Raw genomic sequence first — 72,089 nt, forward strand, 5'->3', positions numbered from 1 at the left:
AGCTGATGCCATTTGCATTGTACCTGATTTCCAAATATTAACAATGCTGCTATTCTTCTCCATAGATTTTTGTTGGATATATATCAAAGAGGGAAATTGTGGAATTAGTGAATAAAAACAGTCTCCAAACTGATTGTAGCAGTTACACTCCTACTAGTAGCATATGAGAGCTGCCACTTCTCTGCATCTTTGCCAATACTTGCTATTATCAGTCCTTCTATTTTAGTCATTTTGATGACTGTAAAGTGTTATTGTGATTTTTATTTGCATTTCCCTGATGACTAATGGGGTTAAGTACTTTTATTAAATGTTTATGGGCCCATGAGGGTGAAGTGTCTTTCAAGCGTCTTTCCTTTCGATTGGGTTATCTGTTTTTTGTCTTATTGATTTGTAGGAATTCTTTATATATTATGTACATGAGCCCTTTGTCAAATTATGTGTGTTACAAATATATTCCCCAGCTTGCCTTTTCACTCATCTAGTTTTCTATTTGATTAACAGAAGTTCTAAATTTTGATATTTATCCTTTGCAATATTTCCTTTATGGATATGGCTTTCTCCGTTCTATTTAAGAGGTATTTCCCCACCTCAGAGTCATGAGGATATTCTCCTATGTTTTATTCCAGAATCTTTATCATTTATACTAAATTAGAATAAATAATTCCCATTTACTCTTCACTCAGATTTACCAATTGTATTTTCCAGATACATACACACAAACATGTATATACACATAAACACATATATTTATGTGCAGTTGTTCTATCTATTTCTCTTTTCCAGTGCATTACATCAGGAGGTACATAATATTTTTTTCCCATTTCAGTGGTGTTAACTTTGATCAGGTAAAAAAGAACTTAAGGCAAGAATAACTGAATGGGAACCAATTTATTTTTTAATTACTTCATAAGGAATATGTGAGTTTGTGTACATTTAAAGCAGTAGTCTTTACCTGTATTAAGCAAAAACTGACAAAACTTCAAATTAAATTTAACAAACTAACAATTATGATGGGATATTTAACTCAAGTCTCTAAGAAACTCCATAGGCCCAGCAGCCAAAAATGAAAGTTAGGCTACAGATATTTTGAATGAAACACTTATAAATACAGAGATGATGGGGGGGGGGGGGGACAGAGGGAAGAGAGAGAGAGAGGAAGAACTTTATACCAAAAAAGTAGAAAGTATGATTTCATTTCAAGTAAATAAGAAACATTAATTAAAATTGAGCTCATATATTCTACATTATCTGACCAACTAAATTAATAATTCAATCATAAATTAATAAATTTAGAAAAGTTGGAAATTAAGGAAGGCACTTCTAAATTTCAAATAGAAATTTAGAAAGAGTTGAAAAATAAGCGTATTAAATAATAAAAATAAAAATGTATAGTGTTTAAGATTGTAATTAGAATAACTTTATAGACTTAAAAGCCTTTATTAAAAGAACAAAAAAAATATTTGGAAATAAATGGGTTTAGTTTTCAATTCGAGAAGCTAAGAAAATAACAAAGCACAGACAGTTAGGGAGAAGATAATTTCAAAAATAAGATTGATGTAATCTTGATGTAGTTTTTCAAAAGAAAAATTGATGTAAAATGAGTCAAAAAACAGAAAATCAACAAAACTAAATGCAGTTCTATAATGAACTAATAAAATAGTCACATTTCCAAGAAGAGTGATCAAGAAAAACAATTTTTTTAAAAATATTTGAACTAAAGGGAAAACCAGTTATGGTATCAATTTTTTAAATCATAAGGAATACTATAAAGAAAAGTAAAAAAAAAAAAATGAAAACTTGGATTAAATTGAATATTTCTAGAAAAATATACACATTAAAAAAACACAAAGTGTAATAAACTAATAGTTTTCAAATTAATTTATAATCAAAATAGTTGTCCCCCATTTCTCTCTTTTCCTTTCTTCCAACAAAACACAATAAACTCTAGAACCGACTACTCTCAAGGTGAGTGTTGTCCAGCCTTCAAAAAAACCAACAAATGCAAAATATTTAACAGAATAGAAAAAAAGTACAAGTCAGTCCCCAACTCATTTTAGATAAGTAATAAATTTGAAATCGAAACTGGACAAGGAGAGAAAAAGAAAGGGAAAATTATGAACGTAGATATAAAGTTTCTAAGTAAAATGCTAGGAAAAGAATTTAATGATTTCATATACATGTCACAATCAAATAATATCTAGTCTAGTAAGTCAAGAATGGTTCAACTTTAAAAAACTTTAATAGAAAAATGGAAAAATAAGAGCAAGCAACTCACGTAAGAGAAAACTTATAAACATATTAATAGACATTAAGTCTCACAAATATTCAGGGGAAAACACACCATTAATACCAAAACAAAAATGAAGAAGATTCTTACACACATAGGGTTGGTAAAATTTAAGAAGTCTGACAATATCAAATATTGACAAAAACAAAGCTTTCAAAATTTAGAATTTCCAACATTGGTGGGAGTGTAAATGGCTGCAACTCTGAACATTTTGTTTAGCAATTGGCTAATATCCAACACATTTGAAGAAAAATACTAATGTTGCTACAATTCCTCCTTTAGGCATCTTATCTAGAATGCAATCTTGTAAAAATGCACAAAATGATATATACACGTGAATTGTAGCATCGTTTATAAGAGTAATAAAATTGGAAGTAACCTAAAAAGCTTTCAAAAGACAATGGATAAATGGTAATTATTTTTGCTATTATTAATGTCAAACAGTAGTCTACAAATAGTAAGCACAGAAGTTTAAATGAATGAACTACATATATCAAGATTCATAAGTGCCAAAAAATAAGGCTAAGTAAAAATAATGGTAGAATGACACAATATGGTATAAAAACATACATAAAATTTATAATTTATGAGATACCCATTCTCATATTTTTAATTTGTCAGGGTAGTTATGTCTTAGATGGATTTTGTTTTCTAAACTTAATGTAAATCAGTCTTTTGTTAATTTTTAGCTTTGTTAGATCTATTACATTTATTGTACTTATTGATCTATTTTATTTCTAACATCTTATTTTGTATTTTATGTTTACATCCTCTTCCTTTGCTTCTTTTTTCTTCTGTTTTCTTTTGAATTAATAAAAAGCTTAATGCTCTATTTCACTTTTCCCTACAGGCTTAGAACCTCTAATTGTGTTATTATCTTACAAAGTACTCTGGAATTAAAAAAAAAATGTGGTTAATTTTATTTTCTAACAAATTCTGCAGCTATGCAACACTTCTTCCCCTCTCTCTTACATAACACAGAGCCTATCATACAACAGCTATGCATTAATTGTTGCAATCTACCATCTCATTATTTTCAGTTATATTTTGCACTTCTAAAAATATATAAAAGTTGTTTTGCAGCCAATAAATAATTAAATTTAGTGACATAGTTTATCAGTTTTTGAGTTCCCTTCTCTGCTTGATGACAATCTTTAATTTTTTTTAATTTGAACATCTCTAATAGTTAATAATTTTAGTGTTTGTGTACTTGAAAGTGTCTTCATTTTGCTTTCACTCTTATAGTTCAACTGGGTATAAATTTTGAGGTCACAGTTATTGTCCTCAGCGTCTTAAATATATGACTCCATTGTCTTCTGGGGTTTCTTATTACTAAAGAGAAATCTCCTGACAGTTTGAGGGCGATTTTTCTGTAGATGTTTTGCCTCTAGCTTTTAGGATTGTTTTTAATATCTTCAAAGTTATAGTTCCAGCTTTATGTTTCTTTTGCACACTTTTCAGAATTCAATAATTTGTTATGAATAGTTTTGTCTTTCTTCACTTTTGGAAAACTTACATTTATATCTGTTCAAATATTGTTTCTTTACCATTTCTCCTATTCCCTTATTCTGGAGACTCAAATCAAATATTTCTTAGCTGCTTTTCCTTGTCCTTTAGAAATTGATTTTGTTCTGTGAATTCCTTAGTATAATTATCTAATTCATTAACTCTCTCTTTTTCTACAGTGTTTAGAATTGTTTGGATACCATCTTAAAAATTGTTTTACCTAATGGGTGTTAATTTTTTCTTTAATTTCGGTGACTATAGTTTTTATTTCCAAAGTCTGTGGTTCAATGTGTTTCATCTCTCCTTGGGCCTATTTCATTTACGTATCTTTTGTTTTCTAGATTCTTGCTATGGTAAACAGGAACTATTTTTTCATTTGAGATTGTATCATTGCCTTCCCTCATTTGTATAATGCCGTGGTTCCAGATAGCAAGTCAGCAGTATTTGATTTTTGTTTCTGTTTTTGTTTTAATTTCCCCAGCTTTATTTTTTCATAAGCTGGAGAACTTTACCCTGGCTCCTATTTCCAGGTAATGACTCTAGTTTTGGTCCTAATATCATCTGGAACTCTTTTAATTTCCCATCAGTAGCTTTTACAACCTGAATCTAGACTCGTGGATTCAATCTTGCTTATCACTTTGCTTTTCTATTCTATTTCTCATCTTTACAAAGATTTACCTTGCTAAGCCTCATTATGACATTTGCAATACCTAATATTCCATTTTTACCTCCTATTGCTATGATCTTGGAACTATGCATGCGGTAAAAATATAAGTTCTGCTCCATTTTGCTTGTGTTTGGAAATCGGTTATGAGAGCAAAAATTATACTCCTAATTAATATATTTTATAAGACAAAGGTAAACCTTCCTTCCTTGATCAGATATGCTTGATAATTCTGGTTAAATGAAGGGAAACGGGTTTGTTTATTGCTGGAAGTCTCAGCATCTTTAATGTGTGGATGGTTGGGAGTCTTCCTGGGTGAGCCATTCATGAAGCATGCAGGTCCCTTGAAGCCTCTCTCCTTTCTTTTTCAAGGAACATTTTTTGAGAACTAGTGCTCTATGAAACAAACATTTAAAATTTAGACTTCATTTTTTTTTTAAGTTAGTATGTACTTTCTTAGAGGAGAACGTAGAGATAGAAACTACAACTGACTGTCATCTTAATTTTGATGGGAATAACCGGATCAAGGTATGAGCTAAAAAACACACAACAACAATAAAAAATCTGCCTAGGACTTCAGCTCATTGAACCGTCTTAGCAACCTATTCTGACCACTTACAGAATTCAAGGTAAAAGGAAACTTGAGTGGGACCTACCATGTACTCAGGGTCAGGATCTTCAGGCTTGGCTGAGAGAAATCAGTGAGCTAAGGAGACCAGCTTCGTGGGACGATGCTAATGGGCTCGGAAGTGCTAGCTTCTGTTTTTATGGATGGCTACTCTAACCAGTTAATTAGGTTAGATGAAGCCAGGAACTCTATTTCTTAAAAGGGAGCAGATGTCATTTGCCTATTTTTATCCAACATGATGATAAGTAACCTGGACTACAAAGAGTTTTCAAATAGCCCTGGTCAGCAATCTCAGTAAATTATAGGATTTTGGGGAATGATTTTTAAAATGAAAATGTACCAGATCGAAATTATGTGTATTAGTGAATATATTTTTAGTAACAGAATCAGACACACATCATAAAAATCACCAATGAGGTATGGTTTAAATGTTAACATATATATCTATCCTCATATACCTACAGTAAGCTTACTTTGTTGTATTAAGTTAATATTTTTACCTCATTTGCATCTTTCTTATAAGCTCCTGTCTGGGTAATCTCATGAAGTCCTATAATGTAGTTTCTTGAAATTTAAAATCATTTCTGAGAAACCGTTGGTAACTCATTTTTTGTATGATATGATCTCTAAGAACAGAGAAATGATGCAACACAAGCTAAGGCTGAGTTTTTAGTTCCTTGTTTAGAAACACTTCCCCTCTGGCCAGTCCACAGACACGAGACAACAAGCAAGGTCATAATTATGGAGTTCTATACTGTTATGAAGGACCCCAGAGGTCATTGACTTTAATATTTATGCTTTTTGATTGTAACCTGTAACAATCATTTAAAAGATGCTTGTAGCATGTATCACTATTTCTCATGACTTGTAAATACAACAAGCAATATCCTAAGTAATTCATTTTCATCATATTTATTTTCCTGCCTTTTGTATCATTTCTACCCAGGCATCAGAAAAACATAAAAGAAGAAACCTCTCCAGTTTTATAAAGTCATTTATTTAGTTCTTTGTTCTTTAACATGCTCTGCTCAGTCCACCTCCCCCAAAGAGAAGGAGGATCTGAGTTGGTTTAGAGGAGAATGGCTCTCTAGCAAGAGCAGAATTCAGTTTAGACATCAGATCCCCTCCTCCCCCATGATCTGACTGTTACTTAACTCTTCCCTCTGCATGACCCCGTCTTCAAATTTGTATTCTAACAGCACTTAATCTCACACATCTGACTCATTGCTGGTTATTATTGCTGCATCTAACAGGACTGGTCTTTCTTCCTGCCCATGGCCTTCCTGTCTCTTAGCCTCTTGAACTCCCACTTGTCCTCTAAGATTCCCTGAGCAAGACTTCACCAACCCTCTTAAGTTGATAAGTGCCTTTTCCTGGCTCTCAGAATTCTCATGCAAACAATCCTCATCCACCTTTGCAGTTTCTGTAATGTATTATGTGTATGTGCTTTCTCCCCTCTGCTTGAAAAAAAAAAGAGCTGCATGTTTTAGTTTGTGTCGCCATTGTGTAGCGCAGTAGGTGCCCAATTAATGCTTACTGGGCTCATGAGCACCATGTGTGATAGGGCCATGTGTGATAACATTAAAGTATTTTGGAGTTGGGTAGGTAAACTCCACTAACGTAAGGCTTAAAAAACTAAGCTATGGAAAGCAAGGAAAACTGAAGGATTAGAAATAGACATTTCTAAAGACGGTGGTGTGGGATAATTGCTCTCTTGCATCAATGAAGCATTTAACTGTTCCATAGAAATGAATTTATCGTATATGACATAGTTAATAAGTGCCATGCTAAGTAGGATTGAGAAGCTGGCTCTATTTTGGTGTTGTTTACAGAAAACTGCATTGCCTTCATGATACTTAGCTGTATTCCACATTTCAAATATAGGTTCTTTTCATTTTCATGTATTTTCAGGGTGTGCCCTGCTCTCTGAGCCCTACACAATCTCTCTGGCTTACAGATTGGTTTGCAAAGTGGATATACTATAGGATAACTGAAATTCTGAATATGGTGTTGGAAAAGGACAAAAGACAGATTTTTGTAAGTTTACAGTTTGCTGTGAATAAACCTTGGGAATATGCCAGATTTCAGTCTCCACTCTCAGCCCCTTGAAGGCAGACACTGAGTTTTATTAGTCTTAGCCTTTTAGGTTGTACTCAGCCACACAAAATCAGTGATCAATAAGCGTTCCATGACTGTGATGCTCATCCAATAATTCATGCATCAAAGAATAATTTGTTATTTATTATCAAATACGATTTCTGTATTTGTTTCCTGACTCAGAAGTCCCAAATGTTTCCAATAAATAAGTTTATAGATATAAGCTGTTTTGCTGCTGATAGTATTTTGTTCAAAAATAAAAGACATGTTGAATCAAGTTAATTACAGAAAGCCAAAAAAGGTCAACTGAGGCATAAAAAAAAAATTCCCTTGCTTTTCTTCAAACACTTTGATCTTAGAATATCATGCCATCTGTAATTTCTTTAATTCTTAATCCCACTGACTGAAAATATGAATCTTCTAGCAGGCCCAAGTGGAATTCTCCTCTGGAGGTGGAAGTGGGTTGTGGGGAGAGAGGCAGGAATATAAACCAGATCTCCACTCTAGAGCTCTCTCCCAAACTCCATACGCACATATCCAAAGTCTTAACTTGACTTTTCTGCTTGGATGTCTACTAGTTGTTTGAAATTTACCATATCCAAAATAAAATTCTTTATTTTCCCTACTTAAATAACTTCTGATCCTGTAACCTTCCCCCATCTCATCAACAACAGCTCCATTTTTCTATTTGGCCAAAATCTTGACTCTGTCTTTACCACCATCTTGTCTCAAATCCACCTCTAAACCATTCGGAAACCTGCCTTCTGCCTTCCAATTAAATGAGAACCTAGCACTTGCTTATTCCTGTGTAGCTACTGTTCTTACCCACGCCACCAAAATCTCTCAGCGGACTTCGGAACAGGTTTCCTTGATTCACCTTTGCCCACTGCTGTCTATACTTAGCACAGCATCCTAATACTCCTTTTAAAATGGAAGTCAAATCATGTCATGTCTCTATTCAAAAGCCTCCGATAGCTTCCCCCCTCATCCAGAGTAAAATTAAAAGTCTTTACCATAGCACAGGAACCACCACAGGATCTCATTTTCTACTGTGGCATTCTGGTCTTCTTTCTGTTCCTCAAACATAACACATCCACTCCTTCCTCAGGGATTTTGCATTTCCTTTCCCTCTGTTGGAACATTGTTCTCCAGATGTCCCCTTATCTCTCTCCTTAATTTCCTTCATGTCTCAGATGTTATTTCATTATTGAGGCTTTCTCTAAACAATCTACCTAAAATAACCCCCTCACCTCCATCACTCCCTGTTACCTTTACATTATATTTTTACTGCCTTTTAGTATCTGCCATGCAATATATTTACTTGCTTTTAAAATTTTTAATTTCTAGCTCCCTCCCCCAGAACATGTTTTTCTCTTTCTTCTTCTCCTTCTTTTTCTCAGTTTCCTACCACATCTAGAGCTGCGTCAGACACATAATGGAAGCCCTGCAAATATTTGTTGACTCAATGAATGAGCTTGTCAATGATTGACAATAAAGAATGTGACTGTCTATCAACTCACTTTCCACTCCAATGAACCCATGATGAGAGTGGGTCAGGAATTCTTGGTTCCCTGGTAGAACAAGAAAAACCAACACTTCAGTGTCTTCAAACTCTTGTGGTTGCAGGTGACAAAGATGCACAAAATCTAGAAAAATAATAGAATGAACTCCAGCATTATCACATAGGGTGTCTCATGAACCAGAGTGTAGGTGTGCAGCCAAATCTCAGGTAGGATCTCAGTGGAGGCTGTAAGATGCGGAAAATGACTTTTCCTCCTTCCCTAGGATGGCTTAGGAATGCATTAAGACTCAGCCTCCCTTTCCTGTATTTGCTCTTCTCTTCTTTCTACCACAGTATTTTCTCCCTGCAGATTAGTCTTTTCTGTTCCTTTGTCCACATGGCAGAATGAAACTTTCTACAGCTTACGTTTTATCAACCTTGCTGGGGAAGAAAATCTGAAGGTTAAGGTCCAATTAGCTATGAGTAAGGAGTACGCATAGCTTCCCAGAGAAGTGGGAATCATTTTGAGCTAGTCAAATGCCCTTAAAACTATCTGTTGAAGAGTAAGAAAGACATTTTCCCAAAGTAACACATCCAAGGAGGGGCAGAGGCTGGGCTTGAACTGGGGTCTTCCGTTCCAATCTTGGGCTTCTTGAACATCTCTACACATACTCTATAGGGAGTTACCCATGAAGCTTCTATATCCCTTTGATGACCATAAGCGAGAGTAATTCGGTTTTTTATTTTATTTTTTTTAAGTTCAAAATAAAAAGGGCCTAGAGAAAGAAAAAAATCAATGTATAAGAAGGGGCCTTTGATATTCTGAAAACCCAACCCCAGTTATCATGCTTCTGAGAAGATGGCTGCTGTCGCCAGTTTGCTCAGCCTGTTTATTCATGTTCATGGTACTGGAGAGCTTGGCGAGAGAGAAGTATTTGCTGCTTTTGTGATTCCAGAGAGTGTGCCCACTGGAGCGTCACCGGCATTGGTCTGGCATAATTCCACCACTGGTGAACATAGGCCTGTTCTGTAAAATATTGATTTTATCAAATTTATTTCAGCTTCATTCCTTTGCACAAAAAAAAAGGAAGTGGAGGCAGCTCAGTGCTGCTATTGGTTTATAAAAAAAAAATGTAATTTACTCTTCTTTTTGCCCACAGTTAATTTAGCCCCATTGTTTCCTTGCCCCAAGTTCATGGAAAAATGTGACTTCACTAAGGAAGAATCCATGTAAAGATTGTACATTATACTTTAATGTCGGAAAGGTGGGTGAGTTGACTTCGTATAATGGAGAGTGCATCACCTTTTTACTAAGAGATGTAATAGCAGAAACAGTCTTGACTCTGGAAACTGCCATAATAACTGCTCTGCTCATTTTTTATTGATGATGGATAAAAATTCTCATAATACTGAAGCACAGTAACTTGCTGGAATATAGCTTCAGGCTGCCCCTGGGGCAGACTTTATTTATGCATCCCTACTTTCTCTATTTGTACTGATAATAATAGTATTATTATTAATAATAATAAATACCGGTACTTTCTGAATTGCAACAGGAACTAGAAGTTTTAGCTGTTTTCACCTCGACCTACCCTGCTGAATCTTCTTTGAAAGATGTAATGCAAGAAAAACCATTATAATCCTCACCATTTTCCGGGTTGCTGATAGACCTATACTAGCAATTTGGAACAGCAAGTGAAATCTGCCCACTGTGGGTTTTGCTGGTTTTGCAACTATTATTGTAGGCTTTAAAAAAAATTATTAATTTATAAATGCCCCGAGCCTTACAGAATATAAGCAACTGAGCAGGCTGGGAAATAAAGGTACGTAAATCGCTATTAAGTTAGTATTGCAAAGCACAGTGACGATGGCTTAATATAGGAGTTTCAGAACAAGCACAATCAGGAATTTCCAAAATCCTAAAAAAAGAAAGTATATTGAAAAATAAGTAAATTTGTCTAAAACCTTATAAAAAGAGTGTGAAATGCAGATTAATGGAGATCCCAAATAATCAAAAACAAAACCAAGGTATGAAATTCTTGTATAATTTGATATTTTGAGAGAATAAAATTACAAATAACATTAAAAGGACAACTCACAGTGGATAATCATGCTTTCCCTGAATTAGACTTATAGCCCAGCCAGTCTTGTGAAACCCATCACTAGGTTTATTGTTTGAATGCTATTGAGGGTGCTGATCAATACTATGTACAGTGTAACTTCGTCAGGCGCAATAAGAGAAATTCTTGTCTGATCTTAGGACCAAGAATGGTAGTACTTGTTATGAACAATGGCTTTGTATTTTTTTTATTCTACGGGCCCTGGTTACTCTGTGATTGACCAGATTTCTCTTTTCGTACTGTCTATGCGAAAGCAAAATTCTCATTTATAACCTTCCCATAGCAGTGTATAGGTATTTATAGTAAGTGTTTTCTGATCCTGATTTCTAAACCCACTTTCTGTTCCTATGCTACATTTCATTATGTTTAGTTAGTTTTATATATCTGCTTAGCTACCTTACCTAAATCCTTACTGGAAAGAATATGGGAGTTAAAGGAGAAATAGAAAGAGAAAGAACGTTGAAAATGTTTTAACTCAGACATAAATATAATCTTACATAACAAATTATAAAATTTATTTTTTCTATTTAAAAAAAAATCACTAATTCCTCTTGAGGGATCCATATCTCTAACACTACTTAGCTTTCATAGTAGATATCAGTTCTAATTTGTATCATGTTTGTAGGTATACCGTATTAATCCACACAGAATATCACCTGAAAGTTTAATATTATGGCATTCTTGCTAGGTTTCTTAATATCAGTTTCAATGTATTACTCTATAAAATGGTGGTAAGTGCATGCACCTTGAAGGCTTGTGAGAATTAAAGAGAATCTATATGAAGAGTGAGTCTTAACTTTCTTGTATCTCAGTTTTCTCACCTGTAAAATGGGAATAAAATAGTACTATATCACAAGTAGGTCATGAGGATTAAACAAGTAAGTATATAAATCATATTTAGGAAAATTTCCAGCAGAGAATCAATGTAATTACTATTATTTCTAATATTTTTATCCTCAAAGCTTTTATAAATATCCTAAATTAATTTTATAAATATCCTAAATTAATTTTATAAATATCCTAAATTAATATCTAACTTAGAGGTTGGAAATACAGATTTACTCAAACCACATACTATATATCGTAGCCTTCTTAAATGGACTTAAAATGACCATTTAAAAAACATCCCATGGTCTGCCGTTGCCTTCGTTAGATTCTCTATTTATATTGGTCTAAACTTCTACAAGATCAGCTAATGGAGAGCAGTAGTCTCAATCAGGAGTGATTTTGCCACCCCATCCCAGGGGACTTTGGGCAATATCTGAAGTCATTTTTGGTTTTACAGGTGGGGAGGAGTGGGTAGAGGCCAGTGGCTAAGGCCAGAGAGGCTGGCTGCTAAACACCCTACAATGCACAGGACAGGCCCCACAACAAGGACTGCTCTAGCCTCCAATGTCAGTAGTGCCATGGTGGACAAACCCTGAGTTTCATTGCCAAAAGGAGAATAACCAAAGGAACTGTCATGGAACTGGTGAAAATCAAAATGATTCTTATTCAACTACTGATGTTTCTGGATTTTGGTTTTTTCAAATTTTAGTTTCCACTTTTGTGGAAACTAAAGGAAATGTGACACTGTATATTTTAAAGAGTCCTGGAGACTGCCACTACCCACCTGCCTCTAAATTCAGAAACAGTTCTGTTTTCAAAAAGCCACTTAGGCTCAAATTCAGAATTTCAAAAAGATCCATCAGAGTCCACATATAGCATATATCCTAGACCAACGTGTGCATGTGAGTCTGCAGGGCTTGCAGAACAATACATTTGGTAAAGGTGAAACATAAGATACAATCTAAATACCCATTAAAAAGAAATAGATAATCACAGGGATGTAAAATACAGTGTTGGGAATATAGTCAATAATATTGTAATAACTATGTATGGTGTCAGATGGGTACTAGACTTACCAGGGTGATCCCTTTCTAAGGTATATGAATACCTAATCACTGTTGTACACCTGAAACTAATATAATAATGTGTGTCAGCTGTAATTGAAAAATAAAACTAAAATCATAAAACCGAAATCGGTGGAAAAAATAAATTTGAAAGTTAATGAATTAGATGTGTGTCGGAGTGGATAAAGATCAAACATGATATTGAGTGAAATAAGCAAATTGTAGAACAACCTGCTTGCATAACATCATTTCTATAAAAATCTGAAAAACAAAATAATACATTACCAGTTAGGATTGTGTTTGGATGCCTTTAAAGAAATTCAGCAACAGTAGATTAACCAAATAGGGGTTCATCATTTTGTCCTATAAGAATTCAGCTGAAGGTGACCCAGATGAAGGTGGCTCCAAGATGTCATCTGTCAGGTCCCACATAGCACGGGAATGAATGCTTATGCAGTTAATCAGGTCTAATGCTCCAGAAGGGGAACAGGATATAACGTGTAAATATGTTTAATTAGTCCTCTTTTGCTAGAGGACTCAAAAAATTATTTTCAGACAGGCTCAAATCTGCATCCAGGGTCCGTTTCTCAAGGCTCATGGCTGATCCTATATTCCTCTTTCACCCTCCAGGTTACAAAACGATAGCTTTGGTGTCGCACATTGCATCCATGCTTCAGATCCAAAGAAAGGGAGGGTCAAAGATGAATATGAATCTGAGTATACCCCCTTTTACCAAGAAAACAATGGTTTTCCTAGAAGCCCCACCTTTTAAACTTGACCAAAACGAGGTCACATCCTTCCTACCCACCCCTTCACAATTTAGCTGCCACAGAGTCTGGGAGGGGGTATGAATATACTTCCTGGGCCACTGCTTCCTGGATAAGACCAGTGTTCCGATGGAATGCAGGAAGGGAATGACAGTGATTAGAAGAGCAATTAGAATTGTCTGTCTCTAATGTTGTTTTACATAATGTTGAAAGATAGGTAGTAAAGATATAAAAACGGGGGCTGGGAGAATATACCCCAAATTTCTGAAAGTATATGCCTCTAGGAAAAGAGAAAGAATACAATTGAGTAGGAGTCCCAAGAGGATTTTCACTTAATCTCTATTTTATGTATGTGTTTAATATAAAAATGAATCTCAAGCAATGGGAAAAAATATTAAAGTTTTTCGATCTGGGTGTTAGATGCATCAGTCTTAAACTCTATTCTTCTCTGTAATTTCTCTAAGTTAAGGAAACATCTTAAAACTTTTGTTACCCTTCAAAATACGGTGGCTAATGGTAAATGTCCTTTTGCCTTGAGAGAGAGAAATGAAAATACATGCCCAAATAATGAGAGAACAGGACTGAGATGAAAGTTCCAGGGAGCTGTGTTCCCACTGGCCAGTAAGCTGGACAATTCTTGGAAGCCTCAACTCTCAAACTCATATTGCATACAGTGTCTCCCAGGTGCATACTCTGAAACAATTAAGCTAGGATTTAAGCAGAGCCATGGGGAAAAAAATTTAAGTATTCATGATTCATCTTGTTCTCACTGAAAGTCAGCCTAAAAGCTTGCATGTAAGATGTTTCCAAATAGCTGACTGTCCTAACATTTTCTTTCATAAGAGAGAGGTCATGCAGGATACTCATACAGGAGGTGCTTTTATGAAACACACTTTATACACCCCACCACCAAAAAAAAAAAAAAAAAAGTGTAATGAATTATTTTCCAAAGCTGATGGTTTCGGAGCATTCATTTTCATTTTCATTTTCATGAAAGTCAAAGTCACCCCCACTCAGTAATGAATTCCTTTTGGATGTGATTCAGACTTTCCAAGGTTACCAATTCAGGTTTTACAGAAAAAAAAAAAAAAATTCCATCAGTCTGACAGGAGCTATCCATGGGAAGTTAAGGGACAAAAAGTTAAGGAAGCAGAAGATAGGATGGGCCACTGGGCATTGAATGAGCACCTGAAGAACTTATTTTCATGCCAAAGAATGAAGCCGGTTTAGAATAGGTTTTAATTTATGCAAATAAAGAAGTCAGAGAAAGGAAGACTTACTGTCTTAGTTTCACGTTTACCTGCTGCAGACTCTTGTCCCCAGTGACCTAAAGTGCTTCTGTGAAAGAGGAAGCCCTAGAAAGGGAAGGGAAGGGAAAGGAAAGGAAGGAAGTCTGTGTCAGGGGAACTTAGAATGTCTTCTGTTAAAGACCCACATATTCCCTGTCACTGTGTCTGTCTTTTATTATCTTAATTGTCTTAGAAAATGTGGTAAGGATTTCAGTGTGGGAAGGAGGAAAAATGAGGTTTTTTTTTTTTTCCTTCCCAGCTCCATTAAATATAGAAAAAGAAGAGAAACAAAACACTCTGATATAATTAAATCCAATACCACAGAAACAACAGCAACAGTTTTCTTTGAGCACATGTGCACAATACGAATCTCTCTTAGGGAAGAGGCAGTCAAATTATTCTAATATTCCTAAAGATGGAAGCTGTTGGGAGCAAAGCAGTTCAGACCCCAAGAAATAAAGTGATATTTTAATCGCACTCTGTTTATGCTGACAGATGTTGTTGCCATGACGGTAGCTTTGGGCCCACTTCCAGGGGCAGCAGGACAATTGTGCCGGTCAAAGCTAAGTTTGGAAGATTTCTGACCAATAGGAAAGGCAAATCTATTTAATTTTTTAGGTTGGTTTGTGCTCATTGCTGCTCACTGATGAAACAGAATCATTTCATAATGAATTCCTGCCTCAGGAACTTAACCTTTGGACTTGTGCCCCTGCTCCACCCTGAAGACCTGACCTTTACAAGTCTTTTTGGCCACTCTGGATGCTCATTTCCTCATTGATTTAAATAAAAAAAAACCAAAAAAAAAAAAAAAAACAACTTGCCTTCAGAGTGGTTGTGACAATTGAAACAACAGATGTGAGAGCGTTGTATAAACTAATGTTGCGCATAAACTAATGTTGAGCGAGTGAAATTATTTTAAGAGTATTATAGATATTGCTTGTTATTAGCAGAAACCAAGCATGTTTAATTTTTTAATTGTATTTCTTTTTTTGACAGGTCATTTTGGTCTTGAATTTGCCATTCACTAGAGTACAACTAGGACAACCTGACTCTTCTCTTCTCCCAGCTTTTATTTCTTGATTTCCAAAGAGGTAAGGAGATCTAACATCCCTTCAAGCTCAAACACTCCGAAGGTATGTGACTCAAAGTACAAATAAAGTGCAGAATGCATCTTGAGTAAAATCCTTGTGTGGGCAACATTTGAAAGGAAGTCAAAAGCACGACATTATGTGAAAGAGTAGTTTTGAGGCACTTGAAGCTAAAAACTAGAAATTATAATACTTGCTGTTTGCTCTGGCTTCAACAAGAAGTTGGAGAAATGAGGTCTGTATTCCTCAGAAGATTCTGATTGAAAAGAGGATTTTTATTAAGTTTTAGAAAAGCCACGAGGCAAGGATGAATCCTCTGATAGCTGCTCAAATATTTCCTGAACATTATCCCTTTCGAGGGACTGGAGCTTTGATCGATGTGGCTGTCACTCCCAGACCTGCCATGTATGGTAGAATAAATGGATCAGTGCCTGGATGTTTAGTCTTCTATGGAAGAACCGACAACACAAAGATTCAAGGGTAAGCTTATTTTGCTCAGCGCTGATTTTGGATCCGTGCAGGTAGGTGTGCAATTTTAAAACGCAAATAACCAGGATGCTAAGAGATAACCAGAGCTCAGGCTGGGGAGAGGCATGTATGTGCGGCAGAACCAGAGATGTCTGTGACTTGAGTCAGGTCTGACTCAACAGTCTGTAAAGTAGAAGCAATGGCAGATCCAGAAATACCCGCCATTGTAACTAGTGCAGCTGACTCTCAAGCCAAAAAAACCGAGGCTGAATGAACTTTTTTGTCACATCTGACTCAGCAACATACAGCTTAAGGGGCTGCTTCCCCAAAGAGAGAAGTGGTGGACATCTGCTCTTAGAAATAAATAACTGACATGTTCCCCAAACTAGTATTTTCTCTAAGGCTTTTATGTCATGTATTGCTTAAGTATAATTTTCAACTTTTTGAAATGCGCTTGCAAAGAGTTAATGGAAGAGATTGTAATGTTCAAACGTAGACCAAGTATGTCTCCCTTCTAAGATTGTTTGGCTGTAATTGAGATTGCTAGAATGTGCTGACCCCAAGTATTCTTCCCTTCAGCCCAGTGAATCTGTAAAAGTAAAGCTCACTTTTCCCCTTATGTGACAAATGAGCCTCTTCTACCCTGGACATCTACTAGGAATACACCTTAGATTATTCTGAAGGTCCATACACTGGTTTGCAGTCTTCTATGATGCTACCTGGCTAATGTCCCACCACGTTAAGCATAGAAACATGTCTGAGTTTAGACACAAGCCTCTCCAGAATGGCTGCAACCTTTGAAAAGAATAGGAGATTATAACCCCAAATCATTATGGGTCCAAGATGAGCTCTTGCAATGTTTGAGGGATTGGCCATCCCATACAATGGCCATCCCATAGTGATCAGGAGCCATCAACCTATAAAACTTGTCTTCAAAAGATAAACAACTCTCATTTCTTTTAACTCAGCTCTCTCAGATCTCATTTCTTCTTTGCATCCCCTCTCATATTTCAAAGTGTATGTTGGGAGCCAGGCTGGGGACTTCAGGTTCTACACAAAACCCGGAGAGAACCAAAAGGCCCTTCACTGGTGCAAAGATAGGTGGTAAGGAGCAATGGTTATGGAGGTTATAGAAACATTTTTTAGAAAGACCATGGATATAAATTTTCTCAAAAGCAAGGGCAATCAATGTCTTCTTCATTTGTGTATCCCTCACATAGTTAGCAGTGACTTGCATATAGTAGGCATTAAAAAATATTTATTGATGCCATTGATCATTCATAGTGCAAATTACTCCACGTGTACCAAGGGAATCTCTATGGGGCATCAAAAGATGAATAAAACAAGGTCCCAATTCCAGAGTTTACCACAGCACCATTTGGTCCAGGCTTCAAATTCACAAAAGGCCTAAAACATAGATATTTTTTTATTTCTCCACATGAGGTTATATATGTCTTCATAGAGGTAATACTGACAAGCGTGGGAGCTGAAGTTGTTCATCATACAAATTTAAATTAAGCCATGATTTTTACACCTCTTTTGATGTTCTCTTTAAAGATCTAATTAGTATATGACCCCATTTATATAAACTTTGTTTAATCTATCTACAAGCTATCATTTAGAGAAATTATATGAAATAAAACATTCATAAAGGAATGGTCTCCAAAGTATTAATGATGAACATTGTAATATGGTGGGATTTCATGTGACTTTTTTACCCTCTTCCTTTATTGTTCTGTATATTTGAAACCTTATATTGAACACATGTGACATATAATCAGAGAAAAGCAACAAAACTGTATTCATTATGCAAAATAAGCACTAGGATCTTTGAATTAGGAGCGTCAGTCAAAATTTTTGAGCCAAAATGGCTGGAATGATGGTGGTTCTGTTAACAGAAATTGAGGGTTCAAGAAAAGGAATTGATTTGGAAGAGAATATAGCTCGAATCCAATGGCGGGTATGGAAATGCCAGAAGAGTATCTACATGCTGGAAATGCCAGAAGAGTATCTACATGCTGGAAATGCCAGAAGAGTATCTACATGCAAATGTGGAAGAGAAGCTCGGTGGAAAGCTGGCAGTATAGACTTAAAGTGTCACTGATGGGAGTGAAATTGTAAAAGGAGAGATTAGCCCAAATGGACAAGATAGAACTTGTACATTTAGAGAGAGACTGAATTAAACAGACCCATGGATACAAAAGACACTTATCACCATAGAAGTGGAGGAGGCCACAAAGAAAATGCATTCACGGCATGAAAAAGCATGTCAACAGGATGATAGCTCGGAAAGCCTATGGCAATTGGTGCTTAGGTCTTTTTCTACATTCACACAGAGGAGTAGGTAGGCATTATGTTCTGAAAGAGGAGTTAACATTAGGAAAAGATCAAGAAATGATACTAAATGAATAAAGCATATATATATATATATATATATATATATATATATACATATATATATATATATTCAAAAAATGTATACAAGTGGACACTTTGGTCAACGTTGCTATTAGTTTAGTACATACAGAAGAAAGTGCATAGTTCAGCCAGACCTGAGAAGAAGAGGCGAAAACTTCTGGGGACCACTGACCTGGTGTTTATCCTGCAAATCCTTGTCCAAGACCATGGCAAGTGACCAACCCCATAGCTCAGCATCCACATTGCCTTGCCTTGTGTCCTCATCAGCACTGCTTCTATGAAGGAAACTCTAGAAATCAGGGACCCAGGACTGGAGGAAGTCTCTGGTCTCAGAGGAGTCTATGCTCACTCTCCTGGGCTTCCCTTAGGGTGCAGAGCAATCTCAGCTGATGGGATTCTTCTTCCTCCCTACCTTAGCCATCAACTGTGATGCGGAAATGGGCCACTGGAGAGGTGAGGGGTGAATAGACAAGGAATCAGTCATAGAGTGGTGGCCATGGAGGACATCACTGAGAAAAGAAATAGCTACGTACAGCAACACATAGCAATGGAAAGAATAATACAAGGTTAGGGGAGTGTGAGTAGTATGCTGTAGTGGCAGTTGTGTGTGTGTCTGTGTGTGCAGTGACGAGAAGCAAAATTGAAAAGTCAGCTTAGGGCCAGCTTGTCAAGAGTCTTAAATGATTTCCTTGGGACTTTATGCTTGTTCTTCTTGGCAATGGGACATTATCAAAGTATTTTAAATAAAAGACACACATGATCAATTGTGCATTTTAGAACAACTCTCAATGCAGTTTGAAATATTATTATGGGGGATTAAACCAGGAGGTTGGATGACCAATTGGGAAATGACTGCAGTCACTGGGGCAAGAAATGATGAGACACTAAATTAGGATAGTGGCAGTTGAACTAGAGAGGGTAGGTTAAAGATTGGAAGGGATTATAAGCAATATAACTGAAAGAATTGCAGGATTGCTTAGGTAGGAGGGATAAGAAAGAACAACCAAGGGTCAGTTTCAGCATGGGAGCCTCAGTGGCTGGTGATGCTGCTAACTGTTATATAGAGCACACGGAAGGGAGTATATTGGGAGTTGGGTGTGGTAAAATATGTATTCTGTATATATTGAGGGTGTGATGTTTGCAGAATATCTGTGGGGCGGGGGGGGGGATGGAGGAGGGGGACGCAAATTCAGGCATGGATTCCAGGAAAGAGTTTGAAGTTAGATACTATTAAAAACCACTAGTTATGGGAGTTGGTTGAAACTAAGAGAGCTGATGAAATAATTATAGCTTTGACCCAGCTGTTAGCTGTCACTCAGGTCATATGGGAACCCTTGAATAATAGGGAGGAACATTTTTGCCAGAAGGTAGAAACAAACCCCAAGATCCCAGAACCACAACCATTTGAATTCTCCAGTTATGCGCTTGGCAAAAGCTGCACAACAGACATATTTTGTCTTGTAAATCCAATTTTCCGTGCTCAAAATTCTTAGTTTAGATTTAAAGACTAGATGGCATCTGACTTATGCTTAGTTTAGGAATGTTTTATTTCTTCAATAATTTGATACGAATTACATACAATCCATTTGATCATTTACCACAAGCAACTGTATATTTAGTAAATATTTGACAAAAATCTAAAAAGCTTATGTACACAAGTTATATGGGCTATGAATATGAACCTGGAAACGTTCACAGATTCTTTCTGAAGTTTTCTCTGTCAGGGTTCCTTCAGTTCTTTACATTTTCTAGGGAAATCAGCTTGAATATGTAATTCATGTGAAATTCTTTTTTTGTTTGTTTTGATGGCTCCAAAAATGTCAGAGTGGGTGAAAGTGTCAGCCTGGCCAGTTGCAAAGTATCTCCATGGTACTCATCAATATGCAGTGACTTGTTTTGATCCGTTTGATTTCTCCGTGGTCTTATAGATCTATTCATTATTTCATTTCCCTAGGTTTGACACTTCATAAGGCAAGCAGTACTTACCTTTGAGTTTAAACCTATGATTTATCTAAAGCATCTAAAGATCATCTTTAGCTATAATGGCAAAATCTTTTTCTTTGGTGAAAGTGACTGATGTGTTTTTGCTTTATTTGCAAAATGGTATCAGAACATCTGTACATGGCAGTAGGCTCTGTAAATTCATGAGGTTTCTCTTTATTAATCATCATTTTTAATATTATAAAAGGAATGCACACTTAAAACTTTCAAACTATGAAAAACATAAAAGTAGAAAAAAAAATGAAAGAAAGAAAAAGTGGGAGTGTCCATGATCATTGGAAACTTGGGGTCAGTTCACACGTTTATTAGCCATCTATAAAATTATGGATGCCATTTATAAAAAGAATGACATACTACCTCATGGTTTGCTCCCTTATTTTATGTAACAAACTAAGTGATTGCTCATAATAGGCATTTATGGATCTACTTTATTTTTTTTAAGCTACATAGCAATATGCAGTATAGATGTTCCATAATTTAATAATGACGCTATTGGTGCTACTATAGAAACTGCTATTGGTGGACACCATGCTGCTGTGAGTAGCCTCAGACACACAGTTTTGCACACATTTATCTGTAGGACACATCCTTAGAAGTTGAGTTGCTGTGTCAGATGATTAATGAGTTTTTAATTCTGACTGATATTACCAAATTGTTGTCCAAAGAAGTTGTAATAATTTACATCCTCACCAGCAATGAGTAAGAATGTCTGCTTCCCTGACCCCCTCTAACACAGCGTTCTGAAACTTTTTTGAATCTTTGCCAGCCTGATAATTCAAAAATGGTATCTGGTAGTTTAGTTTGCATTTGAAAAATGATATTGCATTGGGGTTTGATTTGCATTTCCTTAACTGTACCTTCTGCAGTGAATCCTATTAGCTTTTGCTGATTATCCCAATGGGTGTTACTTTTTCGTTTTTTTAATTTGTAAGAGCTGTTTGCTCATTAAGAAAACTAATGCTTTGTTACAGTTGTTGCAAAACTATTTACCCACTTTATTCAACTTTTGAATTCATTTATGGTGTTGTAATGATGTTGAAATTTTAATTTTACAACTTGAAATTTATGAATCGTCTGTGGTTTCCAGTTTCGTATTTTACTTGGAAAACACTCTGACAATTTCAATTATAAAAGACACGTTTTCTGATTTTTATTTTTAATATATAATTCTTCTATCCATCTGAAAATGTTTTGGACATAAAGATTGAGGTAGGGGTCCAATTTGATATTTTGAAAACCTTAAACAACTTATAATATTCAATCACCCCCAGCCCATCCCCACGCATGATTCATCATATATCAAAATCCTTAGGTAATTCAGTCTATTGCTTGACTGCTATTCCATTTTTCTTCCTGACAGAATCATATTCTGGTTATTGTAGCTCTATAATATATTTAAATATACTGAAAGCTCTGTCATTTTCCTTCCTTTTCGTATTTTCCAGGTATTCTTTCATGCTTATTTTATCATAAAATCTTTAGAATCAGCTTGGGTAGTAATTAAAAATTAAAATCTTATTATTTTCATTATGAAGATTATGTTAAATTTATAGATCAATTTAGGAGTGAGTAATACATTTTTAAACTGTAAGTCTTTTTACTGCAGCCCCAAAATAATACATATTTCTATTTGTTAAATTATTTACCAGTGGTCCTCAAAATCATTTAAAGGTTTTCTTCACATGGATCTTGTTTATTTATTAAGTTTATTCCTATGTATTTTTTTGTTCTAGTTTATGATGTGTGGAAATTTCTTCCTCAAATATATATTCTGTGTGATGTTTATTTACATACAGAAAAGCCATTGATTTTTGCATGATTTTGTTATTTTAATAGTTTCTTAGATTTTTGTATGCTTTTCTTGGATGTTCAACATTCCATCTTCTACAAAGAAATGATAAATTTGGCTCCTCCTTTCTAATTTCCATATCTCTCATTTCTCTTTTATGAGTGTACTGACACTTTTCTCCAGAAAAGGAAACCACAGTGATGTGTTCATGATACCTTTAGCCATTCAGAAATTTTAAACCTTCACATAGGAAAAGCTGTCAATCTTTACTTTCGTAGCTTCTGAGAGTCATGTCTTGCTCTGAAAGATCTTTCTTTCCCATTCCGCAAATGCTAAAGACACATTCCATATTTTCTTCTAATATTTTATAGTTTTCAGTTTTACATTTAGATCTTTAATCCATCTGGAATTTATTTCTACATATTGCGTGAGATAAAAATCTAACTTTATTTTTTCCAGATGGTTTGTAAAATTTCCCAACATCATTTATAATATTGGTCAGTCTTTCCTCACTAGTTTGAAATGCCACTTTAGTCATACTCTAAGTAGATCAGTTTTATTTTAAACCATTGCTTAAAAACAAAAACTGAATTACAGAATAGAACAAAGACAAGAAATTCAAGCAAAAAATGGACATGAAGATAAAGTGTAAACAAACTATTTAATGTCTATATAATGAAATACAAAGGTCATTCAGAGGAAAATAGTATAAATATGAATAATTCAGAGAAAACATCCTTATAAAATATTCTAGAAAGAAAGATTCAGAGGATGGATACCCGTAAAATATAAGGCTTTAGCAGTTGATTATTCAAACATTGTTTAGAGTTACTCCTATCATATGAAAAGTTATTTAAAGCCTCCGAGCTATAAACATCCTCCAGCTGCCTTGTTTAACCCCAGAGTCTCTTCTCACAATTCAAGATTGTTTGTTTTTTTCACTTACATTTCTGAGGCTCTGCAATATTTCAGCATCTCACTTTCCTGGCACTAGAGTAGAGTGAAGGTGGACAGAGACTTGGCCTCTTGCAATTCTTTCTCCCTTTTAACAGGAGTGTTGATTAATTGTCATTGAGATTAAATGTCAAAGATAATAAGAGTCAATGGGGAACTCTGAAACCTAAAGCATGTGCACCTACCTCATGCCTTCCCAAGGCTTTAAAAAGTTTCTATTAAATTACAAGTTAATAATTAACATTCTAATAGTGGATTCTGATATTTCTTAGCCATATCTTTCTGGTCTTATAAGTCCTGAAGGACTGATACAAACTATTGGAACTACAACAGAGCCAACTGATAAATTTGTATAACAACCGTCATTATGAAAGATTAGTAAGAATAGTATTGCCAATGCATATTTTTATTTTTATATGTTATCTGTTCCAGTTTACGTAAAAATTGGCAAAACAATCCAAGAGGAAGACAGTTTACTAATCTTGCCATATCAAGTCATATCCTCTGAGACTCATCTAGTAAGGGTAAAGAAAAACGTGCAAGATGGTTATGAGGTATGTTTTTATATAGCACCATTAAAACATGTACATTGTGTTTTCCCACAAGTGAAATGATATGTTTTTATGAAGGATATTTGATTGAGTTTTAATCAAGCAATTAAAAAACAAAATAAAAAGTAAGCCACTTTCTTAAGTGGTTGGGTTTGGGCGTGTGTCTGAAGGGGTGGTCCGGATGTATGGTCAGCATCACATTATACAGGTGATCTGAGCCAGTTATCTTATTACAGATAAAATGCAAGCAAGTCCCAGGATGTCAACATATGGAAGGTAACTTCTGTTCTAGCCATTTTATAGCAAACACTTGGATGTTTTCAAACATTGCAATGTTTAGCAATCTACAATAAAAACATACAATAACTGAATAAATTTTTAACTTTTCATCAGGTTTCTAGGGATACAACCTGGACTTAGGTTTTATTTTTAAAAACTAAATGAATATAGATTTTTCTTCCCACAATAAAAACAGTAAGTCCAGAAGAGTGGGAATACTGGCAATTAGGTTAACAAATGCTGCCCTTGGCTGATTTTCCTGGAAAACATTGCAGTGTGCCTATTTTTGCCACCATTAATTGCTGAGATGGTCCTGGGCACTCTTTGCCTTCCTAGCACTCGAAGTGAAGCTAGACTCTAGACTTTCTATCCTTCGGAGGAGTACTAATTACAGAATACTTTACATAAACACTAGAAACTCATTCAAAGCCAAGACAAGTCTCAGATTTTAAAAGCATTTAAAAATATCCTTGTAACAGCCATACTACTTTGTACTTATCTATTTTTAGAGGCCCACTGTTTGTTTTGCTGGAAGAAAAAAATTGAAACATGAAAAGTATGCCATGAGCAAATCTGCAGTAATAAGTATCACATACATGTTGTGGAGGAAAACATTCACCATAAAACAGTCAACATAAAAACATAGTTTGCTGAGGCGTTTTTGTGTTGTTGTTGTTTTTTTTTTATAAATAGCAGTTATTATTTTGCTTTCAATTGCTAAGCATTTTAAATAACATGAACATGCCCTTAAAAATTGTCAAGTTTTTTACTCTATATAAATATAATTTTCTGGTCTTTCATAAAATTATTAAGAAAAATAGTAAATGTATTCCATCAGTTTCATGTGTAATTTTACAATTATCATATTGTTAAAAATTAGAAACACAAGGAAGAAAAGAAATAGAAACACATGCTATCAGACACTGAAGAAGCCATTAATTGGAAATTATTAATTTCTCTGTATAAAAACAGAATTTACCTATGAACCTGTTCAAATATTTTGAACAGATATCATGTCACACAGATTTATAGATAAAATTTTCCCAATTAGTTGTCAATAAGTCACACCCAATTTAAGGTCATACCCTGCCTTATCTTTAATGTCCCTTTGAGTTCCTGAGCATAACAACAGGGAGTAACCATGCTCTGAGCCCAGAAAGAATAGTTTTGGGCTGTTTGCCTCATATAAATACTGTGATAGAGCCAGGTACATTTTCACACTATATCTTTAAAAGCAAAAAATCATTTTAAAGGTTCTGAGTCACCTCCATCTGGAAAATACAGTGGTGTATAAAGGAAAAGTATGACATTTCAATACTGAGGACATGAACTCTTACTACAGGGAAGAAAAGTAAATTTCCTGGTTTCCACAATGTTGTGCCATATTCTAACCCTGGTCACTAATCAAGGCCAGTTACGTAGCTGTGCGTAGGGAACTGAAGCAAACGTCCATCACCGATATCTTCCCTGAGACCGTCTATAGTATGGGCGTTCAGAGCAGCTACAGTGACTGCCAGCACACACCAGAAACTATGGTAACACTTAAAGGGTCTGAAACACTGTGATTGACTGCTTCAGGGCTTGTTTGCTTCAACCCACATACTTCGCCTTGGCAATATACAGAACGGTGGAGTTAAGAAAAATACTGACAAATGCCGCAAATCACATTCAGAGTGGAAATTGGGACTTTGTTAGTATTACCAGTATTTCCTGCCTTGCAACCAGTAGATCTGTAACTGAAATGGCTTGCTGTGAATTTTGCAGTGCTCAAGCCAAAAGCAGTAAAATTTCTGTAAGAGCATATGCGCCATGACAGAATACCACACCAGCCCAGAAAAATGATTTTCCTGGGAAGGTCTGTGCAGCAATGAAGAGAGCCCTCAATGCTATGGAAACTGGGCAGTGAGTGTCACTGCTTGTAGTCCACAGTGAGGTAATTTTAAAGGTACATTTCCCTTTATTCGCCCTGCTTTTACTGAATGTACATTATTTTATGTGAGAGAGACATTGCAGAAAAGATCAGATGAAATAGACTGACAATGGAGCCAAAGTTCAAAGCGTCTCTGTTTTCAGGTAACAGCCGTATCTGCACTAAATCTCGGAGGGCATGTCATTGTAACCCTTTCCATAGCTTTTCAGACAGTTCAAGACAAACAAATCACTTAGTCGTTGAACAACTGTTGCATTTGATACCATCACACAGAAGTTGTAGCAACAGCCACTAATCAAAGTTCTTTCCATTCAGTTAAAAAAAAGAAAATTCCTCAGCTTTGATTTGATAACCTAAAAATAAAAGGCCTTTCAAAGTGAGAGGCAGCATGCATTTATTTGAGATCAATAAGAATAGCTATTTGGTATGTCCTGATTTAGGTGGAAGCCCAAATAGTGCTCTGATTAGGAGACAAAGGCATAGGGTATTTATGAGAAAAGGAAGGAGAACAATTACATCAATAGAACGAAGACATTTCTATTGCTGCAGATAACATAACTCAGTGACGCAAATTCTAAACAGCATTTTTAATTTTCAGTCCGTTAGCCATAAAGTCATCACATCTGCTTCCTTGTTATCCTTGAGAACAGTTCTTTGGGATACAGGCTGCTTTAGGCCCAGTCCAAAGGTTGTTTTGCCCTGTTTTAACTTTCCAAGGTCTGAGGCATAAGACATGCAAGGCAGTTCGCCTGGCATGGCAGCTCCGGCTCCATTTTAGAGGGACTCCATTTATATATTTTGACAGGTTTAAGGTCACTTTTTATGTTGTTCTTTTGCAAATTATTACATGCCAATGCTTAAAAAAAAAAAGAGAGAGGGAGGGAGATTCTGTTTGTAAGAACCAGAAAATCAAATGTTCTAGTTGCATGCTGCTGTCAATAAATAACTATGGTGTGGGGAAAGAGTCATCAGAGGTGACTGGCGAGGCCCGCAAAGGTATAGCCACGCCCTCCTTAGAACCACTCTCCCAGGCCTCAGGTGACACCCCACTCACAGCTGGTTCAGCTGGAGGGCTGTACCCTCCTCTTGGGACTTCTGGCTGACTTCGCAAGGAGGCACGGACATCCATCGCCAACACAACGAAGCGGTAGAGGTGTAACACAACCACAAGGAAATTCTTCACAGCAAAGAACACCAGCATCTGGTTGATCACTTTGAAATAGGTCATCAGTATGAGGCGCAGGACAAGGAAAGGCCCGTCCTGTATGAAGACACTGATTCCAATGTTCCATAGATCGGCACCGTATTGGCAAAAGAATAGGCTTCGGAATCCCCTCGCTGTCACAGACGCCGGGCACGCGACCTGCTGTACTGCAAATATAAGGCAGACCGATTACAGTTATCTCTCTGAAATGTCAAAAAGGAAGACAGAATGAAATGGGAACAAGTTATCAGCAATGGGTACTATACTGGTTCACGATTGAGAGTGATTCTAGCATTTTGTTCTGGTGGAACAGGTAATACCACCCTGCTATTTAACATCCTTGGTCATTTTATTATCCAAATCGACAATCGGTTGTATTTCCAGTAAAACACGCCAAATGAAGTCAGTCCTCTATTTTCTATGCATGTAAAAAATTCAGACCACCTTCTAGTCCTCACACTGAGGTCCGCACAGTTAAGTAGGCTGGAGAGAATAAAGAAGAGAAGAAACCACCTTGTCTGTTGTTGGGGTCTGCAGTGTAGGGAGGCGGGACAGCCAGACTATCTAGGCCTCAGGTCAGGGTTATGGCTGCCTCTCCGGCTTCCTCACTGTCTAGCAGGGAGATGCTGGCCAAGTTCCTTGACCTGCCTGGGCCTCAGTTTCCTTCCCTGAAAACTGGGATGACAGTGATATTTGTGAGAAGAGGAGCCCCTATTCACTGACTCTTTCTGTTTCCATTAGAATAACACCCCTCGCTCCTCTCTCCTTTTCACTCTATCTTTCCCATGGGATAATAAATGACTTTCCTGACTGCTAAGTTTGCAGATGGAATAGAGAATACATGACCCAGATCCTTCTGGATTCTCTCTTTGAGATCGACCTATTTACTGGTTGACTCACTTGATTCTATGTGTAAAGCATGTTGTGAAGATTGAAGCTCTTATATTCAAATTCAAACTTAATTCACATTAAACATATTTTTCTTATGGTGGTGATCAAAAAAAAACCCCAAAAAACACCATTGTTATTTTATTTCGTCTAATTCCTTATGGTTTTGTTTCACAGTTTACAAGAACTGGATATAATTACTAACTCTCCAGTTGAAGAAAAGGAGGTCCAATCAACAAATGAACTTTTTAATTTTAATTCCTAAAATGTAAATTTAATTCAGGGTCAAGGGCAGAAAATAATCCTTTTATAATAATGAAGCCTTCCATTTGGAGTTTTCAAACAAAGAATGCCTTGTCTACTGAAGCTTGCAAATATTATGGAGCTGCTTTGATATGGGTGAACATAATGCACTGTTTGCTGGAAAATACAATAGTGATTTAGTCAGAAGTAACATTTGGTCTTTGTTTTACAAACAGCTGCATAACATTATCACTCCTGAAAGTTTACAAAATGTCTTTCTTAAATAAAAATTTTCTTAGCAAGGCTATAAACCACAAGATATGAGAGGGTGAGAATCAGCAGAACGCATGGAAAACCGACATACCGATAAATAGCTTTTCCTAAGAAGTTAAGGTCAGGAAGAGAGGCTCTCCTAAGAGTATTATTCCACATCTAAAGTGATGGTGCATAATATTCTGTCATAATACACCAGTTAATCAATGGGTATTGAGTACCTTCTAGGGCACATTATGAAAAAAATGTGTGTGCGTGGTTGTGTGTGTATGTAGTTGTGTGTGTATGTGTGTGTTATTGACATAGTTTTGTTTGTAATTATTAACTAGTAATTAGATTTTTGGAATTTCCAAAAAGCCACTCTTTCCATCTATTCTGTAGACAATTTTATTCCAGAAGTAGATGCTAAGGTCCAAAATGGCCTCTGAAACCTCTGAGCCTATCAGTGAGCCAAAAAAGATGCAGAAAAAAATGAAATATCCCTGCCCTAAGATTAATTCTAATCCTGAAGCCATCAGGCAGGGTGCCATAAAAAGAAGTCAGGCTCAAAGAAAATTTAATTATTAAATCCTAGAATTTCTTCAAAGTGGCATCCAGGAGAATTTCCAAATCAAAATTTCAGTGTTCCGAGAAATTGTGGTATAATTCCAGATCAATGCTGTCCATTAAAACCTTCTGTGATGGTAAAAAAGTTCTATATCTGTGATGTCTAGTACAGTTGCCATACGTGGTAATTGAGCACTTGAAATATGGCAACTGTGACTGAGGAACTGTACTTTTAATTTCATTTAATGTTAATTAATTTTTACTTTAAATGTGAATAGCCACATGTGAGTAGTAGGTAGCATATTAGACCATGTAGCTCTGAGCACCACTAGTATGTAATGCCCGGGAAACAATTTACTTCTTGCAAAGTCTTAGGGGTTTATGTCTTTAATAAAAGAAGATCAGTGGGATTCCCAAGGCCACCACTGAGGAAAATGTTAATTTTCCATGTGGTCCTGAAACTACTTTTACTCCCTTTGATGTTCCAATCCATGGGTATGACAAAGGCATGAAAATGACCCCTTAAAAACCTCAAGAGACAACATTTATATGCCAGCAACTGTGCTAAGCACTATACAAACTATATCTGATTTAATCATCACCATGATCCTCAGCCCTAGCTCTTATGGTTAGCATCCCCATTTCATGGATGAAGAACCGAGGCACAGACGTGTGAACGAATTTGCAGGAGGTTTTACAAATCTTAAGTGATGGAACCACCGTATGAAGTGACTATTATAAAGCTGTGCTCTTATCCACTCAGCTATCTCAGGCAGACCCTGTACCAACGTGGATCTGCTCGTGGCTTTCCTAAGTTTTAATCTACTTTTCATCTGAAAAGCTGAACTGGAACTAGGATTGAGATGTCAAAATAATTAAAATGATAATCTTCTCAAATACATCCTTAGCTTCATTACAGTTTATAATCAAGAGTTGTAATGTTCTATTTCTTTGAGCAAACATCCGAACACTTACCCGCCAGGTCAAGTGGAAACTGCAACATGCTCCAAGTCCATGTAAAAAGGATGGCACAGACTAGGGTAAAGTTATTTCTAGAATGCAGACAAAATTTTAAATTAATAATTAAAAATATGATCACATGCAGAAAAATCTTTTCTTCCCCCCCATATTTGAGTATTCCCTAATGAACCTCTTGAGAGTTGTCAAAATATCTTGGTGATATGAGAAATCTATGAAAAATGTATGCATAATTGTAATTGAATAATGAAAAAGAAGTTTTAATAAACCCCAAAAAACTGACCCTTAAAACCCAACTTCCACAAGTGCCCACATCTGTGTGAATTATGGCAAAGCCTCTTGCTGTATTTAGTTTTACAAAATCACGGAAACATAATGGAAAAGAAATGCTAGGAAAAATGTTAGACGTTGACCTAGAAATTCAGAGGGCTGATTTCAAGAAATTTCAAAGTCAAAAAAGTGAAAATTGTTCTATGATCCCAAGACTCTAATTTAAAAAATTCATCTCAAAAGGGCTAGATGCTCAACAATTAAAAGTTCAGCATGCAAAAGAAAGCTATCCTCAGTTGGAAAAACAGTGTGAAGATAAATCCAGTAATCAGAGATTTACAGTAGATTCTAGGATATTAGTCAGGGAGTATGACTGTCTCATTCACTTCTGTGCCCAGTGCCTGGAGCAGTGCCTGGCCAATAATAGACATTCACCAAATACCTGTGGAAGGAATTGTTGACTATCCAAAAGAAGGATGCACACTTGGCAAATATACAAAAGTCATAGACCTAGGAAAATGGCCTTGAGGACTAAAGTCCTAAAGAAAAGGTTACAAACATACAAACGGTATTTTAAAAGTATCAAAGTAATTTTTTTTAAGCAAAAATACAAAGGAAATTATCAATTTCAGGATAGTGGTGTAATAACAGATTTTGTTGCCAACTTCTCTGTCAAGAAGGATTTTCAGATTGGAGAGGGATAGAAAAGCATCATGGAAACCAAACTAAATGAGGTGATTGTAAAGAATACCGTGAAATGCTTTCAGTAGTGAGGCCCTGAAAAATTAGGTCTCAAAACTGAGAGAATTTGTAAATGAGATTTCTAAGCTGTCATTATGTCTTGGCAGTTAACAGTGGAGACAAGGTTGGTGTCAAAAAAAAAAACAAAACATGAAGTCCTAACTTTCAAAATGAAACAGAAGTATATCTCAAACTGCAAAAGGCACATTTACCATGAATCCCTCGTTAGATTACATAAGTGATTATGTAAAAGATCCTGAGAGCTCTCATAGAAGACAGTAATTACTAAGAGTCAACATAGGTTCCCTAAGAACAATTGCACTCAGCTATGATTGTTTTCTCTCTCTTTTTTCCAATAGAATTAAGATTCCTAGGCAGGTAATGACATATAAATTATTAATAGACACTTGGATTTAAGCAAGGCTTATGACAAAGCTTCTCATACTGTTCTTATTAACAAGATTAAGAAATATTCTGGGTGTGATTACAGTTAGGGGGATTCCTGTGTAAGTGACTCCCCAAAGGGAGCTGTCTAATGGGTTGCTGCAGGCTCTGCTTTGATTCTGTTCAACTTCATGTTTCATCTGTGACTTGGTTGCCAACATTGATGGTAGGCTTCTTATATGCACATATGACATGGAGGTTGGATGGGAAACCAATACCCTGAAAGACACAATCAGGATCCCAAAAGATCTTGACAGGATGTAACTGGATGACCTAGAATAGGATAGAAGAGATGGAATTTCACAGCAATAGCCATACAAAGGCTCAAAGATTTTCCTTTACTATTATCTAATTATAAGTCCACCATGCAACATGATTTGTCATTTTCCAAAATCAAATGCAATCATAGGTCACTTCCAAGAAGTATAAAGTCTAGAATTCTATGTGGAAATGCCTAGGGGACCCCAGTCTATAACTCTTCCCTCTTTGCAATGTCAATGCCGATATATAGTTGACCTCAATAAGTGCCTGAATTTTTAAATATTTTTACCAACAGTGTCTGAACTATGTGCATTCGGTTTTCTAACTGTTTAATTCTGTGATCACACTTAATCCTCATACCAACTCTACAAAGTACATACACTTGGTATCTCTAGTTGGAAACGAAGACAGAGAGAGTTGAAGAAACTTGTTCAGCCGTGTAGTTTTAAGTGTTGGGAGCAGAAATCAAAATTAGATAGCTAATTTCAGCATCCACCCTTTTAACCATTATACCACACTATTTCCATGTAGGAAGTGTAAAGTTTTAACCCTGCTCTCTCTTACCATGTCCAGAATATATCCAAATTATCATGTGTTGTGCTCCATGTTTTAGGAAGAACATTTATAAAGTTTTTGGTCCAAAGGAGAGAGACTAGAATGGTGAGAAAACTCAGAGACATGTTATATGTGGGGTAGTTAAAAAACTGAAAACTGGAGAAGATTCCTTAAAAACTGTATTTCATACATTTAAAGGGCTACCGTGTGGAAAAGGAATTAAACTAATTTTCTTGTGCTTCAGGGAGCCAATTCAGGTTCAAAGGATTTTAGTTGCAACTATAAGAATCCAAATTTCATTACAATAGAGGAAAGTTCTTTCTAATAATATTACCTCAAAATAGAATAAGTTGCCCCTGGGGTTAGTATATTCTCTATTAGTGAAAATTATCAAAGAAAGTCTGGACAAAAACTTGTTGAGAAAATTTTAGAGAGGATTTTGCAATAGATGTAAAATAGATTTTTCAATAAGTGGTCACTTTTGAAGTTTCTTTTAATCCCAAAGTTCAGTAAGTCTACCAAAACTTCATGAGCAGTTTGTCTTTAAGGAAGCAGAAAGTGACAGTAAAGCATGAGCTCTTGTAGCAGGTTGCCAGAGTTCAAATACTAGCTCCAACCCTCCCCAGAGATATGTGGGCCTCCAATTCCAAATTGATTATTAACTGGCTATACGAATATGAACAATTAATCTAATACTATATGCTTTAGTCTACCTGTCTTCAATATGAGGATGACAAAAATAATAGCTATTAGATTTTATATGATAATTTTATTAAGTAAGTTATTAAATATGTTAAACATATAAAGCTCTTGGAACAGCACTTGATACAGACTAATTATCCTAGATCACTACCAGTTTTTCTTTTTATTACCATGTAACCTTGAGACTTTCTCAACTTCTCTTGCCTGTCACTGTTGAGCTTATAAAATGGTGATAATGATACTATCTACCTCATAGTGTTATTGTAAAGACTAAATAACTTATCACAACTAAAACCCTTAGAACAGTGCTTAGGACACAGAAAGTGATAAATATTATCAAGTAGTAGTAGTTGTGTTTCTATTATTATGTAAACATACTTCTTAAACTCTTTGAGAAGTTTGAGTTTTAATTTCATCATTATATAAAATAGGGATGAATAATAAACTAACCCTATCCCTAAGTAAGCCAAATTCCAATCTTACAATAATGAATATATATCTTCTGCATATGCAAGTATTATCTGAGCATACACAAAATATGGGAGAATGTGTGTGTTGAGAAACATATTAGTAAAGTTATCAAAACTAACTTTGGAAAAGATAGTCAGAAAATTTTTGAAGCAGATAAATTTGTGTTATTAAGTCAAACAGTAAAAGTTACTCAGGAAGTTTAAAGGTTGGAATGTAAATAAATCACTGAGTTTCAATGGCAAACACTCAAAATTTGTGAAGGAATTTTGGAGTAAATGTATCCAACATTGTCTGCATTGTGTAACTGTCTCCCCCAATTGTCTTGCTCCATTTTCTCATCTGTAATCTATCTCCATAAATGTCAATTGAAAAACATGTAAGTAGACAATGGACTCTATTCATGATGAGAAAAAAAGATCTAGAGAAGTATAATTATAGATGTGAGTGGCACCTCTCTACTTGGAAAATTAAGAGGGTAAAAGACTGGAATTTGGTAGATCACTACACCAAATCTATTGAGTGAAAACTAAAATAAAGTCATACATTGCTAATTTGCTTAATTATTTGTTTTTGGAAGTATAAATATTCCTGTAGATAGAGATAATCAGTGGATAGAATTCATCTAGCTTTATAAAATGCATCCAACAAACTTCTTCAGAGAATGGGGAAAATAAAGGACAGAGAGAAAAAGAAAGAAAATGAAGTATTAAGCTAGCCTGGAAGAAATGTTTCATCAAACAAAAAGAGCTAAAAAAAAAAAAGTATAAACATAGGAAAATTCTCCTTTGTGTGGCAAAATACTCACAGTGGCGTAACAGTAATGCTATGGGGACAGATTTTTTTTTTAATAAATGATCTGTGCTCAAAAAAAAAAAGACTGCACAGAGTGATCTCCAAAGATGTAAATAAGGACTTAACTCTTAATGGCAATGATATTGAAATTCAGACTTGTTAATATGTTAGAGGGTGGCTGAAGCAGAATGAAAAGTTTAGCAAATTCTCTCCTCAACAAACATGCATAACACTGAACAAATTTTCAAAAATAACCACTTCAGATTCCTGGAAATCAACCAAAGGCAAATAACAAATTAAGTAACATTTATTCTTAAAAAATTGGTGGAGCCTCAGCTAAGAACAGTGGGAGTCTGAGGCACTCTTCCCCTGGGATATTCCCGTATACCCTCCAGCTTGGCTATATCAAAGAAAAATTGTACCAGACAGAGTTAATTAGACAAGGAAGAGTTTATTCAAGACTATTGCAATAGGGGAGAGAGATTGAATTCACCTCTATTGAAACAAAAGGTAGGGGAGATTTTAAGCACTGGCTGAGCTAGTGGAAAAGTACTAGAGGACATTAGAAAGGGAAAACCAGTGCAAGACCTATACATTAAAAACTACAAACATTACTGATAGAAATTAAGGCACATTTGAATAAGTGATGAGATAGTTCCTGTTCCTTGAATGGAAGATAGTATTATTAAGATGTCATTTCTTCACAAAGTCATGCTTAAATTTTATACAATTCTTACCAAAAACTCCAGCAGTATTTTTTTGTAAAATTTGACGTGCTGATTATAAAACTTTAAAGGAAATACAAAGGATCTAAAATAGCCAAAATAATTTTTAAAAGAGCAATATTAGAGGACTTACAGTATCCAGTTTCAAAATTTACCATAAAACACCAGTAATCACAATCGTGCAGTACTGGCATAAAAATAGACATGTACAGCAATGGAACCCAATAGACTGTCCAGGAAAAAAAACAAACAAAAAACTTACATATGTGGTCAATTGATTTTTCACAAAGATACCAAGGCAATTTAAGAGGGAAAGGATAGTCTTTTCAACAAATGGTGCCAAGACAATTGATCCCAGCTGAGATAAAAAACAGTATTGGGACAATGCCAAAAACAAAACAAGACAAAACGTGACCTTAGACCCTTACTTCACACTACACAAAAATTTAAGTTGAAATATTACAGAGGAAAATATTTCTAATTTTGGGTGAGGAAAATGTTTCTTAAGTATGTCACCCAAAGCACTACATAAAAGAAAAAAAATGATACATAGGCCATTTCAAAAAAATTTTTTAAATGTTCTTCTAATGACAACATTTAAAAAAAAGGATGTAAATATTTACATTTATGTATCTAATAAAAGATTTGTATCCAGAATATATAAAGAACTCTTATCAATAATAAAAATATCAATCCAATAAAAAATGAGTAAAAATTTTAACAGACACTTCACCAAGGAGGACATATGTGTAGCTAATCAGTACGTGGAAAAATGCACAAAATTATTAGTCATTAGAAAAATGAAAACTAAAACCACAATATGATATCACTATGAACTCATTAGAATGGTTGTCATAAAAAAGACTGGGGGGAAAATGTTGGTGACAATATGAAGAAAATGGAATGCTCATGCCTTGTTGATGGGACTATAAAAAGTACAGCCACTTTGGAAAACAGTATGACAGTTTCTGAAAAAGTTAATCATGTACTTAACATAAAACCCACTCATTCTAGTTCTACGTATCTACAAAAGTAATGAAAACAGATCCATCCAAAGGCTTGTAAGTGAATGTTCATAGCAATATCATTCTTACTAGTAAGAAAATAGCAGTACACATGTATATCAACTACTGAATGGATAAGTTAAGTGTGGTATATGCATGGAATACTATTCAACAATTTAAAGGGAGCAACTACTGAGAGATGCAGCAACGTGAATGAACCCCCAAAACATTATGCTATGAGAAAGCCAGACACAAAAGATTCATATTTTATGATTTCATTTACATGAAATTTCTAGAAAAAGAAAGCATATCAATGGTTGCCTAGGGTTGGTAGTGGGAGTGAAAATTGACTGCAAACAGCCCCAAGGAATCTGGATTCTGGTGATGGTTATACAAATCTATAAATTTTCTAAATATCATTGAACCATAGAATTACAATAGTTGAATTTTATGTTGTGTGAATTCAAGCTATTTAGAAAAATTTACAATATGTAAATTTATAAGAATAAGACAGATTAACTTCTTCACGTGGCCATAATGAAGGAAATTGATTTAGGTTAAAAATCGGATTTGAGGATTTAGCCAGGATGTAGGAAAGAGGTAGATATTATAGTAATGTACACATCGTTGCAGGCTTTTTCCTAAATCTATCAGCTCACATTATGGAATAAAATAAAATAGAAAATAAAATAAAATGCTGTAATAATAGGTAATGCTAAGTACCTTAGAATGAAACAATTCCCTCTGCTATTACACGTAAACATCTTTTACGTGTATATTAAATTTATTCTTCACGATTGTCTTTTTGAGGCCAAAGGGGAAAGCTATGCCACCATGGGAGGGGTTTAAATATCATCTTTGAAAAGACGGAACTTTGCAGGTGTCAATTCCTGCAATACTGATGGAACCTGAAATGAAATCAGAACTTGGGAGGTGAGTGTTAGGAAGGAAAAAAAACTCTCGGTTCTTTCTGGGCCTTGGTTTTGGAGTCTTTGAGTAGTGATAGAGACACTCGGGAGTGGAGAAGAGACTCGGGAGTGCAGAAGGTCACGAACACAATGCAGTTATTTTAAAAATAAAATGACTTCCATCTGAAACCGTGAAACCTGAAAAGAAATTTAAAAGCAAAAAACCATGGCATTGTTTATTTGATCCCATTCTCAGGACATGATACAAGTTTAAAATGAGAAGAAAAAAAAGATTTATGAAACATTCACATTAATTTGTAAGTGGCATAAGAACTTGCTGAACTGAAATTGCCTGGGTTGGGATAGGACGTGTGCCCTTCCACTCATCACTTGCTCACCATTTGCTCCCCAATCTCTGACGCATTGCCTTGCTCATACTAAATAATCAGTCAATAGTTGGTGGATAAATGAATGTCTGGTGACATTCATATCCCTCCTGAATGAATACCGCATTTCTCATCCTATATGCCTCCCATACCCTTAGATATTTAGCATGTATGTGTTTATTTCTATATAAGTGTAGTTAGTCATCTTAGTCTCATGTCCCTGTGCCTGTAGTTATTGTTTTGATGTGCTTGTTCATGATTTTTTTCTTTTTCTTACAACTCCATTATATTATGTGTCCTAAAGTACCTGAAAATTTGTTATACAGTGCAAATCACTGACCAAATATAAGGTATTAAAGCTACAAAACGAAAGTCAACATTTTGAGGATAATGGATCAACTTAGATTTGATTCCTTTTAAAATTCTGTGTGTACTTCATAAGGTATAAGAAAAATAAATATAAGTGAGACAGGAAATGATCATGTAAAGGTAACCTATGGTTATAGATATACTTTGGGCTATAATTGAGACATTAAGTTTACTCAGTAAGTTTGTGTATTTTTCTCAGCTTTATGTTGTGTTGTTTGAGAAACACAGCATAAAGTAAACCGTAGCATTAAAAGCCAGCCTCATTGCAATTTATTTTTATACCATAGTGCAAAACAACCCAAGCTGAAAGTACATTCAGGCACTGAGACTTAAATCCCTAATGGTAAGAAAGTAGTTCCATAAACAGATGTGATCATGGATTCTGAGTTTATTTGCTTGTGGCAAAAATAAAAGTACCAACTCAATAAGTTTTAATTTATAGGCATCTACTCCAGAAAGCCTTTGGGCACTTTGAACAAAACTGACTAAAAATAAAATTTAGTAAAATAAAACCTAATCTGCCCCATTCTTCATTCACATCAGGGAATATAAATTTCCCAGCTGGGTGAAGGAGAGATTTCACTGAGTTTTCGGTGGGTGCTTTCTTGGAATTATAGCTATATAGCCGCGCTCTAGAAGAGAAACTTATGATTGACTGTAGATTCCTGGACACTTGAGAATGTGAAAGAGGAGTTAGGGGTCATCCTTCTCCAGAAGGTTTTCAGATAACCGTGGCCCCACCTAACCTGTGGACCTGCAGACATACAGAGCTTTTCCGTTCTCACATATAGGAAATATTATTTGCCATTTTTTCTGCATCAGATACTTCCTGTTTGTATTTTAATATATACCAAGTATATCTATATGTATCCCTATACACACCTATTCCTATACCTATACCTATATCTATCTGTATCTGTATAATACCTATACCTATACCTATATCTATATCTATATCCACACTGGGCTGCTACCTAATATGCATCTGAACAGCAACAAATTCTATGAATCTGCCATTGGGCATATGATATACTGAAAATCCTTATTAATGCAGAATATAAATGATAGAACAAAGAGACAGGTGTGTGGGCTCTGACCTTGAAAAGAAGGTCTTTTCATTGCAGGGCCTGCTTACCTCACATTTTTTTCTCCCAAAGTCTCACTTGTGAACTCCAATATGTCAGCAGCTGTCCCCACAAACATAAGGAGAAGTTCAGAGAGTTGGTCCCGAGTGATCACGCCTCCAATAGGTAGAAGCCATCTTCCAATTATTAGCATCAACAAGAATGTCTGATGGAGTCCCAAAGTCCAACTTTTCTCACATGTTGTGGATAAATTATTTACAAAAACTCTGGCCTGTTTAACAGAGATGTCATCCAGACAAAAGGATTATGAGTTACTACCTTGGAGAGAGATACCTTCTTCACCATGGCTTTTAAGCAAGAGTTATCTTTTGTGCAAGGTCATTTTCAGATGATTCTTTACTTACTAAAGAAAGTAAAACTCCTTTCAACTGAATGCTCTAAAAACAATTAAAAGGCTAATGTGGTCCTTCAAATGGGTGGCCTTATAACTAAAAGTAATTTAAACCTTACACTTGCTAGTGGGATTATTCAGTATGATATTTAAAGAGCCAATTTCATAATGTTTTAAAGATCATTTTTCATTCTATCATACTCTATAACAAACTATGACACATAGCAAAATTTTTTAAATCCCATGTTAAAATTCCTATAATTTTCTTTCAGAGATTTTTATTTTTGATTTTACTAATCTGGGAATATTTTAGCATGGTACAAATCTTCTCTTTTGTTTTTTATTGCTTTAAAACACTACCATATCAAATGAGAAAATATGTAATAGTATTTATTCATTACCAATATAAAGAGGCTACCTGTAAAGTTATTTTTATTCTGAATATTTAACATATTATTCAAAAATCCATAAGCTAGCCACCAAGTTTTCTTCTGTCCTTATTCTTGGATTCAGAGAAAAACTTACATCCCATTTATGTATTCTGGATGATATCCCTTGTCCACCTTCTAATTAAATTTTAAACTATATTATTAATCCTATAGATTATGATCTTTTAAGGACTACCAGGGCATGGGACTCAAGTGGATTAGACAGTGATTCCAACTGATTTAAGCAAGTGACTTAACTAATTTGTGCAAAATTAATTTATCCCTTTCGAACACTTGCTTATGTCAACTGCAAAGGTAGAGGGAGGAAAAAAGAAAAAGTAGGATTCTAACCTGATTGAAGCCATGCATGAAGATCAATAATCTTTCATTTGCATACTTCTTTATATTCTGTGAAACTTCACATATGTTTTACTTAATTCTTATAGGACGCATACTAGCAGGGAATATATTAATATTTTCAATTATCGAATGAAAAACTGAGATACAGAGAGATTAAGTGATTTGTTCAAAGTGATATTGGTAAACTGTGATTGGAGCTTGAATTTGAACCCAAAGCTAATTCTATTAACCTTATTGAATCAATAGCCTATCTTACTGTTGAAAACATGGTCCAGTGGGTAGGGGCCTTGGTCTTGAGTCTCTCCCATATGTCATTTTCTAATAGGCCATGGTTAGTTTGCCAGATATCAGGCATGTGAAGAACAACGAAGTGATCCTATTTGGGCTGTAAATCTTCCCTATTTTATTAATATAAGCACATAAAAAATATATATAGGGCAGATCACAATCTTATAATGATTTTATTTCTTCACAAATGTATCTCTCTGTGCATATATTGTCTGACCAAAATATCAAAGATTCCTTAATGCTGCAAGTTAAGTATATGCCATATATATATGTGGCATAAGTCTATTATGCTTGTTAACTATATTTAATAAATATAAAAATACAGTTACTTTATAAATTCCTGAGTCAAACAAATAATTGGCAAATTTCCTTAGAGAAGAATGAGATGAAAGGTGTAGAGCAGATTACCCTCACCAAGTGAAAAGATTTGCTAGTATATTGTGGGAAAAGCTCTCACCATCTCAATGAGATCACCCCTTCCGTGGGTTTGTTCACTTGATATCAGAGTTTGATTGAAGTCTTGTTTGCTGCTGGTATTCTGTGACATTCCTTCAGATTGGCTAATGCAATTCTAAGAATTTTGTAAAAAAGCAATATGTCAAAAAAATCCCACAACAGGTATGATTTAAAATGGCTTCAATGTATCTAAGAGATTATGAGCACATATGTGGAGTTCAAACAGTATGTATAAACATTTCCAAAAATCAGTTTATAGGCTTGAGATAGATAGAAAACCATTTTTCAATTAATAGGAGAAGAGAGTCTATATGTCTAAATTTTCCACAAGTCTAGGAGGATGTACGTGCTCTGAGTTCATTGTATGGAGCTGTGGAATTTATGGATTGATAACTGGGGTCCCTTTCTTGATCTCTGGAACAATTGTAAAACAAACCAACAACCAATGACAACATTAAAACGTGTATGACCTGGGTCAAAACATTCATTCTAAGAATTTGTTTCTTGTCCAGAAGCCTCTTTATCTAAAATACCATTTTGCTTAAGTAGGTAATCCAGTTACTTTCAATCTTGCCAGTACTGTAACAACCAAAAAAAATTAACACGTTCACCCACCGAAATATACATTTTAGTGTCAGTTTAGAAGTCAATTTAGGTTTATAGAAAATTTGATAATAGACCTAAAATTAACGACTTTTTCCCCTTCTTATTCCCTCATTTGGCATGTAAATTTCTGCAAGTAAACTGTATTTGATTTCTATCCAGCCAGGTGCCGGGAATCTGATAAAGAGGAAGAAAAAGTCTATGAGAGGAAAGGGGTGGCACTTGAAAATGTAACTGTAGCCGATGGTTATTTCATATATATGATATATACATATATATATATGATTTCCTTAAACATTTGCAGAGCTAACATACTTTTGAAACACACACACACACACACCACCATAACCACCACCACCACCACCCATCCATGATCACATATTCAGATTTACAGAAAAACTATTTTTTTAAATGCTAAAGCTGTAAGAAGTTATTTTTCTTAGTGATTCTAGATGCTACATCACAGATATTTCTGTGAGATATTTTTAAAGGTAGAAAAGAAAGTCTGTCAAGAAGCTAGTTTTTTCTACCCTCCATCAAAACAACTAGTGTTATGGGTGAAATGGCAAGAATAATTAATGAAAACGACTATGTGCCATATCTCTAAGAGCAAAATACAGCTGTTTGCACACTTTTTTGTACAGCTAGACTCCAAGAAAAGATGATAAAGATAAAATTAAATCATTGAACCAAGTAACAAATCTTCATTGCAGAGTAGTGTTGTAACTTGAAGAACCAAAGGGTCTAATATGAAACAAACTTTAACCACTTTGTTTGCAGGCATGAAAGCAGACTGTATACGAAAAGTGGAGACCTTGATGTGTTTTTTTACATCCTTATCACTGAAAATCCATGGGCATCTTGTTATTTTTAAAAAGTTGTCTGCACTACAATATAAGATAACTTTATAGCAAATAGCTTTTAGTCCATGTTATGATTTATAAGCTATCTGAGTCTCACTCTATTCTTGTAATTCTATGTGTTATATATTGATGAGACTTTCCTTTAAGCAGCAGCTGCATTAGGACTGCAAAGAGCAACTGGTTTGACTCCTAAAACCTAATCTGACTTGTATAGTTTTTACTAGAATATAGTTTATATTCAGCATTGTGTGTGTGAGTTCATGTAGAGGATCTGGGTGCCAACCAACCACTTTTTCGTGGACTGTGTCTTAAAAGCTAACAAGCTTCGATATACTCCTTTGGGTCAGACTGACACATCCAAGACCAGAAAGTTTCCATTTCTTTCACTATGCCACTTCATAAATAAACCTAAGAGTGAAGGTCAGAATTGTTGTCATAACCATTTTGTTTCCTTTCATGTAGAACTAGCAAGATTCAGGAATGAAGGTACAGAATTAATCATCTAGGAGAAATGTCTTCATGAAATAGGTCAGGATGTTTTCCGAATGCTAAGTCATAGGTTACAACATTTAGGATTTAGAGTAAATGTAAAAAGTGAATGGAAATTTTATTACTCTTTCTCGTCATGAAAAATTCAGATGGTTTTGATGCTAATGCCTCTAAAGCATAGAAAACATAACTGAGAAAGGCAGTGTGTTTAACAGAGTAGAGGTCAAGGCCTAGGATCTAAACTCCAGAAAGTTGTCAGTTAGCTGTGTGGCCTTGAAAAAATTACTTCATCTTTTTGAGTCTCAGATCCTCTTCTATAAAACAGAAATGTACAGACCATGCCCAACTTGTGGAGCTGCTAGGTTCATAAATGAGAAAACATATCTGAAAATACTTTGAAATCAAGAAGAAAAGTGATTATTATCACAACCAAAATTTCCTAAATGAAGGGACAGAGAGAATTGCTGTATCTCCCTTTATTCTACCATTTCTTATTTATTTAAATGCAATTCCAATACCTTTTTGTCTCTTGTTCTCTCACTTTTTTCTATTTCTATCTCTGCCCACCCTGCCCAATTCAATCTCTGGGCATTCATTTTGATTCTTAGTGTCAAAATGAGTCAAATCCATTACTATTAGAGGGTCCCATTTCTTTTGTAGCGGGAAAATTAGAGAGGTACTGCCAGGGGCTCAAAAATCTTTTTTTTAGAGAAAAGAGAGCTTTGGGTTGCAGGCTATTTGTTATAATGAGATTTGACCTGTATATCAATTAACTGTGCCACACATTTATATTATAAAAGCATTTGGGGAAATGAATTGTTATTGTATATGATAGCCATGTCATAGAATTGCTTTTGAAGGAAAAAATGATTGAAATCACCAGAGCTTATTTCCATACCCCTGAGAGTAGTAAGTAGTAAGGAAATTGAAACAGTCCCCTAACTCCCTATGGTAGTTTTTAAAAGCCATGATAACTAGAACCAACCAATGTACTGTTATAAAAATAGTTTTGCTACAGACATAGAGATAACCGATGACTTTAATTTGTTTTTAAATGAAATTTAAGGCAGACATATGTTTTCTTCATGCCTTTATGATTGGTACATGCTTGTGGAATTCTTCCAGAATAGTCCACATAGCTAAATTCCCCTCCATATGCCTAAAATTTGGAACAAGCATTTTCCAGATAAGGTTTGAATATCTGAAACATGTACAGGAGGCTTATCTTACTTTTGCTATAAAATGACCAACTGTAGCAAAGAAGACTATACAGAGGCACAATTCTCACAGATCTTCCCTCAAGTAATTTATCAGTGAAGGTAATAAAGTAATTTTCTTTCATAACTATGGTTCATCTATAACACATAGTCCTGTAACCTGAACCCTGAAGATACTAAGTCCAGGCTGGAGTCTGATGGACTTTACTAACTGGCTTCCCCCATATTGTAGAGATTAATAACAAGAAATGTCTGAAGCCAGCCTATAGCCTGCTACCTAGAATTGCCCAAGTAAGAAGCAACTCACTTGAAATTCAGCACCTTTCTCTATATATAGATTAATGTCTCTTATTGGAAGCCGTTGTTTATTTTCTGGGTCAGTGTGGTTCTAATACATAAAGCCCACCTTTCCCAATGGTGAGTCCCATGATTCTTTTACCCTGATTTTCGGTCAATAGAGCAGAATTCCTATTTCACTGAAACATCTTGTGGGAACCTCAAAAGTGAATCTCCTGTAATATGCACAGCCTACATTTTAAGACAGCCTATTTCAAATAGACTCTCCAAGTTTGATTGTATTTATATAGCAGAGTACAGATAATGAGGTTTGTTTTGTATCTGTTGTTCCTAAAAATGTCATTTTGCAGGATGCTAGGTTACTGCACCCTGCCCATTCTTAGCCTAATATAGAAACTAATTGACGCTACAAGGGTGAAAAACTAATTTTTACACCCCCATGTAAACTCTCACATATTGGGCGGAGCGGGGAGGAGGGCGCTCCTAGGAACAAGCTCTCTAACACAAATTGTTAATTATATAATCTTAAGTCTTGAATGTAATATTTTTATTGGTTTTGACACATCATGGGTTCACTTTCTTTTACTGATGACCCATTATTTATTCAGTTCCTGATAACTCCAGTTCCTTAGAAAAGTGCATTTCTGACACAAATTGGATTATAATATAAAAGTAGGTTATCGCTGAATAATCCACTTCCTATTTTGCAAAAGGACGTACCTGGGTCTCATGGTGCGTTTCAAGAAGCCATAATGATGGAACAATGCTAATCAAGTATAAAAATATGGCTGGTGAAAACCTGTGAAAGAGGAAAAAAAAGATAGTTAAGCTTTTACAAAAAAAAATATATATATATTACAGAAAGAAGGAAAAATAAATGCACATATCCTGACCACAGTGAGTCAAGCCTTTTTATCTCAAATGTTTATTTAAATGAGGGGAAAAAGCATTATGTGATTTCTGCCATATGGATTATAGAGAAACAAAGTAACTGTAAAAGGCACTAGCAGCTGTCATTCTCACTGAATTTCTAATCCAATTAATAGATGTTAATTTTAATATGGTTTAATGGGACACTGCCAGTTAGTTTCAGGCACAAAACTGGATATTTTGTATTTAATACGGTTTACAGAAAGCAAATAGAGCAATAGTAAATCTTCTTGGATTTTTCAACATCACAATTTCAGGAAGATTGGCTACATTTTTCAACATTAACCTGGAATTCTGAGAGCTTAAATAACATTCTGCTACACAAAAATCGGATGATAATAAATAGGAATGAGAAAAATCAACTGGTATTGTCTGTATCTGCTAAACCTACTAAAAATAAAAAGTCACACAAACAACAATTGAGGAAGGGTTTGGTATTTTTAAAAGACTACCTATATTCATTATTTTCTTGTCCAAAATACAGAGGACAACCCAAAGAGTGAGCTTTGTAGTCAGACACACTCTGGTTCAAAAGCCAGTTTACCACTGATCTCTCAGTTTGCATCCTAATCCACAAAATGGGGACAATCACTGTATTAGTTTGCTTAGGCTGCCTTAACACAGTATTATAGATGGGTGGCTTGAACAACAGATATTTATTTTCTCACAGTTTTGGACGTTGGAAGTCTAAGGTCAGGGTTCCAGCATGGTTGGGTTTGGTGAGAGCTGTCTTCCTAGTGTTTAGATAGCCACCAAATTGCATTTTATTTTAGATTGGATTATTACTTTAATAGACCATCTCAAAGTCAAAACTGTAAGTAAATATAATTTTATTAAATTACATTTGGCATACTTGTGATGATTTTAAATGACCTGAAAAAATAGAAATGTTAATTGCTCAACAAAGAGAATTATTTGAGATGAAATACTACTAAAACCTTACTATTATACTACAGGAGAGAAAAGTGAGCAAAATAAATCTAAGAGAACATTTAGAATGGACTTTTTTAAAGGCTTTCAACCCTTTCTCTAATATCTCCTTTCAACTTCTATGGAAAGGAAGGGAGAAAGGGTGAGAGAGAGAGAGAGTGGTCTTTTTAAAAAATCAATATTTAATATAGATCCTCCCCCGCCTTTGATTTCTTGCAAAAACTAATTTTGAAACAAAAGGTTATGGGTCATGATATTATTAAAATCTGACTTGGAAGATGGCTGGGCTGCAGAGATATCAAAAGCCCCCGTGTTGAACATGCTTTTAAAAAGAAAAGAAACAATTTTTTGACCTTACATATCAAGGGAAACATCAGGAGAGAACATTTCCTTTGTTAGATTGGAAAAGGAAATGAATTCTAGTTGGAAGGACAGTTGGAATATGTAAATGTTTGTGTGGGTAGTAAAATGTTGGCTGGACTGCAATTTTGTTGACTCTATGAGGATTAATTGTGGGATTAACTCCCCTAACAATACTGTTACAATAATAATCTAGGGAAACCATAGACTGAAAATATAATAGTTCTTGAAAGAGGTTAAAAATAAAACAAACAATAGCCGGTAACATCTTCTATGTACAAGATTTATTTCTATAATTGGAAAGAAAATACTATCCTGTTCAACTTATTTCCTCTAACTAGGAATCTAGTGATGTTAAAAAACAAACAAACGAAAAAACAAACAAAAAGTCAAGATCCATGATTTTCTGTGTTGCCTACTACAGAAAATCTAAATTCCATAATCTGATATTTTCTAAGCCTCCGTTATCTAGTTTATCTCCCCTTCCTCTTCCTCTTCCCTTACACATCCTATCAAGCTGAGCTACTTGAAACCTGCTGTGCAGTTCCAACCTGCTGTGTATTTAAAACACAATAAAACATTTTGGAAGGTTTCCCTCGCTTCAATCCTTCTTCATCAGTGAAAAGGAGGTAAGGAATCAACGACATTGAGGGCCTAAGAATCGATCATACTAAACTCAAGAGAGCCTGAGTCCATAGCCTTTGTTACCATATTCCCCACCCTCTTAAGCCTGTCCCTTAGAGGATTTGCTGGAATTTCAGAAGGCTTCCAGATAGAGCTACCAAAATACACAGTACCACACAGTGACCAAAAGCGAATCAGAATCGGAAATCAGGAGCTTGTTCTGCTGTTCCTCCCTAACTCCCCAGTGGCAGGCTGCAGCAGTTGTACATCTGAAATTTTTTTAAAAACTTATGGAGAAAATAAAAGTCTCTGTAATCTAGAGAAGTATTAAAAACATTTTATTTTGGCTATGAAGAATACATTTCAGCCTAATATGTTTTGTTGGACCATGGGTCCCCGTTGAGAACGAAGGGCTCTATGCTCCTTCAGTTTGGTTACTTTGAGAAGAGAGGTGCTGAAATGGCTTTAGAGCAAATGTCCCTCCAAATTATAATGCCTGCTTTGGAAAACCCTCCTCTTACTGCTCTACCCACCAACATCATACCTGCAATTCAAAGGCATACCAGGAATTAATCTTAACGTGTATTTCTCTTGTGACTCAACACGTTCTCCACTGTTTTATAGTCATGTGTATATGAGACTTAGCTTTCCTAATGGCATGAGTTCCTTGAAGGCAGATCCTGAATTTTATATCTTTATGTCCCTTCCCCTTCCCTTTCCTTCCTCCACTTCTCAGTGTTATCCGGTATCTTAGTAACTCTTTATTTAATGCTTATTAAGCAAATGCTTAACTGCTCAAATGCCTGCATTTATGAATAAAGGGAGGACTGAGCGCATGAAGTGAAAGGAGGCTGCTGGCATCTCCAAGGACATTTATTGCCATTTCAGGAGGTCCCGTAGCAAATATACTTCTTGAGTTCTGTCCCTTGAGGAATCATTACACTGCAGTAGAAATTTCACAAACTTAAGAGACCCAGATTTGAATCTTGTCTCTTCCATTCATTCATCTTTGGAAATCCACTACCTTCCCTGAGACTCAATATCCTTGTCTTTAAAATGAGGATAATGACATCTACGTCGCAGGGTGGTTGTGTGGGTTAGTTGAGAGGGTGCATGTTAGGAGCTTGATATCGTATGTGTTCAATGCATGTGAATCCCTGCCTTATGTAGGCTCAGCTCTGCAAATACATGTATACCCATGGCTGAAAGAGGACCCAGAGGATAGCCATTTAAAAATCTGTGTCTTCAAATAACTTATAATCAATCCTATTTTTAAACCATCATTCTGAAAACTAAAGTTATTTAAGACTTCTTGAATCAAGGGAAGTTGTTTGTACTGCTGAGGACGCCGTAACTTCACATTCACCGGTAAAGCAATGACTGTCCTACATTTGTGGGTTATATGAGCCTTTTGCCCATCACGAGCTATAAAACGCTGCACAGTCAGGGCTCTGCCTACCTCTTGGGTTCGGTTGCTTGCCATTCCTTCTCACTGTGCTCCTATAACAGTTCTGGCAAAAAGCTAAGTGCCTTCCTAACTCAGGCTTTCCCTCTTGTATTCCTCTCCCCTGAAATACATCTCCCTCTCACTTTTTACCTGATTATTTCCTTCTCATAGTTCATGTCAGCAACATGAGACTCCACAGAAAAATCGTCCCTGTCCCTCTGGTCTAAATTAGATCTCCTTGTATGTTTGTCCTATAGCACTCTTCATTTTTACCCCATATATTTTCAAAATTCATAATTACATATGCACATATGTATCTGTGTATGAGTGCGTGCATGCGTATGTTACCGTCACTCAATTGTCTCCCAGCAATTCTAAGTACTACAAGCACAAGAACTGTGCCTGTCAGCCATCATTATACCCTCATCTCCTTCCACAGCACCTGACACATAATGGTCTCCCCAATAATACACATATGTAGTGATTGGATAAGGCCACGGTTGATTTACGGTTCCTACCTGCTTTCCTGCCACTCTGTTGCTGGTTTGACTAGAAATCTCTTCTTGAAATATCATCATAAATCGAATTTATCAGAAGTTTTCCGGAAGGAAACTATTCTATTCTTATATGAACTGAATGTGTTTTTGCTGCTATGAAAGATTTAATGTTTTGAGATGATGTTTTAGCCATTACTTATTATTTTGAAAATTTGCCATATTCCCGATTGCACATTGTCAGTGCAATTCATTTTTGGAACTGAGGAGACTATGAGTTCTAAAAATTAAAGACTAGGCCTAATACTCCCTTTTTATGTGTAATTAATCAAATGGCATGCTCTTTCTCAGGAGCTACCAAATCATTTCAGTCCAGTCCTCACATCTTAACGGTATCAGAAGTAAGATGCCAAGCATTTTGTATGAAGACTAATACCACAGATGGGTCTAGGCAACTCAGAAATGATGTAAATCAGGTGTCTGGATACTAGTTTATAAAAGTAAGACATATTATTCATAGACTAACGAATGCTGATACATACATGTTTAAATAAGATATGTACAAGTGGAAACTTTTCACAAAATTGGTAATACCCTAAATAAGTCATCTGCTCTTAGAAAGTCAGATTTATTACAATACCAGTTACCACTGTCTTATCAGAATACAGACGGTGCCCAATACGTCAAATTCCTCTGCTTTTCCTCAGCTATTTTTTCTAAATTAAAACCTTTGTAAAGATATTCTTTCTGCTCAAAGAAATTTTTGTTTGTGCGTTTTTTATTTCACAGCCCTTAGCCAGCATACCAGTTCTCTCTAAAGTACTCAGCAGGAGCATCATCTTAAAGGATTTTTTCCTTTATTTGTTTATCTACTTATTTACCAATCAAATATGTTTATAGGTCTTAAACACACTAAATGCTGCTCTGAGCTCTTAAAGAGCTACACTCATGTTTCTTTTCAGTTCATTTCATCCAAAAATAAAATATTATGTATCACACAAAGTTGTAATTTCAACAGATTATAATGTTTTTCACAACATGATTATGTCATGACATTTAGCAATTTAGCCCTGCAATGGATTATGTTTACTTCAACTCACCATTAGTCTAGAATTAGGATTCCATTTTCGTCTTTCTAAAAATGACAGTTATTGTGGTTCTCTTATTGAAAAAGTAACATTTGTTCATTTTAGAAACATATAACAATATAAATAAGCAAATAGAAGAAAAATTAACCATAATATCATCCGGTTTAGCTTTGCTCTCTGCAAACAATGAAGATTCTTGTCTTCTGATCATATGCATAAATCTGAAACTATATAAGATTTAAGTGAAGTAAAAATAATGTTCCAAAATTATTTTGACGTGAATTGGAATTTTATTTGTATTTAATTTCTCGGTATTTCCTCCTCTACAAAGGAGAATAGAGCTGTAAGAATACTAGACCTAAGTTGCCGAATCTCACATTAAACTGCCTTGAGTGTCCTCAGTAAAATTTCTGGAGCACTTTATAATAATAGGCCTACTTTCATGGAAATCAAGAAAGTAGGTCAAGATACCCTCTCGTGAGCCCCTAAACCCTGTCTAACAATGTGAGGACTGTCTGTCCTCCTTCCATGTACAGTAGACTTACTTTCAGTAAGTGGGCCTTAACGTCCACGATTTCCAGCGGGGCTGCTCAGCAAGGGCTTTCTATTCACAGTGGGAAAAGTGGTCAATACAGCAGCCCCGACCTATTATCTCCCTCTCTGCAGCCCCTCAAAATGCACCCAGTGCTCCTGTAGAACACATAACCCCTGAAAGCCTGAAAAATCACAAATCTGACTTCAGCCACCACCCACGTGGCTTCTTAACCCTCACCACCACCTTGCTCCCGGAGCCCTTTGTCTGTATCTGCCCAGTAAGGAAGGACAGAGACCACAACTAAATGGCCCTAAGCTCATGAGAACGCCCCCCAAAATGGAAAATTAAATATGGAGTGTGTATGTTTTAATAGGTGCCAACATCCGATGATAGCTTTGTTTTGTCCGTGATCTTATGAGGGGCAGACTAACAACAAGAACAGAAGAAACGGGGGAATTTCCAGTGGTTTGGGAAGAGTCATTGCAATGGAATCAAAATCTTTATACTTCCAAAGCCCTTGAAGAATGCCCATGTTTAGGTTTTGTAAAGAGGAGACTACTTCTGAGGCTGAATAGAAGGGCTCTTAATTATAATTGTCATTGTTGTTGCCCATTTTAAAAATAAAGCCATCACCCCCAATTATGATATAAACCAGTAGTAGTACTCTGTATTACACTTAACTTAAAATTGTCCAAGAGGATATCTGAAACGAGAACAAGCTTTATTAAAATTGAAGTTGCCCACGTTCAAACCTCAGCAGTAGCCTTCAGTAGGACTAAACTAGTTATAGGAACAAAATATGCATCAATTTTAAAATCTATGTACTATTTTCCTCATAAAATTTCTGAGGCAAAGAAAATCATGACATCTTCCTAAATGAATTGGTTCCATTATTGAAACCCTAAGTACTGCCAACATGACATTCCATCAACCGGAAAAGCCCTTCTGTCTTCTCTCCACTCTTGTAAAACCACCAGCTACTTCAACGGCCAGTAAATAAATCACTTACAAGAAATTTTCCTTGTCTAACAAGCCTACCGTACTGATTGTATCTTTATTCTGCAGCTTTTCTGCACTCCTGAATTTAGTTTGTGGGAAAATTATTTGGTTGTCAGAGAGTTGTTTTGTCCTGTTCTCATGTATCTGTATATGTTTTTATATTCCTTCAAGAACACCATCTTAGCACCTAGTACAATAAATGATTGTTAAATGCATAAGTGAACTTAAGCGCTGATGACTACAGGAATTTTAATGGTCTCTGAGAGGGTAAAATGCATTATGGGTATTATTTATGTAAGGCTTTAATTTATTTCATTCTATAGAAGACAATGGTATTTATTTCTCTTCTATGGAAGAGTTTGGTTTCTCACTTTATGACCAAAAATAATTTAGACTTTTTCTACTCTTCTGTTTTCTTTTAATCCTGTTTTGGTTTCAAAGGATTTCTACTCATGCAAGAGTGTCTTTGAACCATGTCCCTGTGTAGTCTGAGCTTTTCTACCTTTTGTTCTAAGCAAAATTATCCCAGTGCACATTCACAGATCACCTGGGATTTACCTACCTAATTTTGAAAAAGAAAAAAAATATATTTCAACCCTTTCTCCACTGTCAGGAATCCTTGACTCTAAAAATACATGTAGCTGTATTGTCCACAGGCAAGCCCAGTTTGGTTTTTGAATGCAGAGAATAACAACTATGCTGATGGATCCTGGGATGGGGAATCTTTCTCTAAGCCTCAGGCTTCCTTATTTGCCCAGTAGGAGCAAGAAGCGGTCTACCAGGCTCTTGTGGGGAGTGAATAAGGTAACGCACGCAATGCCGATGCCTGATGCAATAAATGGGAGCGCTCACCAGATGCTGGGACTTATTTTTGTGATCGATTATGATTTGTTGTGACCTTAGCTAAGTAATCTAGCCTAACTGTGCGGCAGTGTTCTCATCAAATGGTGATACAAATGTTAACTAACCCATAGGCTCATTGTGAGGACTACCTGAGAAAATGCATGCAAAGCGGGCTGGGAGCATCGTCCGTCCTCGGTAATTGATACCTGTTCCACCTCCGTTATCGCCTTTGCCCACAGGTTCATCATTGTCCTCCTTACTATTACGAACAGGCTGTCAGAAAATGGCACAGCCAGTTTATTAAGAGGCTATTCTAGGTGGATTAAAACAGGTGTGTGGGACAGGAGCCTCAATCAGGGAAATAAGAAAGCAAAGGAATACTGCAGGACGCCACCGGGGCTGGCAGCAGTCCGGATGGTAAGGAGGACTTCTTTTATTCCTAAGGATTACTAACTTTCATTCTAACAAGCGTACACCACTAAGTCAGTTGTGCACCAGCTACCTACTTTGAGGTCAGACAAACTGAAGATAAAATATAACCCTCCTTCCTAAACAACTATGAGTAGGAGGCTTTCGTTCAGCGAAAAGAAACAAAATTAGTCATTTTATATTAACAATCTGTATGGCCTTAATAGTAGTATTTCAATGTGACTTTCAAAGAAAGTTTATTTTTGGGTAACTATATAACAAAAGTATTTTATTAAAAAAAAGCAAAACAAAATTGGTTTTCTTTAAAAAAAAAAAAAAAAAAAAAAAAAAGATTTATATACCCCAGGATTAACTCTCCTGATACCAGTACTTCAGAGGAACCTTGAGAGTTGTGAGAGACATGCACAGGGGAGGATTATCCTTGATGTAAAAGTGAATTTTCCATTGTTGGAAAAGAAGTTAAATGATTCAGCTTTGTCCTGATGTTTGCATAATCACGCCACTTCCATGAGAAAGAGAAATGCATGAAATTTAGAAGTAGGAATAGATTTATACTTGCTCATGGGAGCTCCCCACACTAATTTGCACTTTGTTTTTCTACCAGTCAAGTATATGAAGTGACTAAATATTAGAACCTCAGTTTTCCTTTCTAAATGCCTCAGTTGAACATAGTGATGGAGAAAGCATGGACATCATTCAAAGGTTCAGTTTCCTGGGACTCCCATTCTAAATGCAGATATAATTATATAATTATAATTAATCCCAAGTCCATTATGAAATAAATGAAAATATGGCTTTTTCTTCAGTGTGAAGCATAGTACTAATTCAAGATAACCTAAGACCTTCCAAAAACCATGACTAAGCTCACAAAAACAGTCATTTGCTGTTAACAGTCAATGTGTGTTTCCCAGAAGGATGCAAATTTAAGTCACCCTTTTGCATTTAGCTCAAGTCTCAGGAGATAAAATGCAAACACACAACCACATGTGAAGATGATGAATACTTCAAAGTTCTGGATACACACTGCAGGCAGAGCTGATAAATCCAATGTACAGTGGAAAGTGTTACGGAATAACTAAAAAGCCAAGAAGAGATTTCAGGAAATATGGACCACAAATGTGAACAAAATGAAAAATAGTCTGTCTGTTGGGAGAATCTTCAGTGCCCAAGTTGGCCATATGGAAATCACAGGGTCTTCTTCCAAATCCCTCCATTTCATCCTTTCTGAGATCCAAAAAGATCAGCAGGAGAAGAGCGCTTTTACTTCTCAGCTTTCTCACTGGCATTTGAATAAACAATTTTAGTGGAGGACACTACATGTTATCAAATACTCCAGAATTACATTAAAAAGGTTCTACACTACTCAAAACTTGTTCAAGATCAGACTTCTTACGGTTTCCATCAAGTCTAGGTTTTCCATTTCGGCTATTGAACCTTTTAAATACAATTGAATAAGCAAAACAGATTTCATTGAGTTTTTTACAAAATCGGTTTAAATTTGAAATCAATTTAGGATAGAATCTTTTCTGATTCCTAATTTATCTTTTTTGTTTTCATAGAAGACTCCTGGACATTTTCTAATACATGATGTTCCAAATGAAATACAGTAAAGATGTAACATTTAGGAAGAATTTTTCACATGGAGGCAAGGAACATGGGGAGGAAAAGAGATCAGGAAGAGTAGAAAAGAAAGTGTGTATCTGTCTTCTGGGAGTATGTCAGAAAAAGGCACACTTAGCTCTTCCTCTCTCAATTTTTCATCTCCTTACCTCTCCCCGTGTCTAGCTCCTTCTTTTCTCTAACAGACTCAGCTCAAATGTCTTCTCCCCAGCGCGGTCTCTCTGACCACCCTTATAGAGGGATGGAGAACCAGGGGGAAGAGAACCTTCCCAGGTTCTCTCTATAAGCCATACCATTTAGGCCTTCAGAGTTCTGATAACTCATTTGCTTACTTGCTTATTATTCCTTATTGACTTGTTTATTCTTTACTTTCTGAGTCCCCTAACTGAAATGTGAATTCTTTCAGGGCAGGATTTTACCTGTTTTATTCACCTCGGTATTCTTAGCACTCAAACCCTAACACATGCTAGATGTTCCAGATATTTTTGTTGAGTGAAGAATGATAAGACTCTGTCTTTCCTCCAGAGAACCAGCTCAAGTTTCCCAACATGCACGTCTCTCAGGATGTCCGTTACCTACACAGCCTGTGCACTCCTCTCTCTTACCCATTTTTCCTGCTTCAGCTCATATGCCGTGAAGTCCCTTCTCCCCACCCTTTTCTCCCCCTACTCATAGTACTTCTGATCACATCCTTTCTCCTCTAAGTTGTTGGAGTCTTAGTACCCCTCCTCTCACAATTACCAACTAAGAGATCCTAAGTAAAATCCTAAGTGAAAAAAGAAAACAGCTCTGGGCCTCAGTTTTCTCATCTAAAAATGGGTGAGACAAAATAATTGCAGCTTCTATCAGGATCAAATGGGGTAATCTATAAAAAACACTTGAAAGAGCCTGAACGTAAGTAAATGCTAAACATTCATAATTATTCTTATTCCCATACATTTGAGTAGTTAATCAAAATGATGCCTTTTATTTTACAGTCTCAAGTGTGTTTGTTTTCTGTTTGCTCTGCCTGTTCTTGCAGTGTCTAGCATAGAATCATGCTTACTAATTAGGCAATTCAACATATATTAGGTTGGTACAAAAGTAATTCTGGTTTACAAGGTTTACTTTTGCACCAACCTAATAGTTGTCTGATTGAACTTAAAAGAAAGGGAGAAAGAAAGACAATGAAGCAAGGTGACCAAATAGGTCACATATTTTATTAACTTAATTATATTTACCTTGTAGTCTTGAAATTCCAATGAAGAAAGCTCAGTGTTTAAAATTATGTGCTTTTGCCAATAAATGTAACTTAGATTTCTACTTATTCTCAGATACTGTCTACTTTCAAATGTGTCACAATCTTGGTCATTTTTTCTATCCGCTGAGGAATATTTTAATCAGTATTTGCAAGAAAACAAGTAAATATTGTGTTCTGCTTGGCTCTACATAGATGGTTATTCACAGATCCACTGGATTATTGCCCAGAAAATAGAAAATAAAATCAAGAAAAAATAAAGCAAAGTGATACTAATTTCTACCTTACAGTAATATAAGTGAATTTGCAGGTGAAATCAATAAACACTGGGTGAAATGGAACAAATTCCACTAGGACACATTTATTGCACTTAGTAAGGGGTGTGTTGTTGGCTTACTCTCTCTATCCTATAGAATTCCAACAAGTTAAATGTCTCCAACTGGCAAGTTATCAGTGTTGATGTAATGTTGCCTGTCCCCAGACAGCTGAGTTCAGCAGCTCTAGTCCCATATTCCTTTCCAAAGGATAACTAAAGAAACATTCTTTGGACAAGTGTAATATGTTTGCTATGTTGCAAGAAATTTGGTTCACATTTCTTCTATAGTTCTGTTTATTGTTCCATGATTTCTGTAGCTTTGATTTATTTGGGACCAGGTGCCAATTATAGTAAAAAGAATAATGTTTAAACTAGCCCAGAGTAGGCTCACGGAGGTCCATGGATCTGATGTTCCAAAAAAGAAATTTTCACCTCATGTGTGTACAGAATTTAGTCAACCATTCAGGTATTATTTGACTGATGGATATTCAATACGGGAGTGGTTTTCATTCTTCTTCTTGACTTGTAAATAGATAATGTATTCAACTGATACACAGAGTGACTCTTTGACAAGTACTTTTTTAAAAAATGAGATCTTATATACATAACTCTGTAGACTTATTTTTCTAACAACATATCATAGGCATCCCTGTTAGTCAATAGCTAAAATCTAGCTCATTATTTTTTATACCAGCAAAATATTCTATAGTATGGGTATATTACAATTTTCAACCAGTCTACTGATTTACATAGACTGTAAATCAAGTTGCTTTCATGTTTATTTTCCTCTAACAAGATGGAAATTAACATTGTGTACATATGTCTTTACATATGGGTATTTTTGGTTCTGTAGGGTAGATTCCAAAATGAAATACCAATAGATAAAAAAATGCATATCTTTATTAATATAGATCTCCATACAGATCTATATATTATCATTTTCCTATATAAACATATAGATACTGCTTTATGGTTTTTTTAAATTCCATCAGCCTTGATTTACTCATGGAAACTTTTTTTTAACACTCAGAAGCAACAAAAAAGTTATGCCATGCCTTACCCAGAAAATATCAACCCAGAAATGAAATATGTCCTAAATCAAACCCTTTTTAATTATTACCATGTTGTATCAGAGATAATTTTCTATATTTTTAGATTTTCGTCTTCTGATTTTTTTTCTCAAATTTATGACAGAATGAGAGTTTTGTCCACCACAAAAATTACCATATTTTCAGATTCAATTGTAACATCAGTAGAACAAAGCATTACTAATCACAGTTCTATTTAGATCATATGCAAAGACTCATTTTCCCCTGAAATTTTATAAGCCAAAATCTATCAATTTTTTCTTTGCTTATTTTCAGATATTAGTCTAGATATTGAACCAGCAAGATTTTTGTGAATTACTGCTATAATATACAATACACATCATGGGCCTTTTCTGAGATAAAGGTGAGATTTTTTTTTTAATGCTTTTTGGCCCTGAACCAATGGTTTATTGGCCAGTTCCTCAAGTAAAGTTGTTTGACTTGTACAGACAGAAAATATGTCCAGTTGACATAGAATATTTTTTAAAAATAAAAAAAAGAGAAACCCTAGGATCTAAAAAAGGCCATTCCTTTTTTATTCATTGATCATCAACGTGTGTTATTTCATTTTATTCATAACCTTTGAGATAAGTATTTACAGATGAGGAAACTGAGGCTCAGAGAGGTTAAGTAACTTACTCTATACCTCACTGCAAATAAGTAGGAAAGCTCAGATTTTACTCCATTATCTGTCTGATTTTGAGGCCACACTCCACATGTGAATATGTTCCCAGTTCCCTATCTCACGCGATGATTTGACCATCACCCATTTTTGCCCCAACTTTTTTTTCTTCTCTTGATTGTAAGTTACACATTAGTCTGAATCAGCCATCAGTGATGATACAGACTTGAAGGTCAAATTCCATTGACTTCAACATGTCTATACAACTGGAGTGGAATTTTGACTTACTGTGCGCGAAGGACTCTGGTCTACTCTTGGAGAAAGAACAGGGATATTTCAGGGCCTGCTGATGTAGTCACTCTGTTGAGGTTGACATTTCTTTCAGAAACCCTGATAGTTGGTAGTTAGACTACCTTCTGTGGAACATTTTCCAGCCTCCGACTTCATCCCCCTATTACTGAAGGTATTTTTCTACCCTAGAATATTGAAGCTACTCAGTAAAAACTAAATCAATTTCATATGACCTGTTCTGGGCACACGTTTCTCCCATTTTGTTTCTTTAACCCTAAAGCTCAGTTTGGAAGCTAATGCCATTTTTCTTTGAGATTTTCAAAAGACACACTGGAAAGTACCTCAACTCTCCCCTGCTTAATAAACTGTTTATGGGGGGAGGAGGCTGGGAGTGGGCCGTAGCGTTCCAATCCTCACTGTATTAGTTTAAGATTCTACTTGAATAATTTTTTCATTGGTAATTCCAGAAATTTTTCAACAGTGGAAAATTTAAGCAAGATTCACATCATTTTAAGAGACAACACACTTACCCCCTTGCACTGTCATGAAATACACAGCCTTTTGTAGTTGGATGTGTAAAACTGTAGAGAGGGTTTCTTTTTTTGTTTGTTTGTTTGTTTTTTTCTTAATATGGTGGCTAAACATAATTCCCTCCTGTGTGTAATTCTTGAATTGGCTAATACTATTTTCTTCTTTCTCATAGCATTAGGTAGTTTTTAAAGTATTCACATATATGAAAACACAGCCTCACTTTTTAAAAAATTTTAATACAGGAAAAGGCCTACCCTGGAGAAGTTTGGGATGCCAGTCTACTGGGAGTGGAGGAATGGAGGTGGAGTCTCTGTAAATGACAAGAGAATCTTTTTCTCATTTCTTCTTTCGCCATTCGAGTCTTTGGGGGAGGAAGTAAAGCATCATGCAAAGCCTGTAGTTCTTGCACGTTGAGGTTCAGTCTGAACCACTACCTGCTGGTCCCTCCACCAGCGTCGCACCGCAACCTGTCCTTCACGAGTCGGTCTGACCATTAACCAAGCTCCCAAGCGACCAACCCCAGACACCTGAAACTGATGCCATACCAGGGTGCCAGGGGCTGAAAGGAAGCGAAGTAGCTGAAACCACAGACATGTTGCAAGGGGTTTCTCGCCCTTCATCTCAGCCCGATGCACGCAAGCTCTTGCTAAAGTCGCTGATGCCCAACGAGGGTCATCCTCATACCTGCATACACGCAGAGGCACCGTGCACATCCACACGCCTCCACAGAAAGTAGCGCACATGCGACTCCCCCATTTGGAGCACTTTCTGCAGATCAGGCAAGTGCGTCCCTTCTTTTTCTCATTCTCCCAGTCGGCAAACCTGGGGGCCGGTGACCCGTGGCTGTGACTCGAGCCTTCCCAGTGTTGCCCTGGGACCCTGGGGTACTCCGGCATGCCCAAGGGACGCGCAAGCATCTCGAGCTCCTTCGAAGCTCCGGGCAAAGACAAAGGGGGTCCGCATCCTTGTAAAGAGTCAGCAGGCTGCGGGGAGAAGGGTTCTTGGGCTGCCCGTGAGTGCCGTAAAGAACAGTACCCGGGGACTCCTCGCTCCCTCCCGTTCCCAGGGTGCCCTCACCATTTGTAGCCTCTGCCGCGCTTGAACTTGAGGGTGAGCGCAGTCTCCAAAAAGAGCAAGAGGTTGAGCAGCGCGAGCAACCAGTACCTCGGCTCCTTCGTCACCACGGTCACTCTCCAGACCCCAACCAAGGAGTGCAGCACGAATAGCAGCCGGGTGGTCAGGGCATTCAACAGGACCAGTCCCTCCATGCCGGTCCGCGCACTCTGCCCTCCGCTCCTCACCCGCCACCGGCAGATCCCTCCAGGAGCACCCGAGCCCGCCTGTGGGCGGGAACGTGACAGCTCTGAGACCTGCTACTGCTGTGGTCCTTCCTCACCCTCCCACGCGTTTAGAACAGGAGAAAGCGGCTCGCCCCTCCCCCAAACTTCCTGAGAACTCTTCAAAGAGGGGAGAGAAAATCTAAGCCCAGCTTTGCTAGACTGCAGGGCTTTCCCGGAGGTCGGGGCTCACCGCCCCGGCTCCTGGGCCTTATTCTCCAGTGCTGCCCACCTTCCCCGGGAGGCAGTCTCCATCCCTGCCCTCTATCCCCATTCCATGCCCAGGCTTCTACGGGTTTCCCAAGAACTTCCTCACCCCAAGCGATTGGAAAGAGGAGGGAGGTGAACTGAGGGTCCAGATGCTGCCAGAAAGGGAAGGAGGACCTATCTGTGGCATCGCCTTGCTTTTCCACTGAAGTACTTTAATTCACTCACACTTCTTGCAGGAACAGGCTCTCATGGTGACTAATCGGGGACGGAGGAGGGCCAAAGAATCTGCAGTCCAAGCAGTTTTAGAAATGCAGAGCATGCACACTTTTGAAGCATTAAAACTTCCTAAAACTAAAGGAAATCAGACGCGTTGGGCTTTCTGAGCGCTCCCTGCATCTCCTTTAGCGAAATGGTAGCCCTGGTGACTTCTACACTTTGGGCACAGTAATTAAAGCAAAGAGATAGTCTTTATTGTCACCCTCACCCTCACTCCCCCACCCCCTCCACTTTTTTTGTTTTCTGAAAGCATACAGGGTTGCAAGACAAGAAAGCAGACGGGAAATTGACGGGGGAGATAAAAGATAGAGGAAGGAGTTATATTAGGAGGAGAAATTCATGGAGCTGGAAACTGCACCTTGAGGTCAATGACCAATAAACTACACTCTGGTCTTTCCAGGATCCAAGGCAAAGAGGAAACTGGAGTCAGGGTCTCCCAAAATACCTCCATGATTTTTGTTTCCTTGTTTGATCTCCTACCACCTGGACCACTATTTACTTAACATTTTCCTTTTAATAAACTCAATTTTTTCACTGAAAGGGAACTTTATATCACTTATAAATGGAAAATCAGTATAGTAGGCTACAGATGGAAGGTAGTTACAAAAATAAATAAAATGGAGGTACTGAAATTTCGCTAGATATTAATTATTGCTTTTCAAGGCTCTGTGCCTCAGTATCCCTCCTCTTGGGGAGATAAAGAGAACTACGCATATTGCTACCTCGCAGGAATGCTCTCTTTATCACATTAGTAAATTGAAAGAAAAATGCAGAGGGGATATCTTTCTTGGTTAGGTTTATTCAACTTAAAATCATACCATACCTTTCTCAGAATTATGTTGAAAACTCTGAATCATATGATTAATGACTTCTTAGGAAAAAAATTAAATTAAATTTAAAAATCCAGCTGCTTAGAAGAAGCTCAGTTATTACTGGTACTGTGAGTAGGGAGAAATTTTTCTGTTTCCTGGATTTCTTACAGAAACCCAGCAGTGAGTTCTTAATAGTGCTTTTTTAGATGGAGGAATGTTTGTTCATTTTTGTGTTGTGGACAATATTCATGTTTTGTCTGTGTTCAGATGTGATTGCAGAGTGGTCCTCTTTTTTTCTCGATCCATCACACTCACAGAGTAGTCTTCCTAGATCTTAATGTTTTATGAAATTTTGGTGTTCAATGGGAGAATACCGAGGCCTGGTTGGTGGTACCAGACCAGTTGCCTGATATGGGGGCTGCTTTTCTCCTTCTCAGCACCCTAGGAGGGCTCTGTAGGAGAAGGGTTAAACCAAAAAAGGAGGGAGGTCTGTCTGACATCTTCCACACATCTTTGTTGTTCACTGTTTCAAAGGTTTAGATTCAGTATAGATTCTGTTGCTTCTGGATCTGAAAAACAAAACTGTCATTAAAGAGAGCTTTAAGGTTATGTCTTTAATTTTCTCTTCAGCCCATTTTAGAAGACTGAAGGCTTTGAGAAATATCTTGGGACCTCCAAACCAATAGCCCAATAGTGCTTACAAGGGAAATGGAATCCTTTGGGAGTAAAGCACAGCAGGTATAATAGGACAGGACCTTGGGCAACTGGAGCTGGAGGACAGCTGTGGACTCGAGTGGCTCCGGGGAACTCATGGTTGCTGTTTGTGGACCTTTCACAGCTACTGTCTGACGCTCTCAGCTTCCAGCCAAAATCTTTCCATAATCTGAGTTCAGTTTCCTGAGAAAATGTATTCAATTGAATCTCTTCGACTCTAGGTTCCAGGTCATGGTGGACCACTGAGTAGGCTTTTGACTGACTTTAGACCAGTTATTGGCAATTCCTATGCAAAGACCAATGTAGTGCTATTTTCTTCATCCTCCCACATGGGGTTCTGGGCAGGGTGGTTTGAGCAGGGTGGGGAAGAGGGCATGACAAGCACCTTGACTGATACATCCTGTACCATTCAGTCCTCAGGTGACATGCACACATCCTATACCTACAGTGCCAGAGATATCCCTGCCCTAAACATCGTGCATGCCATTATGGGCCCACCTACGTAGGGCTTCCAACAGTGATGTGATCCAAAGTCACATCTGCATCCAGAGGCCACCAAAGCTGCAGGTTGGTCTCAAAAACTATAGCCCCTAGTAAAGTTCATTTCTCCCTTAGCTCCATTTTAATCCTATTCAGACATCATTCGTATACACACACACACACACACACACACACACACACACACACACGTGTATAATAGAATTCATGGAAAAAAATGATACACTGTCAGAAAATACAAGTCTATTCCCCAGAGGAATTATTCCCAAGGAATACTTTCCATTTAATTTTTTCTGCCACAATTATATTTTTTAAAATACACTTTATAGTCTTCTGTTTCTTGATTGGCCAGCTTACAAAAAATGTTGACTTACTTCTCAATTTGAAAGTTGGGGAGTCTAATACTCTTATAATACCTTCTTTCTTCCTGACTCTATCTCTACTACCCAAATTTTGTTAATGATGTTGTATATAGCAACACCATTCTCTTCCCTAGCTGTAATTCAATCTTTTGTGTCTTGTCAGTTGATCCTAAATATTGAAAATCAACAAACAATATTTAAGATATATAATTAATATTCAATGTATTTTTCAGATGTAGGTTTCCCCTAAATTTTGAAGCATTCATTATTTTCCAGAATCCAGTATTACTGATAAAAAACCTGATGCTCATCCCTTTGTCTTTTCTTTGTGGATAAGTATTTTATTATTTTTTTTCAATTACAGTTGACATACAATATTATGTTAGTTTCAGGTGTACAACATAATGATTAGACATTTATATGATTAATGAAGTGATTCCCCTCAATAAGTCCTGTACCCACCTGGCACTATACATAGTTATTACAATATTATTGACTATATTCTCCATACTATCGATAAGTTTTTTTTTAATTTTTTAAGATTCTTTGGAATGGTTATCATTTCAATGTGTCTAGATATTGGGCTTTTTAAAATATACTCTACCAGATTTAGTAGTCAGATGTCTTTTTTTAGGTGAGTCAAATATTCTGTTATTTCTTTGATAATTTTTTCTCTATTATTTCTGTTTGTTCCTTCTGGAATTCCTTATGTTTTCTATCTGTGTCTTTTTTATCTATGTTCTGGTAAAGTTTCTTAATTTTCTATTCTAGATGTCTTACTTAACCACTAAACGATTTTATTTCATCATGTAACTCTATCAGTGATTCTTTTAGTCAACTTATTTTGCAATAAGCTTATCTTATTAATTGAAACTTGTTTTTTTCATAGCAATTTGTTCTTGTTTGATGGATGCAATATCTTTTTAAATGTCTTTAAAAATATTACTTATAACGTTTTAATTATTTTGTCTTTCTTGAATTATTTCTGTTTTCACTTGCTGGTTGCTCAGTTTATTCATTTCCTTCCTTCACTTTCAGGATTTTATAATCTTTTGCTCCTCATATGACCTAATGATCCTTTGTTGTCCATTCATATTTGTAAATAAAGAACTGGGCTGGCTATTTGGTACACGTGTTCTGAGCTGCTATCTGTCTATTGAATGAGAGCGCTGACTATGGTTCTGATACTTGGACAGGATACACTTGGCAAGTCAGCTTCTGTGTGGGGTGCAATGAGGAGAAGCAGACAGTGCTGTCAACGTGAGAAGGGTTCCTTTGGGAGCTGATGTTTGTGCATCTCATTCAGGCCTTGGTAGAACTGCCTTGGTTTCTCTCCTTGACCCCATCCCAAAGATCCAAACCCACATCCAAGGGTGCTCTAATTCTTGTATATCTTTAGGAGGAGTCTCAACCAGCCATCTTTTATTTATTTTTTTTTCTTTTAGAGGACAACGCTCAGATTTTTGCTTGAAATTATTGATGACTCTAAGTAAGGAAGCAGGAATGATCTCCAACCATTTCTATTGTTCTAAATGTGATAATTGAACAAATGCCTTGAGCAGGATTGCTCTTTGCACTTGCTCATATAACTTCAGCTTCTTGCAGGCTCTCACAGAAAGAACTGTTCACTTCTGCTCTCTTGAGCTGTTTTCTTCTGCTTGGTGTCTCCACTGGCCCAATCTTGCCTGTATTCTATCTTCCTGGAATTCTTTAATCTCCCTGGTCCAACCCCTCATGCTCTCTAGCTCTGTTTTTGTTTGTTTGTTTGTTTTTGTTTCTGCACCCTTTTTGGTTTTAAGAATCATTTCTGTCTTTTCAAAGGTGAAGACTGGGTTCCTAGGTCATAAATTTGAATCAGAAATCTCACAGATTTCTTTACTGTTATGGAATATGTGAATTAAATAGGAAGTGTAACTGCAACCATTTCACATTATCTGTAACAATGGAGGATAAACAGCTTTATTAAGTTAGCAACAATGGTAATAATTACTCTCTTATTAAAAACAATAAAGCAAATGAGAATGGTAATTATCACTCTTCAGACACTTCAACAGCTAGCAAGGAAAAGAAATCTAAAGTACAGGTGAAGCATCCAGAGTCAGGCTACCTTCTCCACGTTGCCTTCTTCAAGTCTTGGCTGTACCTCTTAAGTGAAGTGACTGTTGGCAAATGACTTAATCTATTTGAGCCTTGATTTCTCATCCATAAAGTAAGAATGATGATAGTACCTCCGTGTCTATTATAAGAATTAATATTTCAAAAGTGCTTAGAAAAAAATGCCTGAATGTAGTAGGCACTCAGTAAATATTTGTTGAAAAAATAAATGAAGATATGAGTTGGGGTTGAATGAACAACACCCCAAAACAGAAATGTGTTATTTGCCAGCTAGTACTGTAGCTGAGTCTTCCTTCTTCTAAGGCTGGCTGCTTATAAATGATGGAGTAAATAATAAAGCTAGTGAATATCATTGGTTTGAGCTCAAGGACTCATTATCCTGTGAAGGGAGATCACAGGTCAGTGGCAACACTGCATGATTGGCTGTGATGATGAGCAAATCTAAAGCTGCTGGTTTTACTACCCTGAACCTCAGGAGATGAGGTTCATCTCCTGAGAGAGCTGAGTAGTTAAGATTTTCACTTTGGAGTCAGATGATTTGGGTTTGAATCACGGTTCCTATTGTAGATTGAATTGTGTTCCCCCCAAATCCATATGGTAAACTCCTAACCACTTGTACTCCAGCATATAACAGGATTTCAAGATAAGGTCTGTAAAGATGTGATTAAAATGCAGCTATTAGTGTAGGTCCTAATCCAGTTTGACTGGCATCCTTATAAAAAGAGGAAATCAGGCTTACAGAGAGATAGACGCCAGCGATGCACAGGCACAGAGGAAAAGCCAGGTGAGGACACAGCGACAAGGTGGCTGTCTGCAAGCCAAGGAGAGAGGCCTCAGGAGAAACGGAACCCGCCAATACCCTGGTCTTGGACTTTGTGTGATGTGGGACTACGAGAAAATAAGAGTCTGTCGTTTCAGCCATCAAGTCTGTGGTGTTTTGTTATGGCAGTTCTAGCAAACTAAATGCTCCAAGGATATGATCTGTGTAAACTTGGGTGAATTTTTTTTATCTCTCTGAGCCTCAGTTTTCTTATCTGTAGAATGAGGATATTAGGATTTAACCCATAGATTTTGAAATGAGACTACCATGATCACAGAGCCTGCCTCATAGTAAGAGTTAAATATGTTAGCTATTGTTATTATTGCTACAATTATAATGATCACTATTGTTGTTTTTGTTAAGGGTCTCCAGAAGGACAGTTATCAGGCCCCCTATCTATCTGATTGGAAAGCGAGCAACATTATTACATACCCAAAATATTGTATCTTTTTGTAAATCACGAGCCAGTTTTACAGCTAAAGAAACCTTCTTTTCAATGATTTTTCAGGTCTGGTAAGAAGGCTTGACTATTTAAGAAACTAAAGTATGACTATGAAACACCAAATAATTACATAGTTTCTTTTTTAAAAGAGGTTGTTCCAAATGTGACTTTAAATCATGATGTTTAGTTCCTGTATTAATAGTTTGTTGGTTGTTTCATGGTCACTTGATTGGATGTTTTGATCCATTCTGACTTTGTGCAAACACGCCTAGGCTTATAGCTATAGCTGAAGATACCATTTATCATTTAGTCATGATCATTCTTAACCACAAAAGCAATAAAACAAATTACACTGGAAAACACTGTGAGACATTGCTCTTCATCAATGCTTCTTTTAGGTATGATTTAGAACAGCTGGTCAGAGTGTTATGAAGAGATTGATGGGTTGGCAGACATAAGGCCTTATTTCCAGTCCCTGCCTCAGGGTCTGCCCTCATAAAATGGAGCTGAGTATGCCAGCCTTGTATACTTCATGGTCCTTAAAATAATCACATGAGGTAATGAATGTGAAAATGCTCTGTAGAAGTACATCAAAGTCAAGGTTAACAATTCGGTGATAAATTATGTTGATAGTATGTACCTTTGATAGTATGTGATGAGAATGGAACTTTCTCCCTGTGGTCTTCCTCCCCAAGCTCTATAACCACAAGCTAGCCATAAGAAAAAGATCAGACAAATATCAGACAAATGAGGAACATTTTGGATAATACCCTACCAGTACTTCTCAAAACTGTCAAAGTCATGAAAAACAAGCAAAGACTGAGAAACTCTCATAGACCAGAAGAAATTAAGGAGACATGAATGCATTACCTTGGATGGGATGCCAAAACACAAAAAGGACATTAGTGGGAAAACTTGTGAAATCCAAATAAGGGCTAGAGTTTGGTTGGGAGCAATATGTCAGTGTTGGTTCTATAGTTTTGACAAAGGGAAAATGGTGATAGGAGATCTTAACAAGAGGGAGACTGAATTGAGGGTATACAAGAACTCCCAGCATTATCTTTGCACATTTTGTGTAAATCTAAAACTATTGTGAAATTTTAAAAAGTTTATTTAAAAAATAAAATTGATGTACAAATATAACACTGTATTTGGTTATTGCATTGATTTGAAAGCAGCTTGTAAATTCAAAAACGCAACTTAGAGATGTCATATAAGGAACTTTTATGTGATATTTTGAGAATACTTTTAGAATAGCAGAGTTAGTTATCTTTTTTGCTGTAGTCCATGAATGGAGGATCAACAAAATGATTTCCCTGCTAAAGGGTCTACAGTGTTTACCCAGTCCGACCTCCTCACTTTGCAAACTGACGTCCCAACTGTGACCTTGGCCAAAATCACAACTTATTTAGTTATTGGTAGTGTTAAAAATGTGAAACAAAAGATATTTTTATTGCACATAAAGTGCTAGATAAATATGAATATAGGTATGTGTTTGTGTATAAATATGTACATACATATATGCAATCTTTCTTTTAAATAGATAAAATGTAAAAGCATAGGACAGTCTCTTCAATACTAGTCTGGTTGAATTTTTGTCTAGAGTGTTAAGGAAGCACATCCAACTCAGTTAAGGTACGCAGTTGTTATTTTTGTTTGCTTGCTGTGTGTGTGTGTGTGTGTGTGTGTGTGTGTGTGTGTGGTTTCTCAGGCTCCTGTGGCTGATTTTCCAGGAAGCACACACTTCTCCTTCTAACAATCTTTGCTTCTCTCTGCCACATGCCCAACCCAACTGGCTCACAGAATGAGGAACGAGATCTCCTCTGCCTACAGCTCGTCCTCCTGCCCCATACTGTTCGTGGTCCCCAGCACCCACTCACCCATCTTCTGTTCCTTTCAGGGGCATCACGTCGCTCTTGTTTTTTAACCCTCAGCTAAAGCAAGACTTGTGACCATCCCAGGCAAGCTAACTTTGCCACTCCATCAAGCCTGTAGTCTTTATTTAAATTTTTCTTTGTTTTTCTTTTTTTTTTTTTAAATTTCTATCCCTCCACGTTCCTACCCTTTGGCAACCATCAGCTTGTTCTCTATATCTATGGGTCTGTTTCTATTTCGTTTTGTTTATTCTTTTTTTTTTAGATTCCTCATATGAGTTAAAGTACATTGTATTAGTCTTTCTCTGTCTCATTCACTTAGCATAACACCCTCTAGTTCCATCCATGTTGTCGCAAATGGCAAGATTTCATTCTATTTTTTACTGAATAATATTCCTGTGTGTGTGTGTGTGTGTGTGTGTGTGTGTGTGTGTATCATCTTTTCCATTCATCTATTGATGGACATCTCTAGGTTTCCTCCATATCTTGGCTATTATTAGTAATGCTGCAATGAACATAGGGGTGCATATATCTTTTCAAATTCATGTTTTTGTTTTCTTCAGATAAATATCCAGAAATGAAATTGCTAGATTGTATGGAAATTCTAATTTTTTTGAGCAATTCCATACTGTTTTCCATAGTGACTGCACTAATTTACAATCCTACCAACAATGTATGAGAGTTCCCTTTCCTCCACATCCTTGCCACCATTTGTTATTTGTTGATTTATTGTTGCTAGCCATTGTGACAGGTATGAGTTGCTGTCCCATTGTGGTTTTAATTTGCATTTACTTGATGATTAGTGATGTTGAGCATCTTTTTATAAGTCTGTTGGCCATCTGGATGTCCTCTTTGCAGAAATGTCATTCATGTCCTTTGCCCATTTTTTAATTGGATTATTTGTTTTATTGGTGTTAAGTTGTATGAGTTCCTTACATATATTGAGTGTTAAGTTGTATGAGTTCCTTATAACCCCTTATTGGATGTATCATTTGCAAATATCTTCTCCCATTCAGTAGGTTGCATTTTGTTTTGTTGATGATTCCTTCACTGTACAAAAAACTTTTTAGTTTGATGTAGCCCTATTTGTTTATTATTTTCTTTTGTTGCCCTTATTTAAGGAGACATGTCCAAAAGGATATTGCTAAGAGTGATATCAAAAAGTTTACTGCCTATGTTTTCTTCTAGGAGTTTTATGGTTTAGGGTATTATGTATAAGTCTTTGATCCATTCTGAGTTTATACTTGTATATAGTGTAAGAAGGTGGTCCAGTTTCGGTTTTTTGTTTTGTTTTGTTTTGCATATATCTCTCCAGTTTTCCTAACACCACTTACTAAAGAGACTTTACCTTATTGTATACCTTTGCCTCCTTTGCCATATATTAATTGACCATGTAAGTGAGGATTTGTTTCTTGGCTCTCTATTCAATTCCATTGATCTATCTACCTGGTTTTATGCCAGTACCTTATTGTTTTTTATTTTGGTTTTGGGTTTTGTGGACAGAATAGTGGGACACTTTATTGACTTTTTTAATGTTTAGAATAAATGATAGACCTAGGGCTATAGATATCTCTCCAGCCTAGATTCCAAGAGTGCTTTTTAAAAATGCAGATATTAAAGAATACATGTAGGTTTACAACATGTTCACTTCCCATTGCAGTTGATAATCCTCTTCCAAATCTAGTACCCACGTGGCACCAGGGCAGCCAAGGATATTATTGGGGTGAAATAATTAGCTGTCACTGTGGTCTTTGCCATTAATTCAGAGAATTCAGTTCTTAAGTGTCGTCATATTCTTATAAGCTCCTGGTTTCTTGTGACCTTCTTATAAGAACTGAAACTTTGAGTTTTATTAAGTCTCAACTCCAAGGATATTGTTTGGCTCCTCTCTAATATGTGCTTCTTTAATAGATCAGGTGTATAAGTCCTGATTGCGAACTAGAGGAAGATGATGACAATGGATATTAGAATAATGACAGACAAACATACTGTTTTGATTATTGTAGTTTTGTAATATAATTTGATATCACGGAGTATCATACCACCCCCTGTGTTCTTTCTCAAAATTTCTTTGGCTATTTGGGATCTTTGTGATTCTATATACATTTTAGAATTAGTTGTTCTAATTCTGAGAATAATGCAATTGGTATTTTAACAGGGATTGCATTGAATCCAGATATTTTAGGTAGTGAGAATATTTTAACAATATTAATCCTTCCAATCCATGAGCAAGATATGTCCTTTCATTTATTTGTAACTTGCTCAATTTCTTTCTTCAATGTCTTATAGTTTTCAGAGTACAGATCTTTCACCTGCTTAGTTAAATTTATTCCTCGGTATTCCTCGGTATTTTATGCTTTTTGATGCAATTGTACATGGAACTGTTTTCTTAATTTCTCCTTCTAATTTTTTATTCTTGGTGTATAGAAATGCAACAAATTTTTGCATATTGATTCTGTATCCTGCAACTTTATTGAATTCATTTATGAGTCCCAATAGGTTTTTGATGGAGACTACAGGGTTTTCTATGTATAGTATTATGTCATCTGCAAATAATGAATGTTTTACTTTTGCCTTTCCAATGTGGATGCCTTTTATTTCTTTTTCTTGTATGGTTGCTGTGACTAGAAATTCCAATACTATTTTGAATACGAGTAGAAGTGGTGATAATGGGCATTCTTGTGTTGTTTCTGATCTTAGAAGAAAGGCTTTCAGTTTTTCACCAATGAGTATATTACTTATAGGTCAGTCATTTATAGCCTTTATTATGTTGAGACATGTTCCTTTTATACCCATTTTGTTGAAAATTTTTTATCATAAAAGGATGTCGAATTTTCGCAAATGCTTTTCCTGTATCTGTTGAGATGATAATATGGTTTGTATTCTATATTTTGTTAATGTGATATATAACATTGATTTATGGATGGCAAACCATTCTTGCATTCCTGGGGTGAATCCCACTTGGTCTCAGTGTATAATCCTTTTTATATATTCTTGAATCTGGTTTACTGACATTTTGTTGGAAATGTTTGCATCTATGTTCATCAAGGATATTGGCTTATAATTTTATTTTCTCTTTCTCTCTTTCTTTCTTTCTTTCTTTCTTTTTTCTTTCTTTTCTTTTCTTTTCTTTCTTTCTTTCTTTCTTTCTTCTTTCTTTCTTTCTTCTTTCTTTCTTTCTTTCTTTCTTTCTTTTTTTGGTAACGGTCTTTGTCTGGTTTGGATATCAGGGTAATGCTGACTTCCTAGAATGAGTTTTAAAGTGTTTCTTCCTCCTTAATTTTTTGAAATAGTTTAAAGATAAGTATAAATTGTTTGAAGTTTGATAGAATTCACCTGTGAAGCATCTGGTCCTGGACTTTGATTTGTTTGGGGAGTTTTTGATGACTGCTTCAATTTCATTGGTCTGTTTAAATTTTGTACGCTCTTCCTGATTCAGTCTTGGAGGGTTATATACTTCTAGAAGTTTATCCATTTCTTCCAGATTGTCAAATTTGTTGGCATATAATTGTTCATAGTGTTCTTTAATGATTCTTTGTATTTTTGTGGTATCTATTGTAACTTCTCGTTCATGTATGATTTTATTTGGGGGGGGGGGGGCTCTCTTTTTTCTTGAGTTTGACTAAAGGTTTGTCAATTTATTTATCTTTCAAAGAACTAGCTCTTAGTTTTATAGATCTTTTCTAGTTTTAAAATTTTTATTTCACTTATTTCTACTCTACTTTAACTATTTCCTTTCTTCTGTTTACTTTGTGTTTTGTTTGTTCTTCTTTTTCTAG

The 72,089-nt window shown here is 36.1% G+C and overlaps 1 protein-coding gene across 2 annotated transcripts; it reads right to left on the bottom strand.

The window, feature by feature from the left end:
- Positions 1-23,304: 23,304 nt before the first annotated feature.
- Positions 23,305-60,240, bottom strand: TMEM26 (transmembrane protein 26). Of its 2 annotated transcripts, none has more exons than XM_033129755.1 (6): positions 60,015-60,240; positions 45,187-45,265; positions 40,999-41,112; positions 39,125-39,345; positions 30,359-30,435; positions 23,305-27,600 (listed from the first exon to the last, which is right to left on the bottom strand). In XM_033129755.1, the coding sequence occupies exons 1-6, from the start codon at positions 60,116-60,118 to the stop codon at positions 27,176-27,178; spliced, it is 1,020 nt and encodes a 339-aa protein (XP_032985646.1). In that variant the 5' UTR covers positions 60,119-60,240; the 3' UTR covers positions 23,305-27,175. The 2 variants fall into 2 exon arrangements, with proteins under 2 accessions (XP_032985646.1, XP_032985645.1); XM_033129754.1 differs by having other exon boundaries at positions 59,928-60,240.
- Positions 60,241-72,089: the final 11,849 nt, after the last annotated feature.

This window comes from Rhinolophus ferrumequinum, chromosome 16, assembly GCF_004115265.2.
Source record: "Rhinolophus ferrumequinum isolate MPI-CBG mRhiFer1 chromosome 16, mRhiFer1_v1.p, whole genome shotgun sequence".
NCBI classification, from domain to species: domain Eukaryota; kingdom Metazoa; phylum Chordata; class Mammalia; order Chiroptera; family Rhinolophidae; genus Rhinolophus; species Rhinolophus ferrumequinum.

Excerpts from the sequence above, each read along its gene's own strand:
- TMEM26 (XM_033129754.1), bottom strand. The coding sequence starts at position 60,118 with ATGGAGGGACTGGTCCTGTTGAATGCCCTGACCACCCGGCTGCTATTC. Across the intron at positions 39,346-40,998 it reads GGGGTGATCTCATTGAGATG|GCCAGAGTTTTTGTAAATAA; the intron begins GTGAGAGCTTTT and ends TCTGTTAAACAG. Across the intron at positions 30,436-39,124 it reads TTGGGAGAAAAAAATGTGAG|AAATAACTTTACCCTAGTCT; the intron begins GTAAGCAGGCCC and ends TCTGCATTCTAG.